This window comes from Coenobita brevimanus, chromosome 20 (genome assembly GCF_032717465.1).
Source record: "Coenobita brevimanus isolate Jiangsu-jjx chromosome 20, ASM3271746v2, whole genome shotgun sequence".
Taxonomy (NCBI): Eukaryota; Metazoa; Arthropoda; class Malacostraca; order Decapoda; family Coenobitidae; genus Coenobita; species Coenobita brevimanus.
Genome location: NC_136973.1, coordinates 23235115 through 23307203, shown reverse-complemented (window position 1 = coordinate 23307203; position 72089 = coordinate 23235115). Strand labels below are relative to the sequence as shown.

At 41.3% G+C, this 72089-nt stretch overlaps 1 protein-coding gene across 1 annotated transcript; it reads right to left on the bottom strand.

Moving 5' to 3' along the window:
* Positions 1 to 43891: 43891 nt before the first annotated feature.
* Positions 43892 to 69746, bottom strand: LOC145391937 (uncharacterized). The gene is made up of 8 exons (XM_080266427.1): positions 69689 to 69746; positions 67951 to 68049; positions 65451 to 65572; positions 60203 to 60318; positions 58970 to 59142; positions 53379 to 53572; positions 51768 to 51878; positions 43892 to 44074 (listed from the first exon to the last, which is right to left on the bottom strand). The coding sequence occupies exons 1-8, from the start codon at positions 69744 to 69746 to the stop codon at positions 43892 to 43894; spliced, it is 1056 nt and encodes a 351-aa protein (XP_080122553.1).
* Between the last annotated feature and the right edge of the window lie 2343 nt (positions 69747 to 72089).

Here is a 72089-nt window from a genome sequence, read left to right as displayed (position 1 = left end):
TGGTTTACTTAACTCCTTTGCACATTCTCGTAGTACCCAACATGACATTTCATCAGGACCACTTGCTTTTCCTCTGTCTAATCTACTTAAATCCTCCTGTATTACTTTTTCTGCTATTTGTATATCTGGTAGTATGTGTGGACATGCATGTTCCACATAGTCCCTCTCAAAATTTTTTTCTTCGGTAAAAACTAATTGGAAATTCTTATTTAGTGCTTCACAAATATCCTTCTCTTGTGTATAAGTGATTCCCTCGTCCGTAATGGATTGTATTTTATCTTTTACTTTGGTTTTGCTTCTGATGTAGCTGTAAAACAGCTTTGGTAGATCACTACTTTTATTTATGATATCCTCCTCAAACTGTTTTTGGGTTTCCCTCCTTATTCTTGTATAATCGTTTCTTGCCTGTTTGTAATTATTATACGCCCTTTCACTATTGTGTCTTCTGTATCTTTTCCACAACAAACCTCTTCTTTCTTTTGATTTTTTACATTCTATATTGAACCATTTCTGTATTTTCTTCTCTGCTTCTTTGTGCTGTGGGATGTACTTCTGGACTCCTATTTCATAAAATTCACAGAATTTTTTATATATAGCATTTAAATCTTGTCCTCTAAGCTCCTTTTCCCAATCAACTTCTAAGAAATACTTCTTTAGGTCTTGATAATTTCCCTTTTTATAGTTTAGGCTCTTTTTGTAACTTTCATTGCTGTTAACCATATCATATGCAATCCTGAAGTTGCAATTTAGTACTGCATGGTCGCTTTTGCCGAGTGGAGGGTGATATATTAAACTGTCAATATCATTTTCTTGCCTAGTATATATGAGATGTAGCATTGAAGGTACATCGAGTCCTCTTTTTCTGGTGGTTTCCCTAACATGTTGCGTTAGGAAAAACTCATGCACGAGACACAGGAGCTTTTGGTCTCAACAGCTTTCTTGGATAATTATATCTAGAGTATTCCAATTTATATTTGTATTAAAATCTTCAGTTAGTATAATTCTTTCCGATTTCTCTTCCATTTTATGTAGTAATGCTCTTAAACTCTGAATTGTACTCTCTGCCAGGTCCTCATATTCATCTCTTTCCCATGTGTTTGATCTGGGTGGCATGTACAAATTGGCTACAATTACTTTCCCTTCAGATGTGTTGATCTCTACTGGAATCAGTTCTACTTGTGAGGGTATATCTAGTTCTATTTCTTTGACTTTTAGATTTTTCTTAGTTAATATTATAATTCCTCCTCCTTTTTTTTAAATTTCTGTCTCTTCTCCATATATTGTATTCCTCTAAGTTTAGTATGTCATTTGATAGCCTTGGTGTTAATTTTGTTTCAGTTAGGCATATTACATGTGGTTCATTTTCTCTGACATAATCATTCATCTCTAGTAATTTAGATACCATTCCATCCACATTTGAGTACATCAACTTTATCATCTTGTTTATATACTTGTCATGCCTTGGTTCTACTACCTTCCTCCTTTTTATTCCCTCCTGTTTATGTACCACTTTCGTACCTGCAATCCTATTACTTTGTAAAAAAAATGTGTTCTTCTCTTCCTCTGATCTTCCCTCATTTTTTGTTTTTGCTTCCTCCCTCTTCTCTTTCAGTAATTCCAGTTCCTCTTGTGTTAGGCATCTTTGTATCCATACATTTTAGAACTCCTCTTTTTCCATAAGATTTTTTGCATTTTTTAGTATCTCTTCCACAGTGTTTACACTCTGGAAAGTCACCTTTAGAGGTCTTGTCTTGCTTTTCTCGTATTTCCCTAACCTTTTGTGTTCCTCTATGTCTTTACTACAGATTTCCTCTGATACTTCTTTCAGTAAGCTCATTACATTTGCCATCTCCTTTTTGTCTCTTGTGATCTTGTTTTTTACTTCTTCCTCTTCTATACCAGTGATTACTATAGATTTGTTTATATCTACTGAATCTCTGACTAACTTTGGATTGTTTTGGATTATTCTTTTCACTTCCTTTTTAATGCTTTTTTCCTCCACCCTTGTTTTTAAGTCTTTCTTTACTTTCACCATTTCAGCATACGTGGTTTCCACATCTTTTTTGTAACTTTGCACAGCTTCATTCACCTGTGTTATCTTCTCCTCAATATCACTGCTCTGGTCTATAAGACTGCTTACTTGCCTAATTGTCTCTGTGTCATTTTTGAACTCTTCCATAACACTCTCGTGATTGACTACTGTACTTGCCTTTTCACTCATTTTCTTCCTAAGTGTACTCAGTTCCACTGTTAGTTCACTGATGGTTGTGTCTTTCTTGTTGGCCTCCCTTCCTAGTTTTTCTATTTCTTCCTTTGGCAAGTGCATCTGCTTCTTTATTTCATCAATTTCATTTTTGAAAGCCATTTCTAGTTTGTGTACACATTCAACCAGTCTATTGTGAGTCTCCACTTCAACCAGTTCTTGGTAGAAATCATCATTTTGCTTTCTACCTTTATCCCTTTTCTTTTCCAAATTTGCTTTACTAAAGTATGTATCCAATTTGCAATACTAAAAGTACAGAGTATGTACTTACATTCCCCGTGCTGCTGTAGTCTAAACAAACCTCAGCTGACTCAGCGCATTCTTTCGTCTTTGTTCTCTTTTCTGTTTGAACAAGTCTTGTTTAAACTTTTTTTTTTCCTTTTAATAATGAAAAATTATTTAGTCTAACCTGGTACAGAGCTTGACTCATACAAAGATACTAATTTAGGTAATGCCACTGGCCGTGTTGGTTCGATACGGAGCGCTGATGTTGCACGTCTGCCTCGATTGACTCCCTGTGTGTGTGTGTGTGTGTGTGCTGCCAAAATATCTCGTCTTCAAATTTGGTTTGCAGGTAGCTTGTGCCTTAGCCAACAACATATTTTGGTGGCAATTCGCACTCGACCCCCGAATGCTTTTGTTTCATTTTCTTTTTTATTTTATTTTATGGCAAATAGTCATCATCTGTGATCCGTTTAACCACCAATGATGGCCAGTCCAGGTGCACCAGCAGGCTTTCCGGAACTGCTTATGGAGTGCCATCCTCTCTCCTTGTTGGCTAGGCGGTGACTAGTCGTTATCATAATAATCCGTAATTTTTGGCGACAACCACCCGACTCACGACACAGTCAGCTTTCCATGCAAGGACTGTTTGCAGGTCTTCATATTAATTAATGTGTTCTCTGTATTATTTGCATTCTTTATACTTTTCATTCACAGAGATGATGACAACGGACTGTAGATATCTGATATGTAACGTTTTTATAATGCATCTTTTGAATTACCTTGCCTTATTTGTTAAATTTAATATTGAAAAGTTGGCACTGTTACTGGCTGATCTGAAAATAATTGAAAGTATGCTGCAAGTCTGTGACTTCAACCCGACTTTGTAAAGTCAGACTTGAGCTTCAGTTCAGCATATGGCTGGTCAGGGTGGCTGAGATCGACTTGAGTATCTCACGAACCTGGGCTTAGAATTGTCCCAAGTCCGACTTCCAAGTTTGGCTCAAGCTCTGTTCTGACATTTGGGTCTTATTTTCTGCGTTTTTCTCTCTGGTTTCGTTGCATAAAAACTAGTGTATTTCTTGGCCACAGTTGGTTAACAGGTTTACAATGCTTAGCTGCCCCAGCCTCACGCGCGGGAGTTGAGTCCGGCGGTATGAAAACCAGGGTTGGCATGTGTTGCTGGGGACCGGGTTGCCGATGTACAGCCATGAGCATGAGTTCGGCGACATTTTTCTTACCGGCTGTGGCAATGGAAGGGGTTGCATGAGCCCTTTTTATGTACTAGCAAAAAGAACCCAGCAAAAGAGTATGAGAAGGAAGGGTGATAGTAATTTGAAGCACACAGCAAAAGTGTGTTGGAAGGAAGGGTGACAGCAATATGAAGCACACGGCAAAAGTATATTGGAAGGAAGGGTGATGGCAATATGAAGCACACAGCAAAAGTATATTGGAAGGAAGGGTGATGGCAATATGAAGCACACAGCAAAAGAGAATGAGAAGGAAAGAAAATGTCCGTCGTATAAGGAGGGATGAGAAATATGGAGTGAAGGACACAGTGCTGGCAGGGACTTTCCACAAACTTCTGCTCATGGCTGTACTTCGAAGTCAATTACTCGGTACCCGGTGCAAGAGGTGTGTCTAGTCTGGTCCTTGGGAGGGTCCGGCGGTGATTTTGGCTTCCAGCAGTGGACACACCTGCGAAGACGATGGTATATTAAGCATTATGGTAATATTGTAATGTATCATTATATATAATGTTTTTAAAAATTGAGATGTTTTTGAGGAGCACAATTAAAATGAAGGTTAGTTTTCACCATTCTCCCATACCCACAAGCATGGAGCGATTTATCTGAAAAACAACAACAACAACAACAACATAACTGGCTGGTGTGGTTGTAATGCTGTACGGCAAGGCTACTTCTTTACCATTCTTCAGAGCCACAAGCGGCAGTAAGCAATACAGTAAAAGCTTCACAGTTCCCTAAGGCACTTCTAGGCACTGGGTGAGGAGAGGGCACATACTTGCATACTGAGCTTGCGTTCCTTGCTACTAGGAAAAAGCCAGACATGTAGCAGCAATATATTGAATTGTATTAAGTTCAGTTAGATAATAATACCGTAATATTTTTGAAACTATGCTAGATCTGAGTTGTCCAGTTATGCAGTATTACAGAAATACCTAATTCATTAAAGGCAATAGATGATTTGCGCAGATAATGTGTCAATATCTGTTGTACTAAGAAGTGACAGTGAGAGAGAGAATTCTTTAAAAAGGAGGAAAACTGAAACCGTAAAAGGTGCAATAAAAGAAATTGGAGATATTTTACGAGGCAAGAGAGAGAGGGTGAGGCAAGTGAGAGCGGGCGAAGAGAGATTAAAAGAAAATAGAAACTGCACCCACAGGAGCTGAAAGAGATAAGAATTTGAGAGAGAGAGAGAGAGAGAGAGAGAGAGCAGCTATGGATTGAAGGGAACGAGAGAATGGTGACCTGTGGAAGAGGTCGTTAAAGAGGGAGAATATTCAAGGAAACAATACACTGCACAACAGTAGAAAAAATGGGTGATATAAGGTGTGTATGGGCAAGCCATCACATAATACTGAAGTTGTTGATCCTTCGGGGGAAAAAAAAAAAAAAGGTGAAAGGTTGGAGAAAAAAGCAATAATTCCATTGAACATTTCTTTAAAAATGGAAAATGAACAGATCATGCCGCCTCTCATCCTCCTAACTATTATCATCTGTGTGTCTATCTATCCATCTATCTATTTATCTATCAATATCTCTTGCCTGATGCCATATCCTGTGAGGAATGGCCTCGACAAATAAACCACCCACTCTCATTATACTCTCGCAATAATTCTCTCCACATCATGATGATCATGATCATTATGAACATCATCTTCATCGCTGCAACCTTAATTTCCACACACATGAAAAGAAGGTTAGGTAAATTCACTTTCAAATGATATATGAAAAATTCTTCTAATGTCGAAAAGAACGTTACGGTAAAAAAAAAAAAAAAAAAAAAAAAAAAAAAAGCATAATGTCTACTTTAAACATAAATATTGTATGCATTTTTTTCTCTTTTCTTCTCGTAATTTCTTTTGTTTAATATCGAATAAAACCAACAAAAAAGAAGAGAAAAGATGGAGAACCACTAAGAACGAATCCCAGTGAAATTGGCCAATTAAAGCCAAAGCACTCTCCCACGAATGTGTATCGCCCGCCGTCAATAAGAAAAACAAAAACAAAAACAAGATAGCAGCTTCTGTCAAAATCGATAAAGTCATCGGATTTTGCTGTTTACTCTTACTAAGTTAAGTATCACGCTAGCATTCAGAAGCCTGAAGTCAGGGTAATTGTGTGTGTGTGTGTGTGTGTGTGTGTGTGTATATATATATATATATATATATATATATATATATATATATATATATATATATATATATATATATATATATATAAAACCATGGGGACATCCCACAACCTTCTCTCACGCTAATACTAATCTTAAACTGTTCATTTAGAAGACCAGTTACATGTATGCATGCTTCATTATTGCTGTAAAAGCTCCTATTGGCACTCATCGCCATACATACACAAAACCTATAATAATCCTTCTGTGTTTACCTTGCTGAATGATTTCTTCAGTTACATAAATGCCATAAATACATTATAGTCCATCTCACAAGACTTCACTATCTGTCTCATTGCAAATATTTGATCAACATATCCTCAACCATTCCTAAACCCACCCTGTTCGTTACTCACCAGGCATTCTGACATATGCCCAACTTACTCTGTGATAATTCTTTCGAACATTTTTTCTAGAGCACTCCAAGGACTTATTGCTCGATTATTTTTACACTCACTTCGCTCTCCTTTTTAAGCAGCCCTTTTCCTCTGTGCTAGTACAGATCCACGCATCTATGCCTTCTTACAGATCTCTATCACACATAATAATCTCCACTACACATAATAATCTCTGCATACACCCCATCAAGACATGGTGATTTCTCATTCCTCAGATGCTTCATTGCGTTCTTCACTTCTGATAATGTAAAATTTCCTGGCACTACATTCTTTCTCTGCTCCACCCAAAGCATTCATGCTGACAGCCAATCTGTTCCCACCAGTACTATTCTTTGGCCTTTCAAAATATTCTTTCTGTCAGTTCTTTACTTCACTTCCACTGGTTATTATTCTTCCACTTTCATCTCTCACAGTTTCACGCTTCTTTCCACTTTCACTTCTACATTTTTGCACCTCTTTCCAGTTTTCATACTAGCATTCATTTTTCTTCCAAGACCATTATTTACCTTCATTACTAATTCTTTGCATGAATCTTAATCTCAGTGTATTCTCTGCTTTCATTTGAATCCCATTCCTGCATCCACACTAACCACTTCTTTTCCTCCTATGCTCATTCAACCTTTTCTTCCCACCATGCCACCCCTTTCTTCATATTTTATAACCTCACGACACCACAGACCGCTTTGGCTTTCCTAACTAAACAGTCCCTATATGCCTTGTACAAGTTGTCCAGATCCATTTGCTCCCAACTCATTCACCCCGACTCCTCCCCTACTTTATTCTGGTATTTATCTGCCACTTTTTTTGTTTCTTAGCTTCTCCTCTTCTAGATTTTCGCACTGACTGCTCCCCTTTCTCTTTGTCCATCCCATTCCTCTCAGTTTAACCTTGCACACCACAATAGTATTATTAGACAGACCTCCGCACCATCCTCTCACTACTCACAAATCTGTAACATTCCCTAGCATCGTTCCTTCCACAAACGTGTAAGCATTCAGGCTACTTTCAGCACTGTCTCTGTTCCTTGTGTACCATGTATATTTGTGTGCATCTTTACGCATAAAATATAAGTATATATTTCATAAAAGAAAAAAAAAAGGATGTTCTTTGTTTCGGAGTAAATTGCCTCTGACTTCTAAGGCAACTTCATTTACAAATCTCCTGGCCTTTTCATGTGCACTTTCTGTGTCCATCTCTGCTTCATTCATCACCTGCAGGTTTTTATTCTGAGCTAACAAACATAATTCTGTTTTCGTCTCCCTAACAACAACAAAGTCTGGCTGTTTCTTTTGGACTAACCTCCTTTCTCGAGATCTAGTATTGTTTGGTTTCTAAGCATTCTACGGTGAGTCGCATTCTTTACTGAACTGGCATGAGTTTTTCAGCGATAATTAAGTATGTTGAATTCCTACGGTAGTTTCACTTAGGTTCCATCAACGTCCACAACCTACAGTCTTTCTGTAACTGTTCTTTTCTGCAAATTCCACAACATTTTGCCTCGAGCATTTCAATTATCCACCAAGATTGTTTTAGTGCAGATTCAATCAACATTTTCCTTCTTCCCTTTTTCATTAAAGTTTCCCATCACAGTCTTATATACGTGGACATCGCCCAGAAACAAGGGCAGACAAGGGAAGTAACTAGAACTTTTGGGTATGACTGTATACTATAAAGCCTCATATGACTAAACACAATAACTCAAATCTTTGTCTTTATTTGTTTTCAAGTGAGGCCTCTTGAAATTTGGTAGGTTAGAGCAAACCTAAAAATGGATAAGAAATAAGTCCGTGCTGTGATCATTTATCTACAAGAAAGGGTATGACCTCAAGGCCATGGTCAGCACACATGGGGAGGACTCTCCTTGCTATTTCACCATTAAGATGTGGGTTGCAGATTTTAAGCTGGGCAGGGAGAGCACCGATGATGATCCACAGTCAGGACGCCCCAAATCATCAACCGCGGATAATCAAGTATAGGCTATTCATAGCATGGTCTTGAATGACAGACATTTGTATGCGCAGCAGATAGCCAACACCATTAGTATCAAAGTTGGCTCAGTGCACACCGCTTTGCCATCTTGGGTATGAGCAAGCTATATGCAAGGTGGGTGCCCAGAATGTTGACTTCAGGCCAGAAGCTGACCAGATTTGAAATTTCATGGACACCTTTGGCTCGCTTTCAGGCTGATCCAGCCAATTTCTTTCGGAGATTTGTGACCCAGGATGACTCTGAATCAAAGGATCAGAGCAAGCAATGGAAACATCGAGGTTCCCCACCTCCCCCCAAATAAAAGCACTTGTTAGCAAAGTGATGGTATCATTGTTTTGGGACACTGAGGGAGTTCTTATGATTGGCTACATTCAAAAGGGTCAAACTATTAATGAGGCCTTTATTATGCATCAGAGTTACGACAGTAAAAAGAAGTAATCAGAGAGAAATGGAGAGGAAAGCTACGAACAGGCATGCTGTTGTTCCAGTACAATGCCCCTGTCCACACGGCACAGGTGGCAGTGGATGAAGCAGCCAATTGTGGCCGTGAACTGTTGTCTCATGCTCTTCACTCACTCAACCTGGCTCCGTCTGATTTCTGCCTGTTTCCCAAACTAAAATCCCACCTGCGTGGTCACCGTTTTCGGAGTGATGATGAAGTCATTCATGTTGTTGAGGCATATTTGGAGGCTCAAGATGTGACTTTCTTCTGCGACGGGCTAACAGTGCTTCAATGTCAGTGGACCAAGTGCATGGAACTTAAGGGAGACTAAGCTGAGAAACAATACAAGCACAATCTTTCTCCATTGATGCTTTTTGGGGGAGGTGAGGGGGGTGAGGCCTAGAACTTTTTGAAGGACCCATGTAGTTGGGATCTTCTGAGGTGGGATTTAAACCCTTGCAACTCACTTGAGTATTACCGGTTTGCACAGCACGCTTACATTAAAGTTCTTTCGCCTTAATTCGTCCGACATTTACGTTCTTTTGTAGTCTATTTCTCGTAGGTCAGTGTCAGAAAAAGAAAATATTACAGCTCTAATCTTCTCCATTTCATGTCTTCGCGACTTACATTACAGTGTTAATCTATTGCTAAAACAGAGCATTCAAGATGAAGAGATGGCAATGCCACACATGCTGAAGTGAAAAGAACGAAATTTTATTACACTTACAAAGTAATGCAAAAGAAATATTGACTATATTCTACATTTTCACTGGGAAGAAACGTTACTGTTCATAATTATGTTTCTAGCGTGTCTTAAAACGTAATCCATAATCCCCGGCTATAAAAACAATCATGATATCCCCTGCGATTACTACAGGCAGCTTGACTATACTTTAACTTGGCCTATAATTATCATCTTTTTATCTTGAATGCTGAGTTGCAGTAATAGATTAATATTATAATATGATGGTGATGGCGAAAAAATGCAATGGAAAGGATGTAGAACAGTGGCATTATTGTCTTTTTCTGTCACTGAGCTGCTTGAAATAAGCAGCAGAATGACTAAAATCTGGGTCAATTTAGGGTGAAAACTGTATAAGGGAAGATTGTTTGCCCATGTAGAGAGAATGGAGAATGAGAGACCGACCAGGAGTGTAAGTCAGTGAGGAGAAGGGGAGAAAGAAGGAGAGGAGACCAAGGATGAGATGGAGGGAAGGGGTGGAGAGCTACACGTATTATGCATGAGGGGTGAGGGGCGGTGATGAGTTGGGGAAGGAACGTTCATAATGCAGTTCTGGTTGACATAGAGGTTTCTCGTTTATGACCACCCCTTACAGGATTAACGTCTGTTGTGGAACAGTGCCCCACGTGGGATACACTCCTAGTCATGGGCGACTTTAATGCAGTTACTGGCACTGACAGGGAGGGCTTCAGGGATTGTGTAGGTCCCCATGGCTCTGGAACCAAAAATTCCAATAGTTCTTACCTTCTGGATTTCACAAAATTCAGTAAGTTAAAACTTTTCACTGCTGGACTTGGTATCCCAATACCTGAGGGGTTGCTAAGGAGATTGATCAAATTCATGTTAGTACTCGCTGAAGGATCCTTCAGAACTGCAGGGTTTTCAGGAGTGCAAAGTTCTTTGCTACTCATCATAGACTTGTTGCCACTCTAAGGGCCGTTTTCACAGTCGTCCCTAACCTTTTGGGCCTGAACGTGTGTCGGGCCCGAACCAAAAGCACCTTTGGATTTCACAGTCGCTCCGAATGGCTTTCGGAATCTTACTAACGTGGGGACATCTGCCCATGTTGATACGGTAGGGTTGGTAGTTCTGGGTGGCAAAAACACTTTCCATATGTAGAGAATATTTAGAAATTGGAATGTAAAGGATGTGATGAATAACATGGCTGGAAAATCCACTTCACACAATTCTTACTAATATATTCAGGAGTGAAGATTTTCGTCAGAATGCAGCCAAAATAACGAATAGGAAACGTCATCAGAATGAAGAGCTAACTAACGGCAACCTCACCACACTCCTACTTGAAATCGGAAGTAAGCTGAATCTGATGAATGCCAAGTATTATAAAAAGGGATTAAGCAAAAATAATCATGAAGCAACATGTATAATGTCTAATGAGTGATGGTGTGGTTTATTAATGGATATACTATTAATACATGAACATTTTCTTTTCTAAATGGGGTGTTAGCTACATCAACTTTTATATCGGGCATAAGATATTAGAATTTTCATGAAAATATGCATTAGACAACGATTCTCGTATTTCTTTCAGGTCCGTTTGTTGTGGAGCCTCCACCAGTCTGCGAAAGGCTAGTATTCGGATACATGGTAAAAAGTCTCATAAAAATACACATATATATTTTTTATCAATACCAGGTCTGTTTTTTACCCGAGAAATATTACACTGGGTATATAATATTGAAATAATAACGAAAATATGTTACATGTAATTATTCTTTTACTTTTTTACTTTCGGGATCGTCTGTTGGGGAGGCTGCAGGCCCCCCAAGAATGTTCCAGTAATTTGTTTGGGCCGTCCCGAATGCCGTCCCCAACAGAGGTCTCGGAAGGCTGGCTGGGGGCGACTGTGAAAACGAAAACGTGTGTTCGTAGGCGAGTAGGCTGTTGCGGACTGCATTGGGGACGACTGTGAAAACGGCCCTAAGGCTACAAATTAAAACTAAGAGATTCTCAAGATACCACCAAAAAGAAACTCAGGGATGAGGAGTATGCATATGATTATGTTGTGACAGTCTCATGTTGGTTTGAAGTGCTCAGTACTGTTGAGGATCCTGTTGAACGATGGGATACTTTTAAGCGTGCTACCCTGGTAGCAGCTGATGAGTGTATTGGAGACTGCCTGAGATCAAGGAGGAGATTCATCTCAGGGTGGATGCTGACCACAACTGAGGAGAGTCATGCTGCCAGACTGGCTGGGGATCGGGAACAGCACAGACTTCTGTCTCGACGGGCATGAGTTTCACTGAGAAGGGGCAAGGAGAGGTAGGTCAGGGAAATTGCTGAGGAGGTGGAAGGCCGCTTTCATGCAAATGACCTTCGACCTCCCTACTGAGCCCTAATGATGCTCCACTCCAGACCCACCTCTCAGGTTAACTCTGTTCGGACAGCAGATGGACGGTTCGTGTTGGGGGCAAGTGAGAATAGAGCTTGTCGGGCTGAGTTCTTTGAGGAGCTGTATATGGCTGAACCACCAAATGGAGAGCTTCCATCGGCTGGTGTACAACCATTGACTGCTGTCCCACCAATTGACGAGGCCGTGCCTTCACTTGATGAAATCAAGAAGGCAGTGGCTAGGTTGAGAAGTGGTAGAGCAGCTGGTGTTTGTGATATCCCAGCACAACTGATCAAAGCTGGGGGCGAGGCCATGATCAGGGGGTTACACGCAGTCATAGAAGCCGTTTGGCAGTCTGGTGTCATTCCTCCTGACTGGACAAAGGGTTTGGTCACAGCTATCTGGAAAGGAAAAGGAGACCAGCTTGACTGTAGTAACTACCATGATATTACAGTACTCAGTGTGCTGGGCAAAGTTTTTGCTCACATTCTCATGATGCATATCCAGGACTATTTGCTAAAGTTTCAGAGCCCTGAGCAGTCCGTATTCACACCCAAGAAGTCTACTGTTGACCGTATCCTAGCTCTTCGAGTTCTTGTGGAATGCCGTCTTGAGTTTCAGCAAGGTCTGCTAGCAGCCTATATGGATCTTAAGGTGTTTGACTCAGTAAATCGGGAGGTACTATGGGAACTCTTACGACTCCGTGGGATCCCTCCAGGGATAATCCGACTGATTGCTGGCTTGTACTCAAGCACTGAGAGTGCTGTCAAGTGTGGGGGAGGGGGACATCCGACTTCTTTCCAGTAAGTTCTGGTGTAAGACAGGGATGTGTAATTGCCTCCACACATTTCAATACATGTATGGAGTAGGTACTGGACCGGGCTGTGAGTCAAAGTCAATATGGGGTATCAATTGGCAGTTTCAATTTACCGACCTTGACTTTGCTGCTGATGCAGTTATTTTGCTGATAATGCAGTTATCCTAGTGGAGTTGCCTGAGACACTACTGAGTGCCCTTGAGGAATTTCACGAGAATGCGAAGCCACTGGGATTAAAGGTCCCTTGGGCCAAGATCAAGGCCCAGGAATTTTTGGGATGCTGGATGATGCACTTTAGTCTGTCCAAGCATATGGTGAGGATATAGAAGTCTTGGAAAGATTCACTTGTCTTGGTAATGTGGTCCATAGCAACGGTAGATCAGACAGTGAGATCTCTTGTCGCACTGGTCTGGCCTACGGGGTTATGGATTCACTCATTTCGGGTATTTGGTGCTGTCGTTATTTGTGTAGAAGGACGAAAGTTCGCATCTTCAAGGCACGGGTACTCCCTGTCTTACTTCATGGCTGTGAGACTTGGACACTAAACAGTGACTTAAGGTGGCGAATTGACTCCATTGGTACTAACTGTCTTTGCAGGATCATGGGATATCGCTGGTACAATCGGTGGTCCAACCAGGTGTGTAACGAGCTACTACTCCGTGAGACTGAATCGAGGCCTATCACTTGCATAATACATCAACACCAACTCCAGCTATATGGACACGTGGCCCGGTTTCCTGAGGCTGATCCTGCTCACAGGGTGATCTCTGAACTAGTTAGCCCAGGGTGGAGGAGACCAAGGAGAAGGCCTCGTAACTCATTGCTGGAGCAGGTCAACCACTCTCGTCGGGAGATATATAGAGGAGTAAGAGTCGCAGCCTGGAGGGTTGCACAGAGGGATCCGTGTGGATGGAGATAAAGGGTGAGTGAGGCTATGCACCTCACTGCGTTTGCACATTCTTGATTGATAGATAAATAGACAGATAGTTCTAAGAGCCACTAAACTGGCTCATTGATAGATGGAGATCGTTGTGGTAAGCTGATTTTTTCCACTCCTCGTTTGACAGCTTTCCAAAAAGAAAGAGACAAGGAAGATCAACCGGAACAGAAACCTGTAACGCTTATTGTAGGTGGAATGTTTGAATACGCATAGGTGTAATTAGATGAAGAGAACTGTAAGAGAAGTGAGACCTTTTATAGAAAAACACTGGTTGAAGTTATCCAGAAGAGAAAGAGAGAAGCCGGAGTGTGGAGGGGAAAAAGTCTTGAGCAAATGGAAGATTGATAGCAAAGTTGGAGTTAAAGAAAAAAATGATGCCGCATGCAAACCAGTGCACAAAGGTAATTGTCAGTCAGATGTGAAATAGTGTCGCAGAAAACTACGAAATGGTGAATAATTATCAATGCTTCAGGAGGAGGTAAAATCTGGGGAATCATTGAAGGATGGCGTGAATGTTATAAGGAGCTTTGGTTCAGGAGCCAGAGAATTAAAAGGAAAGGATTGGAATATGGACCAAAAAAGGGAATGCTCTGAGAGCCTGTTTTACCCGTTTAAAAGAGGGGGAGTAGAGGGTGAATTTACCGTATGTAATAGAACCGTGTGTCGAAAATGAATTATCAAGCATAAACATTTAACCCGCCCCGTCCCGACCACTTTTTGACCACTGGTACCCCCCAATCCCGACCATTTTTCGACCCTTTTTTTTTTTTTTGCTAAAACTTTCGCTTTTGGTGAGAAACATCGAAAATTCATAGAGAAATCGCTCACCTGAGGTTTAAAATACTCATTACAGGTAGGAGAGCCTCCTTACCATACTGGGTTTTCTATCAGGCTGGCACCAAAGAAAACGAGTTCTATGGGAGGATAACTATTTCACACCACTCATAAACGGTATTTATTTATTTACTGTTATGAATTTATATGTAGTACAAGAGTATATTGGTTTTCAAGCAGTAATATAGGCATTATAAGTATTGTTTCACTCACTAATACCTGACCTTTTTTTGCCACATTACCTGATCATCATTTCTAACTGTTTCTTCCTCTAATGCTATGTAAAGTTTGTCCTCCACATTGTCATTGATTGGGGAATCACTCTGGCCCTGAATTTCGTACCGTGGCATGACATGGCTATACTGGCCAGGTCACTGATAACAGGTGAATTGCTGAGAAAAGGGCCTGCAGGGGGAGGGAGGAGGTCATGCTGGGTAAGGCATTGTCTCTGCCTGGCATCTTGTTGAGGAAGGTGTCCCGTGTATACGTACCAAAAATGACTCGCGAAAATTGAAATTTGTGGAAATTATGAACCTTGCAATTGCAGGACGTTGAAGTACGTCCTCGGGATTAGCTGTGACAAAATGTGAGGACGTGGAAGTACGTCCTCGGGACGGCGCGGGTTAATTATGGATGGATAGCATTCACTGATGATTTGTTCTTTGAGTGCTGGCTTGTTGAGAATGCTGAAGGGATTATGATATTGCTGGAATCTATTTATTAGTCTATTTCTTGTAAAAAAGGCCTATTGCACTTTAGTAAAGGCCGTAATGGGAGGTGCACGAGAAAAAAATTGTAACGATACACACAAGAGATACGTACTCTGAAATATCATGATAGAATGAGAGGTCTCGCTGAAGGTGGTAAATATTGAACAAAGGAGCAAGGAAGAAGAATGATCAGGGATTAAGGGGACTGGAGTGGCAAGTACGGGACATATGAGTGCTCTGGGAGAGTGAGTGGTGGAAGGGGGAGAAACGGCAAACAGAAAATAAGCAAAGTCAAATCTTTACTGAAAAATACATACTGAAAAATACATACAAGCTTTTTGGAAAGACAGTGACAGAGCTATAAACGTACAGATGGAACTGGCAAATAGTGACCTTGAAAGGATGTTATCTGATGCAAAATTACAATGATATATTTAGATGCATAACTAAGTAAAAGGATAAAGGGCATAGGATCAACACTGGAATACATTGGAAAACAGATGGAGGATAACACAGGCATTGTGTATTAGCACTGCAATGCAGTACAACAACAATAATTTTATATATATATATATATATATATATATATATATATATATATATATATATATTATTTTTACCGCATTAATATTAGTGTTTCAGCAATTTTGTTCCTAGGCCTATCGAAAGTGTCTTGGAGGAGATGAGATGAACAGAGGAATTAGGTCATTTACCCATCACAACTCAAAGAGCCCTTGAACTTCATTCTTATTTTATTCATACTGCTCCCAGGCGATTTTTTTTTTTTTTTTATAGTGTTTGGGAGAGCACTTTAGAAATGAAGGGGTTAGTGAAGGCTGTATCTTACTTCTCATGCTCGAAAAGTTCATTCCATGGTATATATAATCATGTGGGTGGCAAGAAAATAGGAGAAAAGAAGCCACACTATAGGAGTTAAATCACTGTTAATAGCCACTGTTATCCAGATATATGCCGCGTCAGGCAAATTTCCAAATGTTCAGTCAGGAGACGTCATTCCATCACAAACAGTGGCATTCATTTTCTCTTGCCGATACTATCAGCGCGCCTTCCCAAAAAATAAATGTTAAATTTTAAAACGACTTCATTTTGAAAAATTCTACTTGTATTCTCTACCAGTCTACACTACATCTCTAACTCTCCAGTCATCCATTCATTTTCATTCTTTACCAATACCTAGCTCAGAGTGTATTTCTGTACTTATCAGTGGGTTCATGACAAATGACAACCGCACGAGTAGCGGCCAGTTAATGATTTTTGTCATGTCTGTGAGTTTATCTGTATGGTGTGTTAGTTTTGATCATATTTTCAGAATGCCTTGACGATTTATTTTTTTCTTTCCAGCAGATTAATAGTTGCTGGTCATATCTAGCTGTATACTTCAAATATGAGAGCCGTAAATCAGAGGTCAGAGTCATCAGAGTAATAGAAAATCAACGCCAAGCTTGCAGCGGGCCCTTTCATATGGACAGTCTGGTTGTTATAATGCACTAAGTCGATTCACACCCATGACTTTGTATAACTGCAGCCACAAATACCTGATCCACCTTAGGTGGAGGGTATGGTTTTCATCTCACCCTTACTGGACTGCATGTAATTATGTAAACGGTCAACTCTGGAACGTTTTCCTCTGTGTTTCCTTCTGCCTATGACCTCCAGTCTTTTAAACGCAATGTGTCCATGCATCTCGAAATGAACGGATCTTGAAATTGGCTTTCGTTCATTTATTATTTTATTGGAGAGAGCAAGTAGTGCAGGGTTCTAGCCTTTGGTTTGTTCATTTTTGTATCAGAAAAAAAAAAAAAGACCTACTGGCATCAGTGTAAATTCCAACAATAATTACTGATTGTATATCATTTCTCTCAATGGGACGAGATCCACATCCTCATCCTCTGGTGGACCAGCTACTCTGTAAATACATTTTCATCTGCAAATATTTACAAGTCTTCAGTTCTTCCTACCCACATAGCTTATATCCTCATATCAGTACATACTATACATGCACCAGCACGTACGGTTATCTCTCTCTCTCTCCATACACGAAGCTACTTGTGCCTCTCTCCGTTTCCATGTACGTACACCAACTTCAGGGTCTTTCTACAGACAGTTGCCGTCAGCAGTTTATTTAGTTCCTTGAAACTGTGTCGATATTAAATGAGTCCAGGCTAATGTAACCCGTAACAATTAAGCTGGTTGGAAGAGTTAGAATCCCTTTCCATCAGTTCGGAGACTCAGACGTGTAACTGGATTAAAAACAGCAACTGTACACCAGGACGTACAGTTCTCACTCTCTTGTACTATTATCACTTAGGAGTAACACTGGGCTTTGCATCTTGAATGTAGAGCTATAGCAAGAGATATAACAATGAAATATGATGCTAAATTTCGAGGAAGTCCTGTTCGAACAATATCAAGCCATAGTATTGTTTTATCCTGTCGGAGGGCTATGGGAAATAAGTTGTAATAGAACTAAATCCAGTTAAGATGACTGAACTATTGGTACAGCCAGGAAAAAAAGTTCTCCTAATAGTGCACAACTTCTACTTCTCACTTCCCTTTGTAAGCTAATATTCCTCATCTGAGGGAAACTCATTAATAATGTTTCTCTACCCACATATTATGCATTTATAATGAGCCAAGGAGGAAAGTGACGGACATTCCTTCAGTGTCAGGAGGTAGTATTAGTAGTAGTAGTAGTAGTAGTAGAAACAGCAGCAGCAGCAGCAGCAGCAGCAGCAGTAGTAGTAGTAGTAGTAGTAGTAGTAGTAGTAGTAGTAGTAGTGGTGGTGGTGGTGGTGGTCATAGTCGTAAACCTAGGTTCATCTGAAGCATGAACCCAAAGGACTGCAAGCTAAGTTACCCTGCTCCCACAATCAACCATCCTCCCATTGGTGGATATGAAGTAAGGCAAAGGACGTTTATACAGCCTGGCAGAGGAGCAAGCCTGCAATATCAGTCCCATCGCAAGAAGGTATCGCTGTCCAGCAACCAAACTGATAAATGATGGAAGAGGTGGGGGGTTTATAAATGAGGATGGTGTGAGTTGAATGGAGTGCAACATGACAGCAAAGACTTTGTGGCCATCCCAGGACTAAGGCGTTTGGCTATAGATGGATTGAATAAAATCATCCAGTAGTCAGCATGTGATGCTTCGGTGTGGGTCCTGTGTGAAAGTGCAAATGTGTAAGTGACAAGGACAGTGCTCATAAAATATTGTGAGCATTGCCATCAAGTTGAAAGGAAGGAGGGGAACAAAGGAAAAATCAGAAGATGAAGAAATGTTTTTCAGATAGAACCTGTTGGGTATCAGGTTGCACTGTAACTGGATTTGGAGAGTCCATAACACCTCTTCCTAAGTGACTTAACCCGCCTCGTGCCGGCTATTTTTAGCCCTATGGGTCACCCTAGTGCTGGCCATTATTTGACCTTTTTTTTTTTGGCTAAAATGATAGATTTTGATGTGGAAACAACGAATTTCGCCATTAAAATGCTCACCAAGGATCGGAAATGAGTTTTATTGAGCCTTGCATACTCGTGTACAGGTATTGTCGCTCTCTCAAGCTCACCACGTACGTGAGAGAAAGCCATTTTCTATGTAAGGTATACTCAAGTATTTATGCTGGGGAGGTATAGCAATGTTCAGTACAGTACACTTTCTGAATACTTATTACTTCAGCATCTATCACAATTTGCGTGTTTTTCTCACTGTGAATGCATTAACTCACACCTACTTGAAAAGAGGTACAACCTGACTTCATTATGTACCGTCCTGGCACTTACAAGAAGGTATTTACAACTTGATTTCACTATATAGTCCTTACACTACACGTACAAGAAAATATTTACAACTTACACTTACATGAAAATATTTACAAAATGCCTTCACTATGTACAGCACTAGGTGAGGCACACAGGCAGAGTGAGGCAGAGCGAGCATGAGGGGGGAAGCGAGTGAGTGTATGGCCTTGACAGCCTGGGGGATGGTAGAGGAACAGTTACCTTACATGCTTGCCAATTTTTACCCGTGAATCTTGAAAAATGAGGTCACAGTGAAGTTTTTTATTTTAAACCATTTTTAAATGGCACTGGCACTGGCCGCGGAATTATGTCAGACCGTTTTAAAACGGCACTGGCATGCGGTGGGTTAATCTGCATGTTACTTATCAGTGTGCTCTTGAATGTTGCAAATGCAAATTATGCCGATACTGAAACGATTTAAATACCACTGAAGAGATTGTTAAGTTATGGTACGTAAAACAAATAGCTAAGGAACATTTGCTACGAATCTTCATATGCGACCTACAAAAAGGCTCCTTAATCGAATATGCTCGAGAATTATTTTGCTGGTATAGAACAATCACAAAGGATCGTGACTGACAAAGGAAGCACCCAAACAAAGATACCCACACGCCATGTCATGCAACCATCGATATACATTGTCAGTGGTGAGATTCTTGAATATATTAATGATGGATTCCCTGAAGTAACATAAGCTTTGTTTATGTAGGAAGAACAACGTATGGAAAGTTTTTGTGTTTCCCTCTCCTCATTACTGAAAAAAAAAAAAAAAAAATGATACTTCTTCCCATCGTAACTATGACTTCATTTTGCACAAGCCGTGGAAAGATTTAAAATTTTTCTTGCACTTCCTGCAAGAAACAAATGTGAGTTACAACAGGGAACGGATCGTGACTGTGTTTGAGGATTCCACCCCAGGTCCACATTTCAGATTGAAGTGCAAATAGACTGGTGAAAATGATACCCTACTCAAAGACATTCATACTGATCTAGGCATTGTTTCCTCAATTCTCGCAATGCCTTTTCTTGGCTGCTGCATTTCTCATTACTTTGAAGTGATTGTATTAACTCTAAATAGTTTTTGCCTACAGAAGAACTTAAAAAATCTAAATTACATGCTTCGCTGTAATGAAATAAGGTTGTTCCACTCTTGCTGGCAAAAGACGATTTTATTTAGTTTAGACGAAACCCTTGGTGGCGAAGTGTTTATAAGCGGAGTATTTTCAGCTGACAGAACCTGGCCACTCCTACAACTTGAACACTAAGTCATGGTTACATGAAATTCCATGAGTCTTAGTCATAAGGCAGGAGTGAATCTCCATGATTACTAGTCAAGTTAATCCTCCAGTCTTACTACACTTGGCCAGCAACCGAGTGGAATGGATTAATAGATTTTGTCAGGTTAAACGGAGTATAAGATGCATTGCCTATATAAATTATGTTAGACTGAATAATGTAACTACCCATTCTGTAGCGATATATCAATTTTCATTTGTTCAACACGTGACAACGATCAGAGCTGGTCATCATCATCACAACATAACCCTATTTCCAAGTAGTATTTGGAGTGAGAGGGATCCGAAAACAGAACAAGGAAGGAACAAAAGTGGGAGATCTATAAGCAGTAGGTTCAGTTAAACAGGCCACACAATATTCACTTAACATTCAAGATTTCGAAAGTCTCACCTTCATCTAAAAGACCTATCGATCCAATCACAACAGTGCTGTTCTTAATACTTCTTGGATAGAGACGGTTCCGTCGACTGACGTAAATATGAGCTGTAATCCTTATTAACTTATTTCCACTCCTTACTTTACTGAAAATTTACCCCTGTACCACTCCAGGCTTTGCAGAAAACAGTATTTCCATCCACTAATTTATATTTGCCAGAAAGTAATCAAAAGAATGTCTAGGTCATTATCATAGTCTAAAGTAGATACACGCTCTTAGGTTCATGTTTATAATCCAATTCTGCAAATGCACCAGAAACCAATTTAACTGAGTGGGTAGGTAGGGATGCAGGAAAACATTGTACCTATATTTCAAGGTTGCTGAGGTAAGTTTTAAGCCATAGTCTCTTTCATTATAGTTCATATCATATTCGAAAAGAGAATCTGAGTTTCTTCCACCAGTTTGGTCCTCAGTATCGGAGGCCTGGACGATGAGTGAGTGTGGAGTCGAGGACATAATCATGTTGATAATAATTCATTTCTTCTACATTTCACTCTTCTTGACTGACCAATCATCCTGATCTGTGACTGGTATTGGTATTTTTCTCTTCCCCTTGGTGATTCTTTTTAATATATCAGGGAGGCAAGTGACGGCAATGTCAAAGTTTGAAGTTTATGCAGTGGAATTGTCGGCGAACTTCGATCTCCGGCCGTATTATTATTATTATTATTATTATTATTATTATTATTATTATTATTATTATTATTATTATTCACGATCGATGTGGGCGTGCGACAAGGTTGTGTGATGTCCCCATGATTGTTCAATATATATATATGGTTGGGGTGATGAGAGAAGTTAAAACACGAGTAATGGAGGAAGGGATGGCGTTGGTAATTAATGGTGATGGATGGAATATCTCAAATTATTGTATGCTGATGATGCAGTACTGCTTGCAGATACCGGACAAGAGCTCGGTAGGCTTGTGCAGAGTTTTGCTGATGTCTGTGAGCGTCGTGCCTTGAGAGTAAATGTAGAAAAGAGTAAAGTGATGGTTACTGAGAGAGAAGGTGACTTCCAGTGCAATGTTACAGTGAATGGAGAGAGAGAGACTGGAATTGGTGAGAGTTCAAATACCGGGATACTGTAATAGAAAAGAGAGGAAAATGTGCAAAAGTGGAAAGTAGAATGACACAATGAAGAAAAGTAGCTGGTGCAATGAATGACTTGATATGAAATAGAGGCTTGAGTGTTGCAGTTGTGCAAGGCTTACATGAAGGAGTGTTAGTGCCAACTTTAACATATGGATGTGAAACTATGGTGCGGCATGAAAATGAAAAGTCAAGAGTAAGAGCAGTGGAGATGGAACTGCTGAGGAATGTATGTGGACGGTGGATAGGATACGAAATAATGTGATTCGTGAAAGATGTGGAGTGAGGAAGGTTGTGGACACCAGAATCGAAGAGAGTGTACTGAGATGGGATGGTCATGTTGAGAGAATGGATAACAATAGAGTGGTGAAAATGGTATATCTGAACGAATCTGAAGGAGGCAGGAGGCGAGGTAGGCCAAGGAGAAGGTGGAGAGATATGGTGGATGAGTCACAGAGTGTGTGAGGAAGAGATCGAGCAGGCTGGATGAATGTTTTGAGAAGAAGTGCATGATCAAGGATTTGGTACCCCATTTTAACGTGGCAGAGACCGGATTGACTCTATCGGAAACATTTATGTGAGGCTACAGAATGTGGTGAATGTTTTTGGCGTATCTCAAAGAGCTAGAATTCCTGGGGCTTGAATGATGAGTGAATGGAAGCATGGCCCGTTGGACTGGGCAAATCTGGGCTGTCTGGACATTGCTACTCCTCACTCTGTCCAAGGGTGGGAAAGGAGGTCCGGATGATGATGATGATGATGATGATTACTATTATTATTATTATTATCATTCTTCTTCTTCTTCTTCTTCTTCTTCTTATTATTATTATTACTACTATTAGTAGTAGTAGTAGTAGTACTGGCAACCCCAGGCTCATCTGAATGTGAACCCAGTGGACTGCAGGCTAAAATGCTAATCTGCAGTTAATTTTATTTTAAAGGATTAGGGAAGGAGTTGAGGGCCGTTTGTATAACAAGACACTTCCATCGCCCAGCTGTATTGTTTGCCACCACGTGAGGGCATCCCTCACCAGCACCAGCCCCTGCTATTCACCTGGGTAATGTTTTACGATAAACATTTGATCAGAATTTCGAAATTCTCTGAAAATCGTGAGAAAAAAGTATATATTTTAAAATTTAATCAATTTGAAGTTACAGTCTAAGTAAATACCTTATGTCGAGCTAAAACTGAAATATCCAAATGGCATTCGGTCGAGTTTGGCATAAATCCTTAGTTTCCAAGCTGTCCTCATGCGGTTTCTATCCTTCAATCTGTCCCTTCATCTCTAGCTTCCTTTCTGGTCTTTCTGTAGCTGCTGTTGTAAACGGCCACTGACTTCCTATAGCTATCGATAGTGATACTACTCAGGGTTCTTTCCTGTCACCAACTCTCTTCCTTCTAGTCATCAATGACCTTCTAAGCTGTGCATCTAACCCTATCCACTCAGCTGCTGATGACTCCACCCTTCACTTTTCCATTCGCTTCTCGCAGCGTCCAATACGGCAGTCACTTCATCAAACAAGGGATGAGGCTATGGTACTCCTAATGTATATCCCTGATTGGTGTGAAAGTAATCTTGTTTTTTTTTATTCATCAAACTCTCAGTTCCTACATCTTTCAACCCAGCAAAATCTTCCATTGAAATATGTTTTAATAGTTAAGAATAGCTATCTTAAGCCTCCATCATTTCAGAACATACTTGGGGATTCATTCTCTCGGGATTAAACTTGGAAATATTATATTTTTATCTCTGTTGCAAAATCTGTGTCCAAGAGACTAGGTGTGGTAGCTGACTCCGTGTCTTCATTACCCCGCATACCTGTTGACTTTATAGAGGGATTTTATTCGTCCCTGTGTCGAGTACAACTCTGACGTGTGTGAGGCGGGGGCGGGGGCTTTCTACATACAGCTCTTCTCAACATGGTGGAGTCAAAGGCTTTTCGTCGCATTAATTCCCCCCGTCTTACTGGTTCCTTTAGCCTCTCTGTCTGTCTGTCTCTTTGTCTGTCTGTGTCTCTCTCCACTGCACTATTGCATCTTTATCTCTTTTCTATCGTTACTTCAGTGGCCACTGATCTACTGAACTGTCTTCCCTCCTCTCCTCTCCATTATGACGGGCGCGCAGCGCCCGTCTAGTAGCAATCTCTCTCGCTTTTTCTGTCCAGCTTTTTAATGGAAGAGTTTACCGATACTCCCAGTCCTCGATGTATGAAACAGGTCAATTCTAGAACATTCTCTGTTTTCTTCTGCTTCTGACATCCAGTCTTATAAAGTAAATGTGTCCAGGCATCTCTAAGTGACCAGATCTTGAATTGGCTCTCGGTTATTTTTTTTTTCTTGGAGGGAACAACCTTGTTGGCTGCTAGCCTTTGGTTCCTTCTTCCTTGCATAAAAAATATTGCCCCGATGGGTTAAGAAAGGCTAAATCGAACCCCTTCAGTTAGAAAGGTCTCTTTATACCTACGTAAAATAGACTACAGGAACTATGAATCGTACGAAAAATATCTTTATTTCTTGCTGGACACCTCAGTCGCGTAAGGGGGTGGCCACAGACAAATCTCCTCCATGTCCTCCGCCATCAGGCTGCCCGTTCTATACTCACACTCCCTCTCATATAACTCTTTACTCCATCCCTGCAACTCATTCTATGTCTTATGTCCCCTTCACCTCACATGTATAAGGTTTCTGAGTAAGTCCATCATTCTTCATCGCACAAAAGTGGTCAACGCACAGCCCTCCACTGCCCCACTTAAGGGAGGAGTGATGACAAAGGAGGAAGAGATAGATCATCATTTATAAACTCCCTTGCTCATAATATGGTAGGTTTTAAATCCCATTTTGCCCCCTTCGGTCTGTAAGGGTCCGGGGTTAGGCTACCGTTAATTTAAAAAATGATTAAAGGATAGAAGACCAGCCTACGTCCCTGGTAACGTCTTAGATTATAGGAAAACCTTTCGTCAGCTCTTGGACTGGAGCCACAGCGCCTAAGCCACTGCACGTTCCGATCTGAGGACTCTATCAATAGCACCAACAGGCTCAAAAGCTGTCAGTAAAGCAGCTTGTAAGTTCCTTCATCTTCACTCGCACAGTATCCAGCATCTTCACAATGAAAGTAGAGAGACTACTAATGTGAAAAAAAAAAAAAAACGAAAAAATTATAGCATTCTAATAATACTAACTTGCAGTGAATTTTTTATATCTGGAAAATTGGTTATACTGTTAATCTGGCCCAGATAATAGTCATTTTACAACTTATTTCTCATAGCCCAGTGGCAGGATAAGGCAATACCGCAGCCCAGCATCCTTTCCACAGAGCTTCTTCGTGACTATAATCTAGTGTTATTCTATTGCTGCAGGCCAGTACTGAAGATGGGGATGTAGCAGTTTTACGCCAAAATAAAGTGAGTGGAATATACTAGGAAAACATCTTAATCCTGGAAAGTGCTTACTCCTGATAACTTCGAACCCTGGGTGATGGGAAGGGTGGAGTGCTGCAGCCAGTGGGTTAGACACAGATTTGCACTGAGTTTCAGGAGAACAGTACAAGCTTATATATATTTCTTGAATGGTCTGGGTAAAAAGTATAGTAGAAAGAGACGAGCAAGAAGACGTTTAGTTCTACACTGAACATGTTTTATCCCCTAGATGTATTTTATGGATAATCAGGAGAAAAAAAAAAAGTGGAAATGGAAGAAGCAGAAGACGCCTCACCCTCCAGTTAGCATGTATAATCCCCTTGATGTGGTTTGTGAAGGAGGGGAACTAGTAGCTCTTCAATACCATCATCCACCATCATCCAATCCTACATTGCCCCATGAGGAGTGTTGAAGCCCAGGGCTAGGCAGTTGATCCTGACATTTAAGATGAGAGTGACCAACCTCACTCATCCCTGAATGGCATTACTTGAGCAATAAACCCCAATCATCCCTTGGATATAAACCTTCACCAGCTCAATCCGACTGGAGCACAATAATAACTCACAAAACCACCAGGGGCCAAAATTTTGTTATATGGTTACCACCCAGCGTAGTAAATGATTTCCTGGTGTACAGGAAACCATTTGGCTTGTCACTCAGTGGAGAGTCACCCACAGGCAGAAGGAAGAGGAAAGAATGAAGGAATGAAAGACAGAAGAAGATGGAAGGAAAGAAGGATGGAGGAGAGGACAGGGCTGACACCCGAGAGCAGCACTACATTGAGTAAGAGGATGATGAGCGCCCCCACCTACCACAACACGGACAATAAATAAATAAAGTGAAAATGACAAAGGAATAAATAAAATGAAGGGAAAAGACAGATATACTATGGCGATATCATTACTGTGAGTATATAATAATTATTCTTTAGATGTGCCGAACGAGGAGAATAGACTTTCATGTTCCATGGATGTCCCGCCGAATAACCCAAAATTTTAACAAAAAAGACAAAGTTTATCCCTAGAGCGAACGTGCTTCTTACGTTAGACTTGGTTTAGAGAAGTATTAAAAAAAAAAAAAAACGCAGAATTACCAATCAAGTAAATGTTCAGTGCAGGCGCAGTGTGTATTCACCGAAGGACAGTTAAAGGACAGTGTTACCTTTGTGCGCTGTGTGATCGAAACTAGTTCAGTGGGGCTTCGTTTACGGTGCTGAGTGTGGATGCAGTCATTGTCCCAGTCTTGAATGTAACCACTTGGGCATGTGGCACCGGCCCTTGTGCAAGCCTGCAGACAAGTTGACAGTGATCACGTGGAATTTAAGTCAGTATTCATGGTGTGTCTTAACCAGTGTTTGTGGTAAATTACTTGTGCTTATAACTATGTTTGGGTTCTACTTTCTGATTATAGCTGATGTTTATCGAATTTTCGTTTGAGTTATGTCCACTGATGAGGTCGCAATAGTTGTAGTTTGACAGCGAATGTAGTGTGGCAGATAGATGGGGTGGGGCAACCATCCACTTTTTCGAGTATTGCTAGTTATAGGTGATTCCACAATGAGTGACAAGCCTGTGAGTGTGGAAACCACTCAGTACATCGGGTGGTAGCCATATACCCGACGTTTAGACACGTGGTATCCTAGTGAGTTAAGGTGCTCCATTCGTGTGTGTTCCGTAAGGACTTAAATTCGAAGGAAGGTTGAGGTTTATTGCCTACAAATTGCCCCTCGGTGACGAGGAACTGATCAACTTGCCATTAGTAATGGGAAAGAGTTGTCTCAAGCCAGGCCCCTACGCTCCTGATGGCAGAATGAAGGGCTGAAACAAGGAAAAAAAATTACTTGATGCGCCTGTTTACACAGTCAGTGACTAATGTGTATTCAAAGTATGTTTGGTGAAAAAAATCACAATGGTCTGGAACAAAAATTAAGACAAAAAAAAAAAAAAAAAAAACTCAGTGTCTGCAACAAAAGATAATACATTTACTCACCTATCACCAATTAATTCAGATTTTCTGAAGAAAATGACACTAAGTCACTACTGTAATAATTTCTAATATTTTTTATGATTTCTGCGAGCAGTTTTTATTAGCATTAAGTCATTAGCAAGTTTTTAGCATTAAGTTATTAACAGTAAGTTATTAACACTGAGTTAATTAGGATAAGTGTCTGTAAGTGATGGAATTAGTGGCATGGGTGCTCATTTTCTCAACAGCATAATTTTTGTACCGGTAATTATCGTATTTATTAACCAAATATGAAAATGAAGGAAAATATGCAAAATGAAGGAAAAGAAGTATTTCATCCATTCATTTATCCTATTTACAGCTTCTTATCCGTAAAGAAAACACAGTTACCGTATACTAGTGTATATAATTAAGACAAGTGCTTGTCATTTCTTATATCGTGCCTGGCTGTTTCTCCAATTATATGAGTGATTGCCTTCTAATAATCTGTACGGGAAACACTCAGTATTTTGCCACTAAATTTACACACACACACACACACACACACACACACACACACACACACACACACACACACACACACACATGATTAGCATGGACGGACTGTGTGCGCATTTGTGTGTTTGTTTGTACGTGTATGCTCAAGCATGCGTGTTTACGTGTATTTTTGTGTGTTCGTTCATACTGTATACTAGTGAAATATTTCCCGTCAAAAAATTTTGAAAATATGCACCCGGAAAAATGAAGATACATGCATGCAAAAGAATGTTAGTATAGAAGAGCAAGGCAAACAGATGGATTATATGTATTTTGCACATGATTTTTCAGCGGGAATTATCTACAAGCTAACGAGCCTAGTAAACCCATGCAACATACTGGCTCTGTATTGTGTTACCATGAAGCGGATTGTATTAATCTTAGAGTGATCTTTCGCAGAAAAAGGGTTAGCAACGATCTACAACAGGCCATATGATGACTCCATTCCTATTTTGTCCTTGATATTACCAGATGATTAAATCGAGAATGGGGAGAACCTCTCTCAGCGACGAGTTTAACATACAGTAGTATTTAGTAGTTCGGGGACCTATAATAATTAGTGAATTTCCAAAATGAAAGAAGTCATATTCCTAGTTTTCTTCACGGCGTTGATGAATTACTGTATTTTTCTGTCCCCATAAATTTGTATTCAGAATCAGAGAGACTTTTTCAACTAATGATATCAAGTATAATGTAGCCTTCATCAGTCCTTCATATCAAGAGGAATCTTCAACAAGCTGAATATATTATCAGCCGTTAGCTGGAGTGGGTTTATTATACTGTACAGAGTGTAAAAAATTTCTTTCTTCTTTTTCATTAACCTCTATTCTCAGTGCATAATATCATTAAATTTCTCTCGTAATCATGTGATACTGTGTTGTTAAGTGAAGACGAAGGGGAACTGCAAGGTTTGGTGAATGAGTGTGGGAGAGTATGTAAGAAATGGAATCGGGTTCACTGAAGTGCATGGGTAGTGTGATAAGTAAGGATGGAAGTTTGGAGGATGAAGTGCTTGAAAGAATGCAAAAGAGAAGGAAGGTTGCCGGTTCATTGAAGGCAGTGATAACGAATGGGGAAGTGAGCATGGAATTTAAAAAGTCACTGCATGGCAGTATTGTGATCCCCACTCTGACGTGTGGAATCGATGCTTGGACCTTGTTGCAAGGACACAAGTAAGGAGTTGGGGCAGTGGATTATGAGTTTTTTGAGAGGAACATGTGGAGTTACATGGAGAGACAGACTGACAAATAAGGGCGTGAAAGAGCGTTGTGGTGTGGATGTGGATGTGATAGATAGCGTTAGGGGAAATACATTGAGATGGTTTGGCCACGTGGAGTGAGAGACTAACTAGGAGAGTATATGACTTTTCCTCCATCGTAAATTATTTTTTCACTCCTCCTTCAGCTTTTTCTCGTGCATTCATGACTACTTCAGTATGTATAATAGTTATTTCAACAATTCTTCATTCTTCAGGTACTACTGTGTTTTTCATCAGTCCCGACTCACTCTCTCTCTCTCTCTCTCTCTCTCACCTTGCATATTCCTCTGTCGAGTCTCTATCCCCTCGCCTCCATGTCGGTCTCTCTGTCTGTGGTGTGTGTGTGTGTGTGTGTGTGTGTGTGTGTTGTAGTGATGCAAAGGATGGACAAGTTTCCAACCCTTTACTGGGAGGGGTCTATCCTATGCTTTAAGAAAAATCGTCAAATATGATGAATAGTATAGGTGGTGAAGTCCGTCTAAAACCCTGAGAAAACTAAGAGTCGACCATCCAAATGGTACACAGGCTGAATATATAACTGTCCAAGGCTTTTTATATTAAAGTGCTAAACGATGTTCAGATAGTCGGCTTGTGCATTAAGAGATGAGGGTAACAGTACCTATACGACGTCTCTGCAGTTATCAAACGAAGAGTGAATACGTTACTTTCTCATGTTTAAGTTACTATCCAGGGGCTTACCTAGAGATTTTGGGGCCCAGGGGGCTAGGTTCTTTGCGGGGCCCCCCCTCCAACATCTAAATATAGGGGGCCACTCCCAAAAGCTGGGGCCTGCCATAGGTATACTGTAAGAGAATTGTGGGCAGGCTTTGTAGTGTAACATTGTAACATTGGTAATCCTTGCCATAACTGGTTTTTAATTACCAATGTACATGTTTCTGGTGTGTTTTACAGGGTTATTAATGAAACTGGTAATTATTTTTGATGCTGATGTTACAATGTTGCAACCCACCTAACCTCACCCTACTCAACCTAACCTAGTCTAGGGTAAACAAATTATCAGATTCATCAATGCATTAATAATATTGTATAATACATCAGGAAAATGTATTTTGGTACTTAAAAACCAGTTATGGCAACTTCTAAATATTGTCCCGTAATCCTCTCAACTCTATAAAATTTCAAAGATGAAAAATAAATATATATTGATACACACTATTACAATAGAAAGTATTTCCAATAATTTATACTCACAATTAGTCGTAGACAGTATGTTGTTTGTTATAAAAACCAATTTTCAAGAGCCGGGGGCGTTGTACCCACCGGTTTCAATGCCAGGTGACGACTGAGACCGTGAGACTGTCTCGAATGTATCGGAAGGTTTAGGCCTACCGCTTGGCTACAAGTTGCCAGATATCTCATTCTCAAAACTTATCTAATATCTCGGCTGGGATTGTCGGGATGATAAATAAATAAATAAATAAATAAATAAATAAATATATTAATATTAATATTAATAAAAAAAGCTTATGGATTTTTAAGGCTTTTGCCCCCCCCCTCAACTGGGGGCCCGAGGGGCAGTTTCAAACAGCCCCCCCGCCCCCCCTCAGGTACCCCACTGTTACTATGCTGTCCCCGGACGCTAGGCACGTCTGTATCTGCACTTTTGCCTGCAGCTGTCTTTTGTGTGTGTGTGTGTGTGTGTGTGTGTGTGTGTGTGTGTGTGTGTGTGTGTGTCACTGACCTTCTGAAGGACTTGTAAGATTTTGATATAATTTAGCATGCAAATAAAACGGGTGGTGGTGGCGCCTAAAAGAACGCATGATCATCCCAGTCAGGGGTAAAGAACTACTTGTGGATTTGATATTCTTTTATAACCTTTTTGCTCTTTAACACCGACATGTTATCAAATTACTTTCCCTATCACACCAATTCTGAATGAGGCACCAGTTGCAGGTTTAGTGAATGGACACTAGGTATAAACACGAAGAGGTAACATGTGACGATCTGTGACGAGTAGTAGGAATAATGGACTACATGGAATAGATTGCATACTCTATGCTCAAACTCGCAAACAAAGGAAAATGTAATCAGACTTCAGTTCATCTGTCATTTTCGAACCAGGTTTACCTCCTTGGACACGCTTACACATCTGTTTCCTTGTTTGACACTCCTCACCGAAAAGAAAAAGTTTGTGAAAAATAATCAAAAACCTTTCTAGAAGAAAGTTTGAATCCTACCAGCCTTAAAGGTCGTGGTCAAATTGCAGCAAAATACCGGAACAATTAACATCTAAGTTAGCTTATTAGTTACCCCCGCCAAAGAAGTTAGAGATTATGTTCACCCCTGTTTTTTGTCTTTCTGTAAACAAGATACCTAAAAATTATTATTTGATAGATTACACTGATTTTTTTTTTTTTTTTTTCGTTATCCGGGCATGGGCCGGGGAAAAGTCAATAAAATATTGGTGGTGATTAGAGTTATCTGGTATACGCGCTGGCGGAGGTATGCGCTCGCTGAATGCACTTAACTTGTTTCAAGCTGCATACGAGCCCTATTAAGTACTATGTCACTACAGAAGCAAATATCCATAAATACGAAAAATGAAGAGTTGTATCTCAAGGATTAACCCCTTCGTTCACCAACAGGTAATCTACTTGGTTAATACGCAAATATGGAACAACGAGAGAGTGAAAACCTGCATATTTTTTTTCCAACTGTGGCGGTGGCATGCGTAATACTAGAAAACACTAAGAGAGCTCATACCTCCGTCAATGCCGGATCCGGATCAGCCCCGAAATCTAATCGATTCTTTCTTGTCCCATGGCCCACCCTTCCACAAACTTTCACTGAAATTCATAGAGAATTTATATTGTGCGAGATACATAAAACCCGGATCCGGATCCTGATCCTCCCCCAAATTTAATTCTTTCTTGGCCCATGGCCCACCCTTCCACAAAATTTCATTGAAATTCATTGAGAGCCTTTGGAGATGTCGTGTGGACAAACAAACAAACAGACAAACATCGGTGAATGCATAACTTCCTCCAACTTCGTCGGCGGAAGTAATGGAGAGGTAGTCATTTTACTAAATCCATCCATCCATCCATCATTCAATCCTACGTTGCCCCATGAGGAGCATTGGAGCCCGAGGCTAGGCAAGTTGGTCCTGACATTTAATATAAGAGTGACAAACCTCACTCATCCCTGAGTGGCATTACGTGAACAGTAAACCCCAACCATCCCTTGGATATGAACCTACACAGGCTCAACCCGATTGGAGAGCCTTAATTACCCACTAAACCACCAGGCGCCATAATCTGGTTATATGGTTACCACCAAGCACAGTACAGGAAACCATTTGGCTTGTCACTCGGTGTAGAGTCACTCATAGGCAGAAGGAACAGGGAAGAATGAAGGAAAGAAAGACAGAAGAGGGAGTGTGAAGTCACCCGTAGGCAGAAGGACGAGGAAAGAATGAAATAAAGACAAAAGAGGAAGGAAGGAAAGAAGGAGGGAGGAGAGGAAAGGTCAGACATTCGACAGCAGCACTACATCGAGTGAGTGGATGATGAGCTCAAATAAAAAAAAAAAAAAGTCAGTTACCGAGTGATGGTTATAAAGTTTATTCCTGGCATCTAAAAGAAAGATAAAACGTTGATGACTGGGATTGAGGGCAGCAGGAAAAGTACTGTGGAAGGGCAGCACAGGCCCAGTGCTTTAGCTCAGCGTCAAGTGTAGCGGTTTGGAGAGAACTGCAACAGAGACAGATAATATTCATCTCTGGTATCTACCGTTTATTATCGCCACCAACGAATGTTGGAGGAGATTATGTACAGTATTCAATCATGTTTGTTTGTCCACAAGATATCGCAAAATGTGATTGATGGATTTCAGTGAAATTTTGTGGGTATGTGGAGCGTGGGCCAGGGAAGAGTTTATTAAATTTTTAGTAGTGATCTGAGTTGTAGGGCGAGGTTTGAGTTTTCCAAGTGTTGTCTAGTCTTTCCCTTTGTTATGTAGCGTTGGATCCCCTGAAGGGTTGCCATGTATACACCACGTACACAACTCTGTGTGTTACAAAGGTTTGTATATAAAGAGTAGGTCTACCTATGTCAACAATATCATTTCAACACGCTAACCTTGCGGGCATTCTTGCCTTTATTTTTTTTATTTATTTTTTTTATTATTATTTTTTTTTGTCATGGGATATCACAATCGCAAAACAAGTACGGCAGTTTTTCTTTCGCATGGTAATGTATATCAGAATTTCCTATGACGAAGCTCGTCGAGAAGGAAGAAATTGAGGAATTATATTCCACGTGAGAAGTGAGATACTTCAAAGACATGGATGGTTAGAATATTTTCTGGAAAAAAATATTATGCTCTGTTCACGTTAACTTAGAACAAAATTGTTATCTCTCCGTCTTGATTGCTGATTTTTAAAAATACATTAATATCTGATAATAGCTCTGATCACGAAGAAGTGTTATGGGAAGGATGCAGAGCCGTTGCAGTGTGCTATTCTTTACATTGAGCTACGAGATACAGGATGCAGAAGGACGAAAATCTGGCATAAGTTAAAGAATTATAGTAAAGGAGCTGTGAACAATTTACGAAACTGCCACTTTTGGCCTGGAATTGAAGATAGGAAAATTAAGAGGATACCGAGAAATGGTGGTTGTTAAACACTCTGTACTTTAACGTGGCCCCAAATTTCCGGCTTTCCATCTTGAATGGTGAACTGTAACGATAAATTAAAACCAGAATATGATGCGAGATATGAGGAGGTGTAATGGAATGGTCGTAGTCTTAGTACTGTTATATTCTGTCAATTAGCTGTGAAAAATAAACAGCAAAACGACGAAATGTGAGTGGAGTTGTGGTACAGTTTTTCTAAGTACGGGAAATATGCTGCGAAGAGACGAAATCTATGTAGACCAATAGAATATTTGATGTAATTGCGAGAAATAGGCTAAAAACTGACGAAACTCTCCAAGTCAAGGTGGACTAAGCACAGTGGCCTCACTCAACTCGTTCTTGATGAGGAAAAGTTACGACAAAAAAGGGTGAGAAACGGTGGTCCACGGAGAGGAAGTTAGAGGACAGGCCAAGCCTATTACACAAGTTACTGGGGAGTGAGTCAGACAGTGTTCCAGGATATCTCCTTTGGTGTTCCCAAAAGATTATTGTCAGGGTCTATTACTAAGCAAAAAAAACTTATCTATCTATCTATATATATAGATAAATAGATAGACAGACAGGCAGATAGATAAATACCGTAGATAGAGAGACATATCTTTCGCCAGACCCCTAAATCCCGTAAGGGATGACCAAATCGAATCGAATTACCATCATTTTACTGTCCTCCGTCGACAGGTTACCTTCAAATAAAATTCTTTACCCCATCCCGCCATCTTAGGGAAAAAAAAAGCTTCCCCAGTTTCTCTTATTTAAGTTTGCGGAATAATAACTTCAGATGGTCGGGACAACTTAATTATTCTTTTAACACCTGGCGATTAAATTCAGCTAAAAATGTGCCCTAGGACCACGAGAATGTTAAGAATAAAAGGCTAATGTATGCAAATGTAAGTTTTCCAGTGTAATAAAAACGAGAACCTACTTGGACTTTATAATACCACTTTACCTAGACTAACAACGAGAGAGAGAGAGAGAGAGAGAGAGAGAGAGAGAGAGAGAGAGAGAGAGAGAGAGAGAGAGAGAGAGAGAGTCCAGGTTATATGTTCATCCGTCCATCATCAGCATAGGAGCGTAGGAGCCCGGGGTTAGACAAACTGGTCCTGACATTTAAGATGAGAGTGATCAGTCTCACTCATCCCTGAGTGGCATTACGTGAACAATAAGCCCCAACCCCCCTTGGATGTAAACCTACACAGGTTCATTCCGATTAGAGTGCCTTATTTACGCAGTAAGCCACCAGGCGCCATAATTTGGTTATATGGTTACCACCCAGTGTAGTAAATGGTTTCCTGGTGTACAGGAAACCATTTGGCATGTCAATCAGTGTACAGCCACCCATAGGCAGAGAAGAAAAAAGTGGAGGAAAGAAAGGCAGAAGAGGGAGTATAAAGTCACCCGTAAGCAGAAGGAAGAGACAAGAATAAAAGAAAGAAAGACAGAAGAGAAAGGAAGGAAGAGAGGAAAGGGCAGACACCCAAAGCAGCACTACATCGAGTGAGTGGATGGTGAGTGCTCCCACCTAGCACTAGGTTTTATGTTACAGACAGGAAATATGTATATTATCTATGGGGGTAAGAGAGAAGAAATAGTTCTTACTAATGCCCCAGTCACACTGCAGGTACGACTTGTCACAAACCTGAAAATCGCGAAACAAGTCCCCGACCATGGAGGTCTCCAAGCAGTCGTGCCACCAATCGGCTGCCGGTGGTCATCCAGTGTCCGTCCAGCGTCCGTCCAGTGGGCGGCCGAACGGCGACCATGGCCAGGTACACACAGGTCAAGACACCGACGGGTGGCCGGCAGGTCGTCGGCAGGCCACCGATAAACGGCGGCCTCCCCACGTCCTGTCGCAGTTTAGACCATGACCTCATGTAGCAGTCTAGGCCGCCACTAGACCGACACCGGCTGCGGATTGGCCGGCGGCTGGTCTCAGTCCAGCCCACCACCCGTCGGTCGACCAATCGCCGGCTGGACGGCGGCCGGACTTCAACCACCACCCCGGACAGGAGGCTTGTGGATGGCGGCTGCCGCAGTCCAGTCATCTCCTTGACGGAGTGTGGAAAGGGCACCGCACAGAGCAGGTGGCTACCTGCCTCCGTCCGGATGGCAACCACCGCTTAAAAATCAGGTGTTGCGGACCAGCTGCAGTTCGTAAGCCGGCCAGACACAGTCCAGCCACCCACCGGGTGGCTTCCGTGCCACTACATCGGTGGTTGTTGCTAGGTTTTTCGTGCAGCACGAACCTCACGACGAGTTTTTGGTCGCCATGGTGGCCTGCAGCTAGAGCTAGACATATGAAGACCGTCGTAAACCTCACCAAAACCACCCACGACTTGCGGGTCGCGGGTGGTTTGCGATAAGTCGTACCTGCAGTGTGACTGGGGCCTTATTCCCTGTGCGTCACAGAAACCCATGGGAAGAAGGATCTGGAAATCTTCTCATTCTTGTGAAACTTTGAAAGTCATGGCAGCGGAGAATTTTGCTTTCTGATGCGATCCCTTCAAGTTAACATGAGAGAGAACATCATCAGGCCACTATTTACATTATATATTGCAAGAGGGACAGGTTATGATCGGTTTTCCGTCCGTGCTTGTGGAGCGAGAGTGGTTGTTTTGATCGGTGCGCACGCGCATATATGTGTGTGTGTGTGTGTGTGTGTGTGTGTGTGTGTGTGTGTGTGTGTGTGTGTGTGTGTGCACGCACGTTTTAACAAAGGAACTGAAACGAATTTATCCAATATTAGCTATAATTGTTGGAAGGGTAGATAAACGATGAGGAAAACTTTTGTTAAAATAAAGGCCTTTGAGTGAAAGTCACAGGGCTAGGTCAAAGGCTGACCAAGCCAAATGAACTTGACAGCTTTTATCCTGCTTAGAATGGATGTTTGGAAAAGTTGTGGTTATGGCAGGAATGATGTGATTCTGTTTAAAGAACGCTCGGTGTAAGATCAACGTCACAGGGTAAGCTCAAAGTTTGACCCGTATGTAAACAAAGTAACTGGAAACAGCTTTGAAACGATTTTACCAAAACTTGGTGGAAGGGTTGAAGGCGACCCATAGATTTAACAGCTTTTTTTTTTTTTTTTTTTTTTTTTTAAGAAAAATGTGAGAAGTCAAGGTGACAGGACCAGGTCAACTTAAACAGTTTTTATCCCGTTTAGATCAACTTTCTGTGAGGTTTGGGAACAAGGTAAGATGAAGAGAACTAAATTTTGAGGACCATCAAAGTCAGAGGTCTCAGGAAAAGGTCAAAGGCCAGGGTCACAGAGCAAGGTCACGTCAAGCAGTTTTGATCCGATCTGAACCAAACATACTGGACGAGTTAAGAGTCAGTTTTGAGAATAATCAGTTAAAGGTTAAGGCCATATAGCAAGGTAAATTTTAACCAGTGGGTAGCTGTGTGTGAAGAAAACCTGTGGGTAGCTGTGTGTGAAGAAAATAATTAGAAAAAGTTTTGCTTTGATCTGAATCAAACTTGGAGGGTGATATGAGGTTCAGGAGGTTGACCTATTGATTTCGAAAACAGTAGGTCAAAGGTCAAGGCCATATGGCAAGGTCAGCTTAAACAGTTTTCATCCTATGTTGACTATTCATTGCATAATGCTTCAGGTTAACACATGGATAAACAGCCGCGGTACGATCTTCAGAAAATCAGTAAAAAAATCAAGGTCACAGGGAGAGGTCAACGATCCAGGTCAGTGGGAAAAGTTAACTCAAACGGTTTTGATCCTATCTGAACAAACGCTGGTTGAAGGGTTAAGGGATAGGCAAGTGAAAAGCAATCTGTCGAAGGACAAGATCACAGGGAGAAGTCAAATATCTGGGGCATAGTCCAGTTAGTGGGTGCAAATGTGGCACTCGCTTAGTGCCACTTCTTGTCTATTCTTACTTCCTTCTCAAGATCTTTAACTAAGGAAAGATTTTTCGTACCGAATGTAACGTCTATTGTTATCTGTATCTTTAAGCGACATTAATCAGTTTGGGTTTGGGAGTTACTTCGAAATGGAGGAGTTATGTATAGCACAATGTATTCGTAGATGTAGTTGTAATCCCAGGCATATCTGAATTTTGAAGTCGGTCAGCTGCAGGTTTAAGTTGCTCTTCTGCAGTCCATCGTTGTACTTATGTGGGATAAAGAAATAGTTGAGGGACGTTTGTATAACTAGACAGTGACGTCGCCTGGTTATATGGGTGCCACCATATGAAGGCGCCCCTCTCTATCTTGTATGGTACAATAGTATTATTTTCCCTTCTTGCTGCCTTCACAGGTTCTGTTTCACTATAGATTTTTGTTGTTCGATTCTTCCTATCTTTAGATGATTTTTTTTTTTAAATTATAGATTGAACGAGTCTTTTCCAAATGGCAAGGTTAGGTACAGCTTGGTTAATCCTTGAAGTATGCGTGGCTTTTCCTGAGCTAAATTAAATCGTCTAGAAGTAGCCAGAATATAATAAAAAATGAGGCCCTGGTGTTAAATGTATTAAGGCCACCGTACTGTACATGCTTCCCGGCCAACCCCATTTGTTAAGGCCGCCCCACTGTACAAACTTCCCGGCCAGCCCCAACATTACTGAGCCGGTCCCTGTAACTGGCAAAGTCCTGGCAAACTGTGTCAAATGTTGAGATGGTACTGTGTCGTTTGGGTCACTGTGTTGGTGCAGGGTGGTGGTAGTGGTGGTGATGGGTGTGGTAGTGGTGGTCGTTGTGGTGGGTGTAGTGGTGGTGCTGGGTGTGGTAGAATGTTGGTGGGTGTAGTGGTGGTGGTGGTTGTGGTGGTGATAATGCTTGTGGAATTGTTGGTGGTGGTTGTAGTGGTGGTGGTGAAATGGTGATTGTAGTGGTGGTGGTGGTAATGGTGGTAACTGGTAATGATACTGATGTTAATGATGGTGGTTGTCGTGGTGGTGGTAATGATGGTGGTTGTGGTGGTGGTGTTAATGACGGTGGTGATGGTGGTAAGGATGGTGGTGGATAGCGATGAGAATGGTAGTGGTGATGGTAGTTGTGGCATTGGTTAGGCAATTATGGTGATAGTAGGTGGTAGTGGTGATGATGCAAGTTATGGCAATAGTTGTAGTGGTGATGGCCCTACCCGTTCAAGTAGATTTTGACGTGTGAGGTATTGAGTATGTTGGAAGGAGCTGATTGGTGGTGGTGGTAGTGGTGATGGTGGTGGTAATTCTGCTTATTCTGGTTAATGTAATAGTGATAATCGTGATGATGTAGGTGATGGTGACTGTGGTGGTGGTGCCGGCGGTGATTACTGGTAGCTGTGATTGTACTCGTGTAGTGGTGGAGGTGGTGGCTTAAGTACGATATTAGTAGTGATGATAAATGTGGGAATGGTGGTACTGTTCGTTTAGGTTCCTATGCATGTGATGGGCGTTGTCAGCGTTGGCAATGGTGGTGGTTGCGATGACCGTGGTGTCCTGTACTTCTGCAGGTCATTTACGTTAACCTGTCATAGATTTTCGTCCTTTTGCAGCCTATCTTTCGTAGCTTAATTGCAGAATAGATAATACTATGGCCCTCCTTCCTTTCGCTAATCCTTTTTCGCTATTCGCCCCGTAATCCAGTGTTAATATGTTCTTATAGTTCAGCATTCAAGATGGATGTATGGTAGTTTTACGCCTAGTTAAAGTATAAAGAACGGATTACAGAGAGTATGTCCATATCGCGATAGTTCCTTAGCGCGATAAAGAAGCGTGAAGGACCTAAAGTCGATAACTGATGGTGAGGCGGGTAACTCAATTACCGGATAGTTTGGTGGGGGAGCGAGAGCCACAGATGCGACCAAATGTCTGTCTGTCTATCTATCTACGTGTGTGTGTGTGTGTGTGTGTGTGTGTGTGTGTGTGCTGTGAAAAGGATGTAGAGCTAAAACACAGTCTTTTTCTGCCACTGAGTTACATGAAATGAGCTGTAAAAGAACGAAAATCTGGACCAAGTCACTGTCAAAGAACATACCAAAAATTTAGTGGATATGCGTGAGCCACAGTTGCAGTCGACCTAGTGGCACTCTGGCCTGGCCCTCGTCACACCACAGGATCATATTTTAGGTGGCATAGGAGGCTTTTGTAGCACCTTTTCCTTAGCGGTTTATTTTGTACAATACACTTAAAAATTCTCTTGTAGTTATATATATATATATATATATATATATATATATATATATATATATATATATATATATATATATATATATATATATAATTTTAAAACAGACCCAGTTTACAACCTCTACATGCAAGACGATACTGAGATACAACGTGCAAAAATTTCGTCCTTTTACAGCTTAATCTACGTAATTCAGTGGCACTTCATTGTGAGCATCATCATACTCTAGGGTTAATCTTTTGTTACAACGAGCATATGAGAGAGAGAGAGAGAGAGAGAGAGAGAGAGAGAGAGAGAGAGAGAGAGAGAGAGAGAGAGAGAGAGAGAGAGAGAGAGAGAGAGAGAGAGAGAGAGAGAGAGAGAGAGATGTTAGGCCACGTTTCTCTGAGTAGAGTATTCGAGTATTAAGTTTAGGCCAAGTAATTCTGAAAAGAGTACAGTTTAGTTTTTTCTTGTTGGCTTCTGATGATTAAATTCAGCATAGGAATTAATTCTTGTTTCAAAGAGGTTAATGAAGACTGCATGTAACCTCTTCTGTTCGATAGGTCTGTTCTGAGGTAAGTGGAATCACCTAGAGGCAGCGGGAAGAAACTAAACAAAGACAGAAGATTGAGGATGCAGAACCATATGGGGCTTCCCCTCCGTGAAACACCACACAAGTCTTCGCCAGAGTGAAGAAACTAGCGGTTCAGAGTCTTTTATGTGTGTCTGACGGAATATCATCTTGAGGACAATAAAAACCCACCATGAAAAGAACGATGAGAGAGCCATTCGCTGTGCAGTAAACTGACTTACACAGTTGATGGTATCACGTAATGGTGTTTATGATGAACGAAATGTCTGAATCTACTGATGTGTGTTTTGTCATGTAATTTACCTGCGGCACCAACGAAAAAATCAGCCATACGCAGCTATGAGTGCCACATCCTCGTGGATAACGTTAGAGTTTAATCTTTCTTCCAGTCATTTGGCATCTTTTCCTTCTCCCATGCTATTCCATCATCATCATCATCATCATCATCATCATCATCATCAGAACCAGTAGTAGTAGTAGTTGTAGTCATCGTTGACGTCATCGTATTAACATTATTATTACACTCAGGTTTCCAGGAGCGAGGGTGGATGTTACGATTTTAGCAGTGTGTGTGTGTGTGTGTGTGTGTGTGTGTGTGTGTGTGTGTGTGTTTTAACAACATAACTCGAACACTATTTAAACGATCAGAATCAAACATGGCAGAGGGTGGAGGGACAGCCCATACATACAACCGATATATAATAGCAAATTAAAGGCCAAATTCACAGGGCGAGAGTAAACGCTGACATAGCATAATAAACAGTCTTTATTAATGTCGACCAAACTTTGGGAAGTTATTGAGAGTAAGGTAAGAATGAAGTGATTCAGTTTTTTTAAAATATTCAAAGTCTTAAGGTCAACTTGAACAGTTCTTACCTGATTTACACCATACTTTGGGAAAGGGTTAAGAGTGAGGGAAGAACGAAAGGGATTCAGTTTTGAAAAAAAAATGAGCCAGAGTTCAAAGTTATACGGCAAGGACAAAATTCAGCCCGTGTGAGTGTTTATTTCCCGCCTTTAGCAAGGCGTAGCGATAATGTTTTTGCCCGCGTCTCTGTGTGTTGTATTTTTGATCAGTTCCTCGCAGTAACTTGGATTCGTTTTTACAGGAAAGCCAAGGAGAAGGGGAGGGGTGCAGAGTTTTTTGTCGTATATTCCTCCTAAAAAATTAATATTAGTTAGAAAGGGAAAATTATCGTAGGCTATCCTTTTTCTGCAGGAAGAACAAGGAAAGAGGGCAGCATCATGTTCCCTTGTACCTATTTCTTCCTGCGAAAACATTCCTAAGTAATGTTTTTGCCGGAATCCAGGGCTTCGACTTCCCGCCAACCGCACACGTAGGATTAAAGAGTAAACGGAAACTTTGGCTTTTTTTTTTTTTTTTTTTTTTTAAGATAATTTCGTAGCACCTCCTCTTTAGCTATTTATTTGACATAGTATACCCATTCCACTGCGTATACTCAACATTTAGAGCTCCCTGATGCCTCATATCATAAAGACTCATCCACGGACAGATTCATAACAAATACCTCTCAGCTTAAGATTATTACCTAAAAGAGGAAAGGTGTATGTAGAGGAGGTGAAATAGACAAACTTTTGTCCTTAACTGTACATTACTAAGGCAAACTAACTCGATAATAGACACATAAATAACATATGAGAAAACAACAGGGAGTAATATGCACAATAAAACACTAAGGCTAAGTGGTCCTTTATGCCATGTAGAATACGGTCCTGTGACTTAAAACTGTTACATCATGATCTATTTTTTGTTGTGTCACGGGGAACTAAAACATTCTCGCCTCCCACTTCCTCATCCTCTCTCGCCTTGCCTCCCCTCCTCCCTCCTTACCAAGTATGGTTCGGGAAGTGAGGTGTGGGAAGTGTTCTAAGAATTTCCCAAAACTTGCACCAAACCACCCCATCAGAGAAGGCCTTCCTGCCATGTCATCTGGGGGTGACGATTTCCGCTCTTTTATTTATTTATTTATTGCTTTTCCACGTAAATATAATTGGTTGCATAAAGAAATTGACCCACTGAATATTTTTTTTGTTTATTCTTGTTACTTCCTGACAATTTCATCCAACTTAGGGAAGGACTGTGAGTAAAGGAGTAAACGAAAGTTGTATCTAACACCTCCAGTTCGAAAAAATACCTCCAATGTTAAATAAAACGACCTGGAGATATAAAGAATATAATAAGCAAGATAAAGAACGACTTTGATGGTCACACACAACCCAAACTTATCTACCACCAAAAACACACCCCAGAAAATGCCCTTTGTATCTGGACATATCCCTCAGACACACCTGATGCGTACCTCAGACACACCTGATGCGTACCTCAGACACACCCGATGCATACCTCAGACACACCTGATGCTTACCTCAGACACACCTGATGCGTACCTCAGACACACCTGATGCGTACCTCAGACACACCTGATGCGTACCTCAGACACACCTGATGCGTACCTCAGACACACCTGATGCGTACCTCAGACACACCTGATGCGTACCTCAGACACACCCGATGCATACCTCAGACACACCTGATGCTTACCTCAGACACACCTGATGCTTACCTCAGACACACCTGATGCGTACCTCAGACACACCTGATGCGTACCTCAGACACATCCCAAACACACCCAAAAATAAAACAATATATATCAATAGGAGTGAATGGATTATATAGAAATACACTGAAAACTATTCAGACCGAATGTTAATTAGAAGTTAACTGATGTCTTGTATAATAGTTAAACTAGTAAACAATACCAGACCAATACAGTATTATCATAATATTATCATTATCATTATTATTATTCCTGGTTATTATTATCATTATTATTATTATTTTGTCTGTAGGTAAGGGTATGTCCACAGTACTACTCTCTTTCTCTCTTTTTCTCTCTCTTATTATTATTATTATTATTATTATTTAGTGGTAGGTGGGGGCGCTCGCCATCCACTCACTCGATGTAATGTTGCTTTCGGGTGTCTGTCCTTTCCTCTCCTCCATCCTTCTTTCCTTCCATCCTCTTCTGTCTTTCTTGCCCTCAGTCTTTCCTCGTCCTTCTGCCTACGGGTGACTTTACACTCCTTCTTCTGTCTTCCTTTCCTTCACTCTTTCCTCTTACTTCTGCCTGTGGGTGACTCTAAACTGAGTGACAAGCCAAATGGTTTCTTGTACACCAGGAAACCATTTACTACGCTGGGTGGCAACCATATAACCAAATTTTGGCGCCTGGTGGCTTAGTGGTTAATTACGGCGCTCCAATCGGATTGAGCCGGTGAAAGTTTATATCCAAGGGGTGGTTGGGGTTTATTGCTCATGTAATGCCACTCAGGGATGAGTGAGGCTGGTCACTCTTATCTTAAATGTCAAGACCAACTTGCATAGCCCCGGGCTCCTACGATCCTCATGGGGCAATGAAGGATTGGATGATGGATGGATTATTATTATTATTATCAATTATTCTCTTTTCTTCTCTCTAGGTAAGGAAATGTCCATAGTAGCACATTTTTAACCACCTCGCTCCCTCCCTCCCTCCCTCCCTCCCTCCCTCCCTCTCTCTCTCTCTCTCTCTCTCTCTCAGTAGGTGTAAGTCATCCTGATTCTATTAAGGAGGTGCTGCTTGGCTGTGATGGGCTGGTAGGTGTTGGAGCCGTCAAGGGGGCGAACCAGGGTCTCTGCGTTCGGGTCCACGAAGAAAGCAATCGACTGGCGGGGGGACTGACGCCTCACCTCCTCCTCCGGGATTATCACGCGGTGTTCCTGGGAACATCATAGTCATTATTATTATTATTATTATTATTATTATTATGAGTTTGTGTGTGTGTGTGTGTGTGTGTGTGTGTGTGTGTGTGTGTGTGTGTGTGTGTGTGTGTGTGTGTGTGTGTGTGTGTGTGTGTGTAGAGAATAAAGTGTGAAAAATGAGAGTGAGAGTGTGCGATAAAGTGTGTGAAAAATGGTGTGAGAATGTGAGTGTGAGACGCACAGCGAATGTAGAGTGAGTGTGAGGAGAGAGTTTGTGATATATGTGAGAGCGAGAAATAGTGTATGTGTGTGTGAAAACATGTGTGGAAAATGTGGATGTATGAGAAATTTTAAAATGATTGAAAATAAGGGGGGAGAGGGATTGAGAGAAAGAAGGAAAAGTGAGCGTGTGAGAGAGGAATGTGTGAGAATGGATCGAGTACCGTATGTAAAAAAAAAAAAAAAAATGTTTGATAGAAAAAGTAAAGAAAGTGGGTGAATGAAGGAAGGAAAGAGTGTGAGGAGTGTGTCACGAATCAATTCGCGACATTTCCTTTTTGTGAGAAGCCACGAACTATTAGTGGAAAACTCACTGTGTATCGCTCAGTTAACCGTTTCTCTCTCCATTTCGGGGTATACTTTTCAAATCATTCGTCACCGTTTTCAGGGGTGACCGATTTGATGCACGTCACTAAGTGCGCTACTGAGCGATACTATTGTTTTTATTGTTCGCCCCTGCTCATTCAACCGTTAGCCACGCCTTCTTCCGGTGGCCTGTGCGTCCTGCTTAGGCATTATTTGAATTCAGTCTAGTGGTGGCTTTGACGGAGAGAGGTCCTGTGCTCAGAAGTGAAGAGAGGTCAGCTAGCATCCCAAGCTCCACAGAGTATCAGTTTCTTCAAAGTCCCACCTTAGTGGTGATACATAGCATTCATCGACTGGTATTTCTTTTGTGTATTTTGTAGTTTTAAGAGCTTAGTTAAGGTGTTTTTCCCTAGGCGTAAGTATTTAGCTTTTGTGAGAGTGAGTGAGTGCGTCTCATTTAATTGATTTGAATTGTAACGTTAAATTTATTTTTGTGATTAATAAATTTAACAGTTCTTTTCCTTGAGCTTAAAGTAAAATCTTGTTTCATTTCTCCATTATTAAGCTTATTTCCCATACAGCTCCTAGCTTGCATAAATGTTTGCTTTCATAACTGGTACTTAGACCAGTCTTGTATTAACTTAAAATCCGTTGTGCCAGGAGTTAATGCATCAGCAAGAACCTGATGTTATTATTATTAGTATTAGTTATTTATTGTCAGGGGTGATGTAACTTTCTCCAGAGGCTAACAGTACAGTAAGTCAGCAATTGTGAGTAATTAGTCTCTGCTGTGTACTGTTGAGGAAGTTTATAAATTCTCGTTCTCAGAGAATCGTGCTAAGCCAACGTAAAGTAATCGTTGCTTGATGTAGCAAGACAACCATTGTCTCTGCTCTTCAATATTATTGAATATTATCAATTTAAATAATATTTAACCATCAATATCAAAATTACCGTGATATTATAAAAACCCCGTGACAATTGGCGACCTCATTCCAGGATATTAACTCCTAGCTCTAGAGCTATTCACGAGATAGTGCTCACTCATTCATATTTAGGTATTTATCATTAAAGTTTATAGGCATAAGCTTACTGGTGTTTACCCTTAATTTAGCAAGTGAATTTTGCTTTATTAATCAATAGAATACTTAACTCTAGTTTATTTTTGGTAACGCCAGACAATTTTATTCGCTTCTGGGAAGTCGCCCTACCATTGTGTTTATTATTGAGTCTTCCCAGTCATTTACATTTTTGATTTATTCTTTGCCAGTTAACTAGATAAGACTGGTCACCACTAGCTTGTGTCTGTACTCTTTATTTTTGTTTATTAGTATTCGTCGCTAAGCAGTCAGTACTCAATTTCGGTTTGCTTAATAAATTAGCGAAATGGCTACTACTGTATTTTTACAGGAAGCCAAAGAAATGGGTCTTTCGGACCCAACCGAAATTAAAGAGTATATACTCTCACGGCATAATCAGGAGCAGCAGCGCGAGAATGATGCCCGTGAAGAGCGTAAGATTCAGCGCGAATACGAGCGAGAACAGCGCGAACAACGTGAAAGAGAGCGTGCATATGAACAAGAGCAGCGTGAGAAAGAGCGCGAATACGAGCGAGAACAGCGCGAACACGAGCAGAAACAACGCGAGCTCGAGTTAGAAAAAGAGCGACAACAGCGCGAATACGAGCGAGAACAGCGCGAACACGAGCGAGAACAGCGCGAATACGAGCGTGAACAACGCGAGCGAGAACGAGAGCACGAACGTGCCGAACGTGAGGCACGTGAAAAACACGAATATGAAATGATGAAGCTCAAGCGAGATTCCTTGGCTTCAGATACATCTGGTGCAGTTGGTCCAAGCTCCACGAGCGTTCTTCCTGCACATGTCCTGGCGACCCCACGCATCAAGCTTCCTTCATATAAGGAAAGCGAGCGAATCGAGCCGTACATAGCTCGTTTTGAGGACATGGCAGACATGTATCAACTGGATGAGGCAGCTAAGCGGCTTCAGTTTCTTAGTTTATTTGAGGGCCCCGCCCTCGATATTCTCCACAGAATTCGTGGAGACAATCTCACATATGAGATGATGAAAGCTGCACTCATTAAGGCGTATGGTCTCACAGTAGACGACGCCAAAGTTCAGTTCATGCGAGCTCGTCTCCAAGACAAGGAGACAGCTGTTCAGTTCCTTGATCGTCTCACAGCTTACTTAAATGAGTGGATGGAGAAAGATGAAACTCCTTCCACGCTTGAGGGGATAATTGACCTTATGCTGCGTACACAGCTAGAGAGGTCGTGGCCTGCTGAGCTCATAGCACAGCTTAAGATCTGCCAGGTGAAAGATGCCAGCCAAATGGCAGAGAAGGCTGACGCATTCTTTACTGCATACGGGTATCAAGCTCGTAAGCAAAACACCTGGAGCAGAAAAGATACTGCCAAGTCTGGGAAGCCGTCTCAGACTGAATCCCAGCACCAAGGCCATTCTCAGAGTAATGGTCAAGGTCCAAAACCGCAGTGGAAGGACCAGGGGCAAAACACTCAGAAACCTGAGTGGAAGAGGTACAACAAGTACCCTAATCAGCAGCAATATCAGCCACGCAACCGACCGTCGGGACAAACCTTTTTACCACCAGCTCAAAAGAGGCAGGAAGCGAATGCAGCCTTCATTCCTCAGCAGCAGCCTGGTGGTCACGTCCCTAGCAATGTGGGTACTTCCCCACAGTTCACTAGTCCCACAGTGATAGTGAACCCCCCTCCACAGATGGCCAATGTTCCATCTTCCCAATATAACCCTCAAGGCACAATGTTTGCCACATCAATTCAGCAGCCTCATGAGTGGCTAGCTGCTTCCTCCACAGGCCCTCCCACAGGTGACAGTACCTTCCTTGTTCAGCCAGGGTTTGTGGGAGGCATTCCTGTGAAGGTCCTGAGAGACAATGGTTCCTCAGGTTGCTCTGTTAACCAGAGTTTAGTTCGGCCTGAGCAGTATACAGGTCGACAGATCCATGCAAAGCTTATTGATGGATCAGTGAGATTGTTCCCTGAGGCATGTATCCAGGTGGCATCTCCATTTTATACTGGTACGACACTTGCAGTTGTCATGCCAGAGCCTCTATTTGACTTAATAGTAGGCAATATTCAAGGAGTCAAGGATAGTTGCTCCGATGATGACGCTACTCAGACTTCGGCTGCTGCGGTAACACGAGCCATGACTGAGGCTCCAGACTGTGTCACCCCAGTGATCATTGAATCGCCCCAAGATCTGATGTGTAGTCAACTTGTTGTGCAAGAACAACATTCTGACCCGACACTTGCTACCGTGCGGAACAAACAAAAGGGTCGAGTGATTAAGTATTCACGGGGAGGTCGAGCCAAGTTCCTTCGTAAACAAGGACGGCTCTACCGTGAGTCACGAACACCCGAGGGTGAGGTTCGACTGCAGTTTGTCGTTCCCGCCAAGTACCGCCTAGCAGTGTTACAATGGGGTCATTGTTCAGCCTCAGGAGGTCACATGGGGAAAAGGAAGACCCAGGGCCGTATCCGAGCTGACTTTTTCTGGCCAGGGATGGGACGGGACATAGATAGTTTTGTCCGTTCCTGCAGTGTGTGCCAAAGTATCGCCACTACTCAGGGACATGCCCTTCCTGTGCCATTTATAACCACACCTGTAATCTCTGAGTCAGTTGAGAGACAGGGTAGTGGTGAAGTGGGTGCAGACCTGACGTCTCGCCCATTGGCCCCACAGGACACATTATGTCCAGGGCCTTTACATACATATTATGTACCGTAGGTTAAGGGGGAAGTTGAGAGGCGACTTGAGGCTATGGAAGACCCAAGTTTGCATAAGGATTCTCAGCTTCCCGGTACTAATAGAAGTACTGTAGGTTAAGGGGGAAGTTCGAGAGAGAACTCCGCAGTGGCGACTTGAGGCTATGGAAGACCCAAGTTTGCACAAGGATTCTCAGCTTCCCGGTACTAATAGAAGTACTGTAGGTTAAGGGGGAAGTTCGAGAGAGAACTCCGCAGTGGTGACTTGAGGCTATGGAAGACCCAAGTTTGCACAAGGATTCTCAGCTTCCCGATACTAATATAAGTATTGTAGGTTAAGGGGGAAGTTCGAGAGAGAACTCCGCAGAGGCGACTTGAGGCTATGGAAGACCCAAGTTTGCACAAGGATTCTCAGCTTTCCGGTACTAATATAAGTATTGTATTGTAGGTTAAGGGGGAAGTGAGAACTCCGCAGAGGCGACTTGAGGCTATGGAAGACCCAAGTTTGCACAAGGATTCTCAGCTTCTGGTAAATTACCAACTTGATTCTCAGCTTTCCGGTACTAATATAAGTATTGTATTGTAGGTTAAGGGGGAGAGAGAACTCCGCAGAGGCGACTTGAGGCTATGGAAGACCCAAGTTTGCACAAGGATTCTCAGCTTCCCAGTACTAATATAAGTATTGTATTGTAGGTTAAGGGGGAAGTTCGAGAGAGAACTCTGCAGAGGCGACTTGAGGCTATGGAAGACCCAAGTTTGCACAAGGTTTCTCAGCTCTCCGATATTAATATAAGTACTGTAGGTTAAGGCACAGGTTGAGGACCCGTGTGCAGTTCGAGGCTATGGAAGACCCGAGTTTGCACAGGGATTCTCAACTGGCCGACCATAATCGTGTGCTAAAATTAATGGCGACCTCGAGTGTACTTTTCATAGCATGTACTGACTGCTAGCCAGAGAGAGTAATTGTAACATAATAAGAATTTTGTCTCATTGACACTTTTGATGCTCCACCTTAATTGGTTTTGCAGGTTCAGCAATGGGTGTAGCAGTTTTGCTGTGCGGACCAGCTGATCGTCTGCCGCACGCTGCTGCCTCTTCTCCTCTGCCTTCGTCGTCGCCATATTATTTACTGTGTCATTTTATACGTAGGTACAGTTACACTACAACTGTCACACCTACACCGTGTATTACATACACCACGCTACACAACAATTAGTTGTCAGTGTAAATGTAGCGAATTTTCGCTCAGTTTGACCTGAGTACAGGATTTTCACCGTCGTCACGGAGTTTTTCCCTCAAGCTTGCTTCTATTAACGTAAATACGAGGTTTTTTCACTCACTGGCGACTGCGATTTTCTCCTGTAGCAGGATAGCACACACACCACAGTGTGAATCTTGTGTGACTGAGTTAGGATTTATATGTATGTATATTGAAATCATTCTTCTGAAGGAAGAAAGATTTAATTTTCATGGGGCGTAATGTCACGAATCAATTCGCGACATTTCCTTTTTGTGAGAAGCCACGAACTATTAGTGGAAAACTCACTGTGTATTGCTCAGTTAACCGTTTCTCTCTCCATTTCGGGGTATACTTTTCAAATCATTCGTCACCGTTTTCAGGGGTGACCGATTTGATGCACGTCACTAAGTGCGCTACTGAGCGATACTATTGTTTTTATTGTTCGCCCCTGCTCATTCAACCGTTAGCCACGCCTTCTTCCGGTGGCCTGTGCGTCCTGCTTAGGCATTATTTGAATTCAGTCTAGTGGTGGCTTTGACGGAGAGAGGTCCTGTGCTCAGAAGTGAAGAGAGGTCAGCTAGCATCCCAAGCTCCACAGAGTATCAGTTTCTTCAAACTCCCACCTTAGTGGTGATACATAGCATTCATCGACTGGTATTTCTTTTGTGTATTTTGTAGTTTTAAGAGCTTAGTTAAGGTGTTTTTCCCTAGGCGTAAGTATTTAGCTTTTGTGAGAGTGAGTGAGTGCGTCTCATTTAATTGATTTGAATTGTAACGTTAAATTTATTTTTGTGATTAATAAATTTAACAGTTCTTTTCCTTGAGCTTAAAGTAAAATCTTGTTTCATTTCTCCATTATTAAGCTTATTTCCCATACAGCTCCTAGCTTGCATAAATGTTTGATTTCATAACTGGTACTTAGACCAGTCTTGTATTAACTTAAAATCCGTTGTGCCAGGAGTTAATGCATCAGCAAGAACCTGATGTTATTATTATTAGTATTAGTTATTTATTGTCAGGGGTGATGTAACTTTCTCCAGAGGCTAACAGTACAGTAAGTCAGCAATTGTGAGTAATTAGTCTGCTGTGTACTGTTGAGGAAGTTTATAAATTCTCGTTCTCAGAGAATCGTGCTAAGCCAACGTAAAGTAATCGTTGCTTGATGTAGCAAGACAACCATTGTCTCTGCTCTTCAATATTATTGAATATTATCAATTTAAATAATATTTAACCATCAATATCAAAATTACCGTGATATTATAAAAACCCCGTGACAGAGTGAGTGTGAGAAAGAATCCAGCGTGTGTGACGGATGACGAATATATGCAACAGGGTCATGATGGTGATGATGATGATAATGATGATAATGATAATGATGAAGATATACAAGACAGCGACGATTAATGTGCAATCAGTAAAGTAAGTTTCCTTAATATTCGACCACTTCTACTCATGTCCTCAGCTGCCTAATATTCCTAAGCTGAGAGAGGCTTGGTATGGTTTCTCTGCACAAAGATGATTCCTTTTTCGATAATGCGTCACAGAAGGAAAGTGACGAACATACCTTAGTTGTGAAGTAGATGTAGTGAAATTATAGTCGATCTTTTGTCCCCATATTTATTTTGTTTTTTCTAGTGGTGAGAAATAAATAAATAAACGAATGAATAAATAATGCCCAAGGTAAACCAGTCCTCCATAATCATGTCTAACGTGGCACCTGTAAAATGCAGTAGGGAATACAATAACCCAGTCAATTTATCTTGGAGCTAACTAACATAAATATAATGTATACATGAAGAGATTAACAGAACCCTGCACCGTTGATCGTGTTTCCCGACTGCCCAGAAGTGAGGCAAATATAAAGATAAATATATCAGTGTGTCTCGGAACCAGATAACTTTGTTCCACTCTGGTTCCTATAACTGACTCTTAGTTGAATACAATCGTCTGGCGTTCGCTGGAATAAAGAAAGAGAGAGAGAGAGAGAGAGAGAGAGAGAGAGAGAGAGAGAGAGAGAGAGAGAGAGAGAGAGAGAGAGAGAGAGAGTGGTGGGGAGGGGGTTATTCAAAACCATCATTTCATAATAACAACAGAAAAACTATTCAAACTTCCAGCTTACCGTGGCTACATATTTTCCACCTGTCCAGAACTGAAGAAGGTCCCCAGCGTTGACTACGATGGTCCCCGGGATGGGCGTGGCGTCCACCCATCGCCCTTCCACGTCACGCACCTAAATACATTGTCCATCTAAAATTATCGCCCACCTTTAAAGGGTGGAGCGATAATGTTTTTGCCCGCCTGTGTGTGTGTGTGTGTGTGTGTGTGTGTGTGTGTGTTCATATTATATATCATGAACGGCTTGACCTATCAACATGAAACCTTCAGGGTATCAAGATATGGCCAAAATCTTGGGCGAGTCCGAAAATGGGCACTCGGGGTCAATGTCAGGGTCAGCAAAATGGCTGCCAAAGGTCAACTTGTTTTTAACGCCCTCCTTTAGCACCATTATATCTCATGAACGGCTTGAGCTATCAACATGTATCTTTCAGGGCGTCAAGATATAGCCAAAATCTTGGACTTGGCCAACAGCATAATCTGCAAGGCGATTAGCATTCGGGTCCCGAATGCTTTCCTTTCATTATATTTATCTACTGTAATTTGTAAATGGACCAGAGATAATTATGCTTAAATAAAGAAGAAAATAAATAGAACCGTAGTTTGTATTTTTGGTGATATGTGACTTCCATGTCCAATCTCTGACAACAGCTCATTCCTGATCTTGCTTTACGTAGCTCTGAGTCTCCTACTAGTTCATTCTTGTTTTCCCTCTCTTTTCTTTTTCTTTCCCATTTCTCCCACGTTTCTTTTTTCTCTTCATTCTCTTCCTCCATGCCCTTCAACCTTCCACCCTCCCCTTCCTTCCTTACCCTCCTAAGCTACCTATTCAGTGGGAACTAGAAATTCCACATTAAATAGTCAATAACGTCGTCAGATCTGACCGAACAAAACCGAACTTGACTTATTCAGTGCAACTAAACAATTTCCACCCGAAATTATTCATAATCTAATCCGACTTAACCGACGTTAATTCTCCCTGAACGGACTAACAAAATCATTTGTAAATCGTGTCAAAGATAACCTAACCGACCTTGAAATATTTTTCATTAATATAAAGCTTGAAATAGTATGTCTCATGTAACCTAAACTAAGCTACATTAAAACAACCTAACTTCACCTACTAAAACTTTACCTAACCGAAGCTAATCTAACAGCATCTGCAATGATTTTATCCAACTCAGCCTTATTTAATCCCACTTAATCAAACCAAACTTAACAAAGCATAACATGACATCATCTGACCAAACCCAAACAAACCTGGCGTCTTCCTATGTCGTCCTTGTGGTGGTGACATAATCCATCTTAGTGTGATTTATCCTCGCCTAAGTTAATTTATCCTAACCTCCCATGAACTTATCTCATCTAACCTAATCCAGTCATACATGGAGTCTTCCTAAGCGTTGCAAATGATCCTAATCTTACCTAATCCACAATCCTAAGCTAATATATCCCAATCTATCAGGACCTCACCTCATCTAACCTAACCCAAGCAAACATGGAGTCTTCCTAGGTGTTGCAGTCCATCTTAATCTCAACGCTAATTATCCTAAGTTAAAATACTCTTATCCTGACCTCCCATGACCTCATCTCAGCTAACCTAACCTAAGCTGACCTGGAGTCCTCCCATATCGTCCTGAAAGAGCAGTGTGATGGTGCCGTAGTCGGTGTGAGCACCACATCGGATGGTGTTGGGCGGAACGGTGGCAGGCACAGTGGGGTAGTAGGCCATCCGCAGCAGCGCAAGCGATTCACCACCGCTCTTGAAGAGCTCCTCCTGGGTTGAGGTGAAGAAGTCTCGTTCCAGGTCTGAGAATGTAGTATGACTGGGGCTGTGTTTTAGATGGCATAGGAGGCTTCGTAGCACCTCTTCCTCAGAGATTTATTCTGCATATTACATTTAAGTATTCTTTAGTATGTTACTGATGCACAGCATGTCCGTACTAAATATGGATGAATAACATAGAACATCAAGGTGTAAAGGGTATAACAAATCGCTAAGAAGAAGGCGCCACGAAGAGTAAGATGCATCTTGGTATACGACCCTTAATCGGACCTAGGTAAAGTTTTTGACATAAATGCTGATCGACCCCATAATTATACATAACGAGAAAGCTGCAATGACTTTTGAATCCTAAAGATGAGAAATCAACAAAGTTTTTCAGAATATTAAGCAGGAACGTCATTGCTTTTCGACTAAAATGTGGTGACATATTACGGCAAATGTTTTAGCGGGAAATCTAATATGTTCCCTGAGTTACCTGAAGAATTTTAATAACTAGAGAAACACAGCTAATTTTAAGAGAACAAATGAGTTCTTTGGATGGCCTAATCCTTACCTCCGCCAGTTCATTAGAGGAGGTTATGTACTCACCCGTGTCTATCTGTCTGTCTGTTGGTCTGGTTGTGGACAAGAGAATTCAAAAAGTTGTTATCGGATTTAAGTGAAGTTTGGTGGATAGGTGGACAGTGGGTCATGGAAGAGATTACAATATTAGATTTTGAGATGGATCCGGATCCGTACGTAGGAACAAATTATTATTATTATTAGTATTATTATTATTATTATTTAGCTTCGACGTAGGTCTGCGCTTCCTCAGATCCTGTAACGGGGCAAAGCATCATCGCAGAATTAAAGAATTAACTGACTGACGCTGTGACACCAAAGAAGTATAGGTCTGGTAGGAAAAAAGACTTATCACAATAAATTTTAAAGCTTATTGATGTTGGCGAAGGTATGCACTCTCTGGGTGCTTTCCAGTTCGCTATGTATTCGCCAAAACTTGGAAAGGCAGTCTCCTCTGACAGTATATTAGATTGTTATTTCTGAATAATGTTCCACTTAATGTTAACACTCCTCCTTTCACGAGGAATGAATCTCGGGTCTGGTGTAGTACTACTATTGAGTTACTGGTGGTAATGTTATTTCGAAGTTTTTAGTCCTAGTGAATTCCCTCTAAGAACTGGCGCTTTGGGGAAACAAAAAAATCGACCACTATCATCATCATTATTATTTTATTAATGACTTCCTCCGCGAGGTATATATTTTACCCCACGTTTGTTTGCTTGTTTGTTTGTCTGTCTGTATGTCTGTCTGTCTTTTATCAAGATTACTAAAAAAGCTATGACCGGATTTCCATTAAATTTTTTTGGAGGGGTAGAGTATGGCTCAATGGACAGTCGATTAGATTTTCGTTGTGATCCAGAATCATTCGTTTGTTTGTTCACAAAATATCTCCAAAAATTCTCAATGAATTTCAGTGAAATATTGTGGAAGGGTGGGTCATGAGCCAAAAAATAATTTAGTAAATTTTGGGGCGGATCTGGATCCGGATCCGGATCGTACAGAATAGTATCTCCAAAAGTTATCAAATGGATTTCAATGAAATTCTGTAGAAGGGTGGGTCATACGCCAAGAAAGAATTCTTTATATTTAAAGGAGGATCCGGATCCGGATCCCATCGCACAGTATCTCCAAAAGTTATCAATGAATTTCAATGAAATTTTGTGGAAGGGTCGACTGTGGGCTAAGAAAGGATCGATTAAATTTGGGGGCAGATCCGGATCCGGCATTGCCAGAGGTATGCGCCCACTTAGTGCTGCTCTAGTTGTTATTATTAACATTATTGTTGTTGTTGTTGTTGTTATTATTATTATTATTATTATTATTATTATTATTACTATTATTATTATTATTATGATTATGATTATTATTGCTATTATTATTATTATTATTATTATTATTATTGTTGTTGTTGTTGTTGCTTTTCTCATATTATCATTTTTATTATTATTATTATTATTATTATTATTATTATTATTATTGTTATTATCATTATTATTATTATTATTATTATTATTATCATTATGACATCAATTCTACCCAGTCCTACATTAATGAATTAATACAAGCTGATACAGAATTGTTCATACCCAGTCAACAATTCACTAAAAGATTTGACTCCCCAAAATGGTTTGATAGCAATTGTGCTAGAGCAACGACCCAAAAATCCTTAACATATGACTTTTACGTAAAATAAAAAACAACTGAATCGCTCAGTCAATTTAAAATTGCTAGAAACCATGCAAATGCAATAATAACTCTCACTAAATCAAACTTTCTTCACAACCGAGGATCCAAACAATTAAATAATTCTAATAACAATGGAATATTCTGGTCAACTCTCAGTTCTTTCAATAATAACTTTAACAAGTCATCACCCATCCCTCTACTCAAATCTTCAGATGGTAAGGCTATTAATGACCCTCGTGGTACAGCGAACATCCTTGCCAGTACATTTGCCAGAAATTCTACCTTAGAGGAAGTCAGTCAGAACGTGCCTTTACTAGAACTTGACTTTTTCGAAATTGCTCCACTTAAGATACAGACTCGATACTTTATATCCATCCTAGATAATTTACCAACCAACAAAGCTCCAGGTCCAGATGGAATTTTTCCAATTGTTTTGAAAAAGTGTTCCCCAGAATCAGCTTCTGTTCTAGCTAAATTGTTCATACTATGCATACGTACTTCTTCATTCCCTAATTCTTGGAAAGAAGCAATATCTTCCCAGTTCCGAAGAATGGAAGTTCCTCTGACCCCCTCTGATTACAGACCAATAGCTATCACATCTTTTCTTGGTAAAGTATTTGAGACTGTATTTGATACGCACGTTGTTTAACATCTTGAATCCAACAACTTAATTAGTGACATACATCATGGTTTTTGATGCGAATGACGCAGGGCTGATATTCTCAGTCTCTTGACTCACACCATCCATCAGTCAATTTACCAACATGGAGAAACTCATGCAGTATTCTTTGTATTTTTAAAGCTTTTGACAAAGTGTGGCACCGTTCCTTGCTATCCAGACTCTCTTGTTAGGGACTATTATTTTTTGTTCCACTAATTTCCTCATACATCAATGACAGAAAGATAGGAGTAAAAGTCGATGATTCCGATTTCCACTCGATTAACGCCGGTGCGCCACAAGGATCAGTTCTGGCTCCAACCCTATTCCTAATTCAAATTGATGATCTCTTACCTGTCACTCATAATCACATTCATTCATATGCAGATGCCACCAAGGACAGCAGGCCGGTCATCTAACGAAATATAATACAGCCTCTGACCTCTACACCTCGAAGCAGACAAAAAAAAAAAAAAAAGACTGACTCTTACTTTTCTTCTTCTTCTGGTTCTGCTGCTGCTTCTAGTTTACTTTTATGTTCCATTCCCCTAACTTTTTTTTAATTATCTTCTCCTGCTGACGGTTCATCAAAAGCCTTCTAAGCTATAAATCAGGCAACATCTCTACTGAGTCGTTTTTCTTCTGCAAATTCAGTGTTCTTCACAACAGACGCCTTCCATAACCCAGACAATAACGAATCCTCGAATTATTAACATGGCTTTTTATTATGCGTATTAAGAAATGGAACAGGGAACGTATGTTCAAGACAAATAATATTACCAGTCAACAGAAGGACTCATGGTCGTATGCTGAAACAAAATGTGGAGTACATTAGTCGCATGCGACAGCGACACAGTCTGGTATGCTTGAACAAACTGTAGATTCCACATTTGTGGTGTGCTACATATCAGCTATATCTGAATGCCAAAATTACTGCGAAAAATGTGAATCAGATGAAGGTTCTTCAAAATCGTTCTCAGATACAGGTAATACTCGTATAATGAAATAATACAAAACCACTCTTTTCACACCATCACATTTACTAATCTTTTCTATGCCACAATTCAGGCGCCTGGTATAAGAAGGGCTTAACCACCACATCGGCCATTTTCTGTTCTTCACCTTTCCTTCACCCTCTCTTCACCATGTGGTACCCTTTTCCAAAGATAAAGCAACCTTCTTATGGGCGGAAATTAGGTCGGGAGTCACGTGGCCCCAGGGTGTCGTGACCAAGGCTGGCTTTGGTGGCAGTGGGTTCAAGAATACCAAAATGTTTATCATTGTCAGCGATTATAAGATGGGCATCAAGGTGTAGCTAGGTTATGGCCTGACTCTATATGATCCAGTGCCCATTTGGTTGCAGGAGGACCAGGAGGAGGAGTATATCCCCTTGGTTTTGTCTTTACCTAATACGAGTGCCCCAGTTGAGTCAGGCTTACACAAGTGAAGCTTAAAGATTTGAGGGATCTCTGTAAATACGCGTCATATCAATTCCAGGGCTTCTTTGAGGATGTCTACAGCAGTCAGAGAGAAGAGGAGAGAAGGAGGGATGTTGGCTGGGAGGGAGAAAATCTGACTTGGACAAAAACTTCCTCATGTATTAACTTCCCACCTCACTCTCCATCACTCCACTCAAGCATTACTGACCTTGAGGGATTAGTAGTTGTCAACATTTTAAATATCTTCATTCGTATCCAGACCTTCATCTGATTATGGATTACACTTTCCAGTTCTAAATCAAAACCATTGGTAAAATTCAGACTTATGAAATTCATTAAAATATATAAATAAGTCAAAGCACGAGCAGATTTTTAAAGGTTTTTATATTCTTACTAATGATGTTTAAGGACACACAGTTCTACGTGTCAGTAACATTTTCATGAGGGTTTGGTAGGTAGGTTTGTTGAATAATTGCCTATAAAATATTACAAAATTAATATTTTGGTGTAAGATTCATGTAATTGAAAAACACTCCACTAGTCGATTCAACTGATCTAATACATCATTAATATAGATATTTTATCTGCTTAACCTTAACTCGGCAAAACGGATTTGGTGGTTACGCCCTTCTAGTAACGGGCGCCTCAAGTGTGACTAAGCATACGATCAAACTGCAGAATACACTCGTGGAGCGTGTCGATCGCACAGGTCTAGAATGACACTCCTTTTTTATGTAAGCATGCGACCAGAAGTCTCAAATGCGTCTGAGTCGGTGAAGTAAAGCAGAGGATTTCTAAGGCTGGATCAATGGATGAAAGGATGTACGAGCTATTTAATGGGCATTCTCTTGACAGTACTTCTACTTTATGCTTTTTTCCTCATGTCAAGGAGACTTTTCATAATAAAATGGTAAGAAGAAGCATCACGTAATAAAAATAAATGTTAAGGAAGAAGTGATAGGTAGTCACTTAATAGGCTGGTATGGAAGAAGTGTTCAGAGCTTTTTAATATGATGAAAAGATGCTGGGGAGTCACCTAACCTCATACGAGATTCTCCTGCGACCTCCAGTCTTACCAATAGCGATGGCTATGGCGGTGAGGACGTTGGACACGAGGGCCCAGCAGGAGGCGCGGAAGGTCTCCAATGCCATCCTCATCTCCGGCACCTCCTCGTCAGGCAACGGGTAGCTCATGTCCTTCACGTTAAATGTCTCACGCAGCTCCAGGAACTTGGCCGAGGCGTCCAGCCTGCCGGGGAGGAAAGGAACGGATCAACTTATGGCGTCCTTTGGTTCACACCTGACGTGGTGAGAGCAACTGTGTGTGTGTGTGTGTGTGTGTGTGTGTGTGTGTGTGTGTGTGTGTGTGTGTGTGTGTTTCTTCGTAGTAATTGCAACTCCACGCTCATCTGAGTGTGAACTCAATAGACTGCAGGCTGAAGTTTCCCTCCCCCCGCAATACTCCATCCTCCTTCTAGCAAGACAGGAAGGGAACTAAGGGACATTTGCATAACTGAACAGCGTTGCCAGCTGGTCATATCTGTGCTATCACGTGAAGGCGTCCCTCTCCAACACTATTACTATGCTAAACAAACCACAACAGCTGCCCTGCACAGGCCAGACAAGGGCATACGGCTCTGCTATAGTTCATTCACTTTAACACTGCGGAGATTTTAGCCTTCTTGCAACCTATGTCCCGCAGCTCAGTAGCAGAATAAGACAATGCTATGGTCCTGCTCCTTTCCTGGACACATTTTTGTGACTACCATCATATTCTAATGTAAACTATTGTTACAACTAAGCATTCAAGATGGACATATGGCAGTTGTAAGCCAAATTAGAATAAAAATGGTTTAGTGGAGACAATTTCTGATCCTTGCACCACAAAAGGTGTCCCCCAAACAGTAAGGAGAATGAAATCAGAAGGCGCCTTGGTAATTTGGTAATGAAATGGGATATCAGTTTTTGTTTTTTTAACTCCATTACAAGACACCAAACACCGTGTATAGCCAGCAGGATTGTTGGCAAGATTAACGTCTTGGATTGGTGTCACCTCCCCATTTTGACCTATTCTTGGTGCCACCATGAAGCTTTACTTAAGAGGAAAAAAAAATCTAGTACTAATGGGGTTTGTGAGGGCTAGATCTACCAAGCCCCAGTTTGGAAAAGGAAAAAAAGAAGTTTCGAAAGCTGAATAAAATCGTCTGAAGATAGCAAGAATAAAATGAGAAAATATGTAAGCGAGTAGAAATGGTTAGACTAGATCAACTCTCTCTCTCTCTCTCTCTCTCTCTTTCTCTCAGACATACTTCTCCCTATCCACAGCTACATATCCATGCCTCTGTGACGGTCCCTTCTCATACTTCAGCTTCGTCTCCTTCCCGAGGCTGAAGAACTTGCTGGCACTCGAGAACACCGCCTCTACCTGTCAACCCAGACGTCATCGTTAGAACACGGATCATAGAACACAGAACATACATCACGGTTAAACCACACTTAGAACATAGAAGATAGAACATAGAACTCAGGCTATAGAACATAGAGCATAGAATAGTTAGAACACAGAACCTAGAACACAATTATAACATGCATGGCAGTAAGAACATAGAACAGAGATTTACAGTTAAAGAGAATTAGAACTAGAACGCAGTTACAGCATAGAACATAGATCATGGTTGGAACACTCTACACGGTTAGAACACAGAACACAGATGGAACACAATTAGAACACAGAAAACAGAACACAGAACATAGGTCCTGAGTTATAATTAGTGGCTGATAATACTAAATGGTTTGCTTGGAAAACAACTTTTTTCATCGACTTACAAATACACATTTGAATGATGCTTGGGTTTCTAACGAAACTGGAACTAATTAAAAGGTCTTTATTTGAGTATGGTATCCATATTCGTAGAACGAAATGTCCCTTTAAAATGAATTTTGTGGGCCTAGATGTTAACTGTATAATAAACTATCACATGTCATTTTTTTTTTTACTTTATCTCGGAATTAGCATTCGGATAATGGCGATAATAATAATGGTAAGCTATGTGGCTGGTTATCTAAAGAATGAGGCAGTAAAAGAGCATTGTGATATGGATGTGGAATCTTCTGATATATGATTTGGCCATGTGGAGAGGATGAAGAATGAGAGACTGACTGGTAAAGTCTACGTGAGTGAAGTGGAGGGGGAGAGGGAAGGGGAGACCAAGGATGAAATGGAGGGATGGAGTGGTGAGAGCTATGCGAGAGGGGGGTGTATATTGGAGGGAAGGCATCCAAATGGCAGGGAACAGGACGACGTGGAGGTGATTTGTTTGTGGCCGTCCCTTACTGGATTACGGCGTCTGGCAGTACATGGATAGATTGACTGATTGACTGATTGATTGACTGTACATGCATAGTAAGTTTTAGGCCAGTCAAAGAAATAAAGTCGTAAAGATATGACAATAAGCATCGACAAAAAGAACACCAAGAAGAATCTATCTATCTATCTATCTATAGCCCGACGCCTTAATCCCGCAAAGGGTGGCCGCAGACAAAACGCCTCCAAGTCACTCTGTCACCCACGAATTGACTACCCTCCCCCCAACTCACCCCCCCTCCCTCATATACCTCTCAACTCCATCCCTCCACCTCATCCTCGGTCTACCCCTCCCTCTCCCTCCCTCCACCTCACCTACATACACCCTTTTAGTCAGTCTTTCATTCTCCATTCTCTCCACATGTCCAAACCACCTCAGTGTATTTCTCCTAATCTTTTCAACCACATCCACATCTACCCCACAACGTTCCTTCACTTCTTCATTCGTCAACCTGTCCCTCCACGTCACTCCACATGCTCCTCTCAAGTAACTCATTTCCACTGCTCTCACTCTTGACTTGTTCCCCTCTTGCAAGGTCCACGCCTCGCTTCCATACGTCAGGGTAGGGATCATAATACCATCATGCAGTGACTTCTTAACTTCCATAGTCACCTCCCTATTTCTCATCACGGCTTTCAGTGTACCAACAACCTTTCTTCCCTGCTGTACCCTTTCACGTACTTCATCCCCCAAAGTTCCATCCTTACTCATCACACTACCCAAGTACTTGAATGCACTCACATTCTCCATATCCTCACCATCCAACCTCACTGCACACTCTGTGACTTCATTCCTCTCAAACACCATAACTTTACTTTTGTTTACATTAACTTTCAGCTTCCTCCTCCTACACACTGTCCCAAATTCATTCACCAAACCTTGCAACTCCCATTCATCTTCACTCAACAATACTGTATCATCAGCAAACAGCAACACCGGAAGCTTCCAAATCTCACCCTCATTCATTAGGGCCAGCCCCACATCCACTGCCCTACCTTGCATCTCCTTTACAACCCCATCCATATATATATTAAACAGCCATGGAGACATCACACACCCCTGTTTCAGTCCCACATTGAGATCAAAGAACTCACTCAGCTCACCATCCACTCGCACCGTAGCCCTAGCTCCTTTGTACATACTCTTCACAGCACTGAATAATTTCCCCTCCACTCCATATATTCTTAATACCTTCCACATACCTTGCCTATCTATTCTGTCATAAGCTTTCTCCAAGTCCATGAAGGCAGCATACACTTCCCTTCCCTTCTCTAGATACTTCTCCACTAAACATCTTAGAACAAATATCTGATCTACACACCCTTTTCCCTTCCTAAATCCCCCTTGTTCTTCTCCAACTAGCTCCTCTGTCATATGCCTAACCCTATCAATGAGTATTCTACCATATATTTTACCAGTCACACTAAGAAGCCAAATACCCCTATGGTTACCACATACTTCTCTCTCCCCTTTTCCTTTGTACAGAGGAACAATTATACCTGATTTCCAGTCCTCTGGAACCCTTCCCTCTTCCCAAGCCAATCTACACAACTTCCATATCCACTCCACAACAGTCTCACCCCCATACCTAAGCATTTCACCACACACTTCATCAATTCCTGGGGCCTTTCCCAGCTTAATCTTCTTCATCGCTTCCTCTACTTCCGACCTACTGATCTCTTCCTCCCTCCTCTCATCTCTTCTTCTCCTAGCCATTCCCCAACCACTTATACTCACACTGCTCTCACTCTCTACATTCAACAAATCCTCAAAGTGCTCCTTCCATCTCCTCAATTTCTCTCTCTTCTCCGCCAACAATCTATTATTCCTATCTTTCACTCCCCTACTATTTCCCCTTTCACACTGCCTTACTTTCTTTACCTCCTTCCAAAACAATTTCTTACTCTCCCTCCATTTCACACTCAGATTCCTCCCAAACTCTTCATCCACTTTCTTCTTACTCTCCTTCACCAGTCTCTTAACCTCCCTTCTCCTGCTCACATATACCTCTCTTCTCTCTCTCATCTTCTCCCCTACATCTACTCGCCAACCATTCACCATATGCCTTCTTCTTTTGTTCCACAGCTCGTTTCACCTCATCATTCCACCATGCTGTCCCTTGCACACCCTTGCATCTCCTCCTCACTCCACAAACCGCCTCACACGCTGCGCCTATCTCTTCCGTGAATATCTTACATACGTCTTCCACCCCTTCCATCTGCTCTAGCTCATACCTTCCCAACCTTTCTTCCACTATGCTCTTATACTCTGTCATTTTCTCACTATCTTGCAGTTTCTCCACTCTTCTCACAGGAGCTGCTTCCTCCTGTCTTCCCCTTCGTCTCCTCAACCACTTTCTTTGCAGCTCTACCTTGGCCATCACTAAGTGATGGTCCGAGACTCCATTCCCCCACCCTCTCCACACTCTTGCATCCAACACTTGTCTTCTCATTCGCTCATCCACACACACGTAGTCTATCATTGCCTTTCGTTCAACAAGTTCACCATCCATCCTCCTCATTACTCTCCATGTATACCGGTGGATCATCTTATGACGAAAGTAGGTGTTGGCTATTGCCAACCCCTTACCAGCACAGATGTCCACCAAAGCACTACCATTCCCATCTACTTCAGCTGGCACACCCCACTGACCAACCACTCCGTCCACTCGTACATTCCCAACTTTGCCATTCATGTCTCCAATCAACAGCACTCTCTCGCTCCTCTCAAACTTGTCCATACATGCTTCTACTCTCGCCCAAAACTCATCTTTCACCCTTGCCACTCGATCCTCTGTTGGAGCATACACACATACAATCGCCCACGCTTGTATACCTACTTTCATCCTCACCCATACAATCCTTGCACCCACTGTTCCATACTCTCTTATATTCTCCTTCCACTTCTTGCTTATCATCAGACATACTCCCTCTTTTGCCCTCTCATTCTCACTGACTCCCGTACATATACCTACACCATATTCCCATTCTCTCATCCTTTCACCCCTCCATTTAGTTTCAGTCAATCCACATATATCCACTTTTGCATCCTCAAGCACCTGAACAATCTCTCTCTCTTTCACTTCATCATTCACTCCTCTCACATTCCATGTTCCCACCCTCAGAATGTCCTTTGTCCGTTCCCTAGTCGTCAACGTATGGTCCGTCCGGGTCCGAGGCGCTTTATTTGCTTTTTTAGTTAGTTCTTTTTACGGGGTGGGGCACTAACCCACCACCAACCCTTTTAGTCGCCTTGTACGACAAGCAGGGATACTGGGGGGGTATTCTTGAAACCCCCCTACCCCCAGGGGGTAGAAGAAACCGAGGAGAAAAAAAACCCTCTTTGGAAATGCAAAATATTAATAGATCATTAATTTTTTTAGGTCAAAAGCGTTATTCATATTTCATTCTTGCCGCCTCAAAAAAAAAAAAAAAAAAAAAAAAAGTTATTCGGCTCTGGACTGACTTTTCGAACTGTTAGAGCTGCATGTAGGCTTCTTTAAATCCTTCACCATCACCTAAGCTGAATATAATCACTCGGTAGCAGGAAGAATAAACTGCAAATAATGTCCTAGGACTGAAGGGAACTAGGTCATCAATAAGAAACTGACCAAAGATGCTGATAGAGAGCGTGCAGCGGGGAGAATAGCTGTTAGGTGACATGTTGGAACCTTTATAAAAAAACGAAAGAACGATGTAATACAATATATATCAAGAAAGAAGAGGTCCTACAACACTCCGAAGACACCCAAAGCCAACAGTGGAGAAAATCGACGACCCCTTGTAAACTGGGGATCAAAATACTTAATAAACTGAGTGCGCCATGGTGTGAGCGATGTCCCTGGATTTTGACTGTCACTGATGGAACACCTGTAATTGTTTGATGTGATCAGTCTGCATCCCAAAATACAACGTGGAGTCAGCAACGATATAAAGATCACACGTGTACTACCGCCACCGCATACTTCAAAGATTATCGCCAAAACCTGGATTCCGGTCCACACCTTGGCGCTCTCATTTTTGACAACACAGTGCTCAGGCCTACTCCCGAGAAGGCAGGACTGGAAACAGCCGATCCTCCTACTGGTGAGCTGGAAGTCTTTCCTGAAAGAGAGAGGATGATGATGATGATGTTGAAAACAGTTACAGCCAATAAGTCAGAGTGGAGAAAGCTTTGCCACCCACCAACCCACCTGTTGGCTGGGAATGCCGTGGTTCTTGAGGTACGCAAAGCCCACACCGGTCAGGGCCGCTCCCAGCTCCTTTGCCACCCGCTGGAGCTCATCCTCGCTCGGGCCCCCAGCCACACCCAAGCCTGCAGAAGAAGAAAGATTAGACTTTTGCCTATCGACTGCGCAGGGCTCATCTAGATGATCATTTTTTGCATAACTCTCCGCCTTCCCCCTACAACACTAGCGGCAACAGTCGAAGTTACATCCAGGTCCCCAGTTGTACATCTGGGTAAACAGGGACAAAGGGAAAATAAAATACGTCCAGCAGCTTGACTGATGCGAGATTCTAACTCAAGTCCTTAAAGTAGCGAGTTGGATATCCTATCCAATGAACCGTCCCCCCTCCCCCCACTCTCCCTTGCTCCTGAAGGAGGGTTCCTGCCGAGAATGTGGTAAAAACTTTATTCGAAACTCAGGACAAAGAATTTGAAGTCAGTACCTAATTTAGGTACTAACTCATCTTTTGGAAGTCTCTCTCTCTCTCTCTCTCTCTCTCTCTCTCTCTCTGTAATATCCTTCATCTTCTTTCTTTGTTTTATGTGAAATATAGGTGGTCCGGAATGTGTGTGTGTGTGTGTGTGTGTGTGTGTGTGTGTGTGTGTGTGTGTGTGTGTGTGTGTGTGTGTGTGTGTTTCCCAAATTAAACTAACCTCGTCTAACCTGACCAAACAAATGATAATGCATACAGATCGAACAGTGCAGCAACAATGAAGCCTGACATCCGCAAGTAAAACACCTCGACCTCATCATAATATATTTTAACGAGGGTCGATGAGGTTAGTTCAGTTTCTAAATACACGTTTTCAGTCACTTACAACATAAACTCAAACTATATAAGAAACAAGATTGTGAAAGAAAAGGAGCCACTAACCTTGTTTTAAAAAATTACAAGCTTAATTCCCTTGTTAAACCTGTCATCATTGGAACTGCTCAGTATTGTATTCCAGTTTACCCAGACGATTTTACATTTTTGGGAAAGACATAAGAGCCTGAGTGTAAATGCAGTCACCAATAAACCTCTAGTGGTCTGTTCGCCATTGAGGCCGAAGCCCCTGATCGTTAAGGCACACACATATGTATACTTTAATGATTTTTTATTTGTTTTTTAATATTTCATAATATACCGGTATATTTTTTCCTTTTTTATATAAGCCATAAAAATACCTAATTAAATAAAAACAAAAACTAAAACTAATAAACTTAACAGGCAATTCTCTAACCTACACTAAATTCTAAAGATACAAATAGGTAAACTACACTAATGGGAGAAATACCTGTACCTAGAGAACACCATCGACTGCAGATAATTAGGTCTGTTCGGAAGCAAGAATATTCTTTCAAATCATTGCAATCATTCCACTTAAGCAGTAAAGGTTTAATTCTGAAAGTAATTCGCCTAAGAAGAGGTGTTAAGAATCCTTCCTAGCCTGGTACAATAAGGTTTTTATATCACCCTCTTTCTTAGTTATCTATCAGTTATTTAACTCTAAGCTATCTATCTCACCCATCACATTATTTGACCCAAAACTACCTCACCCATTGCAGCTTCTTTAACACTTGTACGTCTATTATATCTTTTTAGTAACGACATAGACTGAACAGATAACGTATAAGGGTATATTAACGTGTCAAATTAAAAAAATGGACTAGTAAGGATGAGTTGCCAAAGAGCCTATTATGCTTACGGTATTAAATTAACACAATGACAGGAGTAAATAAACTGATCACGTGACCGCAACACACACACACACACACACACACACACACACACACACACACACACACACACACACCGCTCGCTGGTGCAGTGGTAACGATCTCGCTTGCCAACTGGTAGACGGGAGTTCGCGCCTCGCTCAGGCTGCGAAATGTTTCACTGACGAAGTGGGTGGTTACTGTCCCCATTGAGCAAGGGGATGGGTGTGTGCGTGTGTGAAAGTCACAGCCTTTCCCTTAGATCGGACTATATGAGCTCTCAGCTCCCTTCCGGGAGGGTAAAAGCTGACCATCACGACCATCAAGTGATCCTGACCGACCCGGTGAATTACACAGTAGCGGGGACATGACGGCCAATAGTTTAATTCCTACACTCCAAAGACCTAATTTTACAGCACAGTCACCAACAAAGTAGTGTCGCTTGTTCTGCTCCTCTTTTCATGAACTTAGAAAATCAGGCTCGTAAAACCGCAGCGACCTACACTGATGACATTGATCCATAGATAAATAAAGTCATAAGTATTCACCCAGTTCCAGAGAAATGAAGTTCCTCTGATCCCTCTGATTACAGACCAATAGCTATCATATCTTCTCTTGATAAAGTTTTTGAGAATGTAATTAATAAGCACATGGTTAAACAATGAGAATGAAGTCGCGAAAAACTATGGAAGCGAAGCACCTCATGTCCAGGGATCGTTAGTGAGAGACAGGTGCACAGAGCCGCTCCACTTAGAAGTGATCCCACATCTAGAAAAGCTATTGTCCGACCATCGTTTGAGGGCAGGGCCGCCGACAGCCATCACCAGACCCTGGGCAAGATTATCGACAGTGGGCACCCCTTCCCCTGAAAATTGTGCTGAATATACGAGTATTGTACTCTATGTCTAGCTCATGGTTAAAGTGCTCCCTAACCAGTGTGTAATGGCAGATTGATGTACTGCCCAAAGAATTCTGGTGTGCCATAGCACCTTCCCCTCCCAGTCTACAAAACAGCGATAATAACTACAAGGAAATTATAGTACATGTAGGCTATATTATGTAAAGAAAAATAAGAAATACTATTGTGTAATGGAAAGAAACAAATGAATACATTAAAGTTTCCTATGATTTCATGTATTCATGCAGTACTTTATATATGCAAACTGCACTCCATTCACGTAATACATGATACATGTTATATTTTCTTTACACTTAACACTATCTTGGAGGTCTCGGGCCCCCCCTTCGGGCCCGGGCCCCGGGGATTGTCCCCATCTACCGCTTCCCCCTCTCTTCGTCCCGATTTGAACGGGGGGGCTTATCTGATCGTATCTTGACTTGCTGATTAAGACTTCTTGAACGCTTTAATAATTTTTCGTTTTTTTAAATTATTTTTCGTCTTTTACTTCGTGTATGTATGTGTGTACAGTATGTATGTATGTAATAGGATAGATAGGGAGGTATGTACTGTAAGTAGGCAGGTAGACAGGTGAAAATCAGTGTCGATCATGTGGAGGATGTGGTAAATCGTTGCTACCAATATAAAGCCGTGAGCCACTTCTGGAACGGGCTGCAGCATGCACTGAGCAAGTAAGCCGGAGTTGTGAACATTTGCTGTAAATATCAATGACGTACCATTGTCTAGCATATTGTATAATATTGTTATAAAATCTCATTGTAAATGATGGACGTCTCATTTACAGTCCCCTGGCTCCAACACATCCAGAGCCGATCTGTGGAGTGCTGTAACTCCCAAACTATTGAGATTTCGCAACATGCTCATTTAGGAATTTGCATTCAGTATCGTCTCCGGAACATCCCCCCTGATTTTTGCTACATATTTACTGAACACCCTGTATACTAATGCCTGTAATTCTACATGTCTATAATTATTACATGACATATTAATGCCTATATGTATGTATGTGTATATGTATTTATGTATGTCTCAATCTACCTCTCTTCACAGACATTTTTACTCATTCTTAATGGTTCATTCTTTTTCTTTTATATCAGAGTTTCGTCTCACGCAATGGTTCCCATCCTATAGTTCAACAATTCTTGGTTCAGAGATCCCCAATTTCAGGACTTTGTGTTGGTCAGTATCATGCAAACGAAGGACCAATGAATATATTTGGTAAGCATGAGATGTTATGATTGTACGTTGATGATTCATGTATGACGGAGGGAGAGGATATTAATTAAATTCATAAAATTGTTTACAACTTTTCAGCCTGTCCATAAAACAGAACATGGCTTTGGCACATAGTATACTGAACACTGTGCTGCTATGACAAGAGTGAATGCAATAATTATATAAATGTGAAGAAAAACTACATTTCAAAATCAAGAGATGAAGCCGTCATTGGTCGGATCCGACAGCATAATTTTTTTACGGGCTTCTGTCCCAAACAACGTCTAACTTCCAAACAGTGTTTAGTAAATTACAGTAAGTGATAAGTAACCCATAACACCTAACTTAAAATCAGTGTTCAGTTACTCACCTAACTGGCCGAGGTCGACGATTGGGATGGTGGTGGTGTCTGGCTTCTTGCTGGACATGACTGGGGCCGCACTGAGGTTAGACAGAAAGAAAACGAAAGATCGACACAGGAAGAAAGGCAAGGAGAGGTAGAAGACTTAGTTACAGGGTATGTCAATTTTCGAGATAAATATATGGTTTTATACGGTGATGGTGGTATTTGCGGTGATAGTGGTAGTTGTGGGGATGCTTGTGGTGTAGTGGTGGTTTTGGTTGGGTGCAGTGGAGGTTGTGGTGATAATTAATGGTTGTGGTGGTAGTGGTGGTTGTGGCAGTTATAGCAGTAGTGATAGTTGTGATAACGGAGGTGATGATAAAAGTGGTGGTTGCAGTAAAGGGGATAGTTGTGGTAATGGTGATAGTTGTGGTGGAAATGGTGGTTGTGGTCATAGTGATAGTTGTGATGGTAGTGGTGGTTGTGCTAATATTGGCAGGTGCAGTAAGTGCTATTTGTGGTGACGGATACTAGTGGTAATTGTGGTAGTAATGGTAAAAGTGACTGTTGTGGTGGTTGTGGTAATTGTAACTGTTGTGGTGGTAATGGTAGTTGTAGTAAAAATTGTTGTGGTTGTGGTAGGTGTAGTAACAGGGATAGTTATGGTGGCAATGGTGGCTGTGGTAGGTGTGGTAATAGGGACAATTGTGGTGGCAGTGGTTGTTGTGGTAGGTGTGGTAACAGGGATAGTTGTGGTAGGTGAGGTAATAGGGATAGTTGTGGTGGTAGTGGTAGGTGTGGTAACAGGGATAGTTGTGGTGATCATGGTACGTACGTGTGGTGGCATAATGAGGGACATACCCGAGGGAAGAGAAAGGTATACAAACACATGCATACAGCTCTGAGAGTGTGGGCAGACTGATAAGGATTAGCTGTGCTCCATACGAAACATTTTACACATTCTACCCTTCTACCCATCCTTCCCGTACCTGTCCCCTTCTCCCTCTCTCTCTCCCTCCCCCTTCCCCAACATTTCCCTCCCTCCCCATCTTCCTCCGAACAAGTCGTATGGATGTTTAATAACGATAAAATAGGAAGTATACTGAATTGTAAAAACATCAAACACATACTTAAGTAGACATTGCTATATTGTGATGTAAGAGTAACTGAACAAAATATATGAGTAGGGTGAAGAGTACATTATGCTCTTATGTAATATCTCAGAGCAGGGTGAAAAGTACATTATGTTCTTATGTTAGTATGTAATATCTCGGAGCAGGGTGAAGAGTGGCTCAGCGTCCTCATCCTTTTGAGGTGATAATGTAGTATATAGATATACCTGTATACGTATATGTATGGATAACTGTTTGTCTCAATAAACTGTCTAAATTCTAAAAATTTTTCCTCCCCTTCTCTCCCCTTCCCATAATGCACGAAGAACATTGGTGGTCACACAGCCTCCCCTCTCCACCTCCACATCGTAACTTAACCAGGAAACTCTACCATTTATGTACAGAGAAGTAAAGAAGGAGATAAGAAAAGCAAAGAGAAGTTATGAAATTAAGGTTTCCAGTGAATCAAAAGAAAAGCCCAAGGATTTTTATCAAATGTACCGTAAGAAAAATAAAGATAGGATAGGACCACTCAGAACAGAATCAGGTGACATTACCAGTGAAGATAAAGAAATGTGCTCCATCCTAAATAATTATTTCATATCAGTATTCACCAAGGAAAATCTAGACCTGGTCCCTCAAGCAGCAAATATTTACCATGAGAATACGGAAAATATTCTTAGTAAAATAACCATTAGTAAGGAGGAAGTATTGAAAGAAATTAATAAGTTAAAACCTCAAAAATCGCCAGGTCCGGACGATATATACGCAAAAATTATAAAAGAAACCAAAGAAGAATTATGTCAGCCACTTTTAACATTATTTAATGACTCTTTAAGTTCAGGAGAAGTTCTAGAGGCGTGGAAGACCGCAAACGTAGTGCCCATCTTTAAAAAGGGTGATAAATCAGCTGCGTCGAATTATCGTCCGATAAATCTAACGTCAATAGTAGGAAAAATGTTAGAGTCAATTTTGGCAAATAAGATTAGAGAACACTTAGAAAGGTTTAATCTTATAAACGAAAGTCAGCACGGATTCAGGCAAGGACGATCCTGCCTCACAAACTTGTTGTCATTCTACTCGGAGGTCTATGAGGCAGTAGATAGCGATAAAGCTTACAATGTTATTTATCTGGACTTTAGTAAAGCTTTTGATAGGGTCCCACACAAAAGGTTAGTTAGAAAGGTTCGAGCACACAGTATAGACGGCGATATCTTAAAATGGATAGAATCCTGGCTGAAAGGACGAAAGCAGAGAGTATTAATAAATGGAACTAAGTCGGACTGGGATTAGTAACTAGCGGTGTACCACAGGGT

What these genes read in the sequence shown, in the direction of transcription:
- LOC145391937 (XM_080266427.1), bottom strand. Translation starts at nt 69,746, where the DNA reads ATGTCCAGCAAGAAGCCAGACACCACCACCATCCCAATCGTCGACCTC. An exon ending in ACGGCATTCCCAGCCAACAG is followed by an intron (nt 60,319 to 65,450) that starts GTGGGTTGGTGG and finishes CTGGGTTGACAG; the next exon opens with GTAGAGGCGGTGTTCTCGAG. An exon ending in CGCCATAGCCATCGCTATTG is followed by an intron (nt 53,573 to 58,969) that starts GTAAGACTGGAG and finishes CTACATTCTCAG; the next exon opens with ACCTGGAACGAGACTTCTTC.